Consider the following 50657-nt stretch of genomic DNA (forward strand, 5'->3'; position numbering starts at 1 on the left):
ACTTTCTTTCCCTCAACCCCGCCTCTTATCTTGTCCGCCATTACCGGACCCACACAACCCCCTCCCAGCAATTTCCGTTCCTTCCCCACTCTCTTTCCCTCAACAGGTTCCAAAACACACTCACGCATCAAGCAAAACACAGCCAGCTTCCAGCAGCAGCCCACACTCCAGAATGAAAGAACTCAACGCACCAAACCTTTTTCTCACACTCCCAGACAGCGCCAATAGTGGTCTGGAGTCCGCTGCAACAGCGCCGGAAAACCCGGAAGTGTCGGCAGACTTAGTCGATTAAGTTTATCGTTTGCAAATTCTCCTTTCAGTTGACTCTCGACGGAGAGAAGCTGTCGGCAAGAAAGCACACTGTCTCAAAGTTTACCAAGAGATTCAGGTGAGTGAAACACGCAAAATTCTATAAGTCCAACCGCACCTATACGGGTTACCAGCAATCTAAACAACATAGGCAGGAAGAGGGATGAGGTCCTGAAGTGTGAGTTTCGGGAACTAGGCAGAAGGCTGAAGAACAGGACTTCAAGGGTGGTGTTCTCAGGATTGCTGCCAGTGTTACGTGATAGTGATGGTAAGAATTGGGGCAGATGGCAGTTGAATGCGTGGCTGAGGAGTTGGTGCAAGAGGCGGGGTTTTAAATTTTTGGATCATTAGGATCTCTTCTGGGGAAGGTGGGACCTGTACAGATTGGATGGGTTGCACCTGAACTCGAGGGGGAGCAACACCCTTGCAGGTAGGTTTGTGAGTATGGTTCGGAAGGGTTTAAACTAATTTGCAAGGGTGATGGGACGCAGAGTGATAGAGCAGTGAAAGAAGTGCATGGAGTAAAGCCAGATCTAACATATAGATGGGCTTTGAGGAAAGAGAAGCAGAATAAAGGGTGTAAAGGTAGTAAGGTAGAAGGGCTAAAGTGCGTGTACTTCAATGCAGAAGCATCAGGAACAAAGGTGATGAACTGAGAGCTTGGATACATACATGGAATTATGATGTAGTGGCCATTACAGAGACTTGGCTGGCACCAGGGCAGGAATGGATTCTCAATATTCCTGGATTTCAGTGCTTTAAAAGGGATAGAGAGAGGGGGGTAAAAGGGGAGGAGGGGTGGCATTACTGGTGTTACGTACCCCGTAACTGGGTTGCCAAACCAGCAGAAATGGATCACTCAGTTGGAGTCTGGAGTACTAGAACTAAGAAAGTTTTATTAAAGAAACAAGCAACACAGTAATCGAAAGGATAATAAATGCAACAGTTCAGTGATGATAAACACACATGTGCACAGCATTAAGATAACAGCATCAATCAAGCTCTATCGTTGTCTAGGGGTAAATGACCAAATTTCAAAATGACTCAAAGTTCAGTCCAGTTAGTAGTTCAGTTCGCAGTAATCGTTGCCATGGCGATGGACAACGTGCGGGAAGAGAGACAGAGAGAACAGGAACAACTCATCATTCAGCACAGCTTCACTCACAGGCCGGCGAGATGCTCACGAGCAACTTTTGGGCGGGTCCTTGGTGATGTCACCTGAGGTCACCGACTGTGACCCCTCCTCCAGATGCGGTCGATCCTCTGCAGTGAACCCGGCACCCAGGCAAGGGCGGACACACACCGGGTTCCCGCTGATCGTACCTTTCCACCCTGGTCGTTGTCTGATACTTCTCACCCACTCGTGAGAGGCGCACCGCTTCCAGGGTCTCGTTACCTTGGGTGGCGTGTGTCCCTGTCTTAGCGAACCTGTCCCTTTTTATCCCCCTGCTGGGGTATCGCCTGTCCATCACTTCAAACAGTTCAGGGTTCAAAGGGGGGGAGCCGCTCCAGACAGCTCTCTCTCCCACATCCCTTCATTACACATCTCCAGACGCTGCTCCATTGTTCCTTATCTCTCCTTCCCCTGAGGGCAGGTGGCAGACCAACTGCTGATGCCACTGATGCTAGCCCAGGCCAGCAAACATCTTAATTTTATGTGTATTCTCGTAACACTGGTCAGGGATACTATTACAGCTACAGAAAGGGTGGGTAATGTAGCAGGATCCTCTTTTGAGTCAGTATAGGTGGGAGTCAGGAACAGGAAGGGAGCAGTTACTCTATTGGGAGTATTCTATAGGACCCCTGGTAGTAGCAGAGATACCGAGGAGCAGATTTTGGAAAGTTGCAAAAATAACAGGGATGTTATCATGGGTGACTTTAACTTCCCTAATATTGATTGGCACCTGATTAGTTCCAAGGGTTTATATGGGGCAGAGTTTGTTAAGTGTGTCCAGAATGGATTCTTGTCACAATATGTTGACAGGATGACTAGGGGGAATGCCATACTAGATCCAGTATTAGCTAAAGAACAAGGTCAGGTCACAGATCTCTCAGTGGGTGAGCATCTGGGGGACAGTGACCACCACTCCCAGGCGTTTAGCATTATCATAGAAAAAGATAGAATCAGAGAGGACAGGAAAATTTTTAATTGGGGAAGGGCAAATTATGAGGCTATAAGGCTAGAACTTGCGGGTGTGAACTGGGATGATGTTTTTGCAGGGAAATGTACTATGGACATGTGGTCGATGTTTAGGGATCTCTTGCAGGATGTTAGGGATAAATATGTCCCAGTGAGGAAGATAAAGAATGGTAGGGTGAAGGAAGCATGGGTGACAAGTGAGGTGGAAAATCTAGTCAGGTGGAAGAAGGCAGCATACATAAGGTTTAGGAAGCAAGGATCAGATGGGTCTATTGAGGAATATAGGGTAGCAAGAAAGGAGCTTAAGAAGGGGCTGAGAAGAGCAAGAAGGGGGCATGAGAAGGCCTTGGAGAGTAGGGTAAAGGAAAACACCAAGACATTCTTCAATTATGTGAAGAACAAAAGCATGACAGGAGTGAAGGTAGGACTGATTAGAGATAAAGGTAGGAAGATGTGCCTGGAGGCTGTGGAAGTGAGTGAAGTCCTCAATGAATAGTTTTTTTCGGTATTTACCAAAGAGAGGGAACCTGATGACGGTGAGTACAATATGAGTGAGGTTGATGTTCTGGAGCATGTAGATATTAAGGGAGAGGTGGTGTTGAAGTTGTTAAAATACTTTAGGATGGATTAGACCCCGGGGCCTGACGGAATATTCCCCAGGCTGCTCCACAAGGCGAGGGAAGAAATTGCTGAGCCTCTGGCTATGATCCTTATGTCCTCGTTGTCCACGGGAATGGTACCGGAGGATAGGAGGGAGGCGAATGTTGTCCCCTTGTTCAAAAAAGGTAGTAGGGATAGTCCAGGTAATTATAGACCAGTGACCCTTACGTCTGTGGTGGGAAAGCTGTTGGAAAAGATTCTTAGAGATAGAGATAGGGCATATAGAGGATCATGGTCTGATCAGGGACAGTCACCATGGCCTTGGGAAGGGCAGATCGTGTCTAACAAGCCTGATAGAGTTCTTTGAGGAGGTGACCAGGCATATAGATGAGGGTAGTGCAGTGGATGTGATCTACATGGATTTTAGTAAGGCATTTGGCAAGGTTGCACATGGTAGGCTTATTCAGAAAGTCAGAAGGCATGGGATCCAGGGAAATTTGGCCAGGTGGATTCAGAATCGGCTTGCGTGCAGAAGGCAGAGGGTCTTGGTGGAGGGAGTAGATTCAGATTGGAGGGTTGTGACTGGTGGTGTCCCACAAGGATCTGTTCTGGGACTTCTACTCTTTGTGATTTTGATTAGCGACCTGGATGTTGGGGTAGAAAGGTGGGTTGGCAAGTTTGCAGACGACACAAAGGTTGGTGGTGTTGTAGATAGTGCAGAGGATTGTCGAAGATTGCAGAGAGACATTGATAGGATGCAGAAGTGGTCTGAGAAATGACAGATAGAGTTCAACACGGAGAAGTGTGAGGTGGTACACCTTGGAAGGACAAATTCCAAGGCAAAGTCCAAAGTAAATGGCAGAATACTTGGTAGTGTGGAGGTGCAGAAGGATCTGGGGGTACATGTCCACAGATCACTGAAAGTTGCCTCACAGGTAGATAGGGTAGTTAAGAACGCTTATGGAGTGTTAGCTTTCATAAGTCGAGGGACAGAGTTTAAGAGTCACGATGTAATGATGCAGCTCTATAAAACTCTGGTTAAGCCACACTTGGAGTACTGTGTCTAGTTCTGGTCACCTCACTATAGGAAGGATGTGGAAGCATTGGAAAGGGTACAGAGGAGATTTACCAGGATGCTGCCAGGTTTACAGAGTATGGATTATGATCAGAATTTAAGGCAGATAGGGCTTTACTCTTTGGAGGGAAGGAGGATGAGAGGAGACATGAAAGAGGTGTATAAGATATTAAGAGGAATATATACAGTAGATACCCAGCACTTCTTCCCCAGGGCACCACTTCTCAATATAAGAGGATATGGCTTTAAGATAAGTGGTGGGAAGTTCAAGGGGGATATTAGAGGAAGGTTTTTCACTCAGAGTGGTTGGTGCGTGGAATGCACTGCCTGAGTCGCTGGTACAGGCAAATACACTAGTGAAGGTTAAGAGATGATTAAACCGTTATATGGAGGAATTTAAGGTGGGAGTTATATGGGAGGCAGGGTTTGAGGGTCGGCAAAACATTGTGGGCCGAAGGGCCTGTAATGTGCAGTACTATTCTATATTCAATTTTCTATGTTCTAAAGGCTAACCGCATCTGGAGGACCACAGTTATAAAGAAAAGTCGGGTAATCCTCTCACGGGGGGTCGTATACAATCTTGGCTTGTTTGCTAACTCTGCTAACAGCCGCGTCACTCAGCGGTGAGAAAGTCCCCTTTCATAAACAAGCAACACACATAAAAACAACATGGAGGGATAGTTGGAGAAGATTTTGTGGAACCCTGGGCCCTGAGACACCTATAAAGCAGCTATGGACGATCATTCGAAGAATGTCAGGGATATATAGGAAACCATCCATCCCAGCTTTGCTGGAAGGAGATATTGTCATAGGGCAGTGGCTGGGAACGGACCCAAGTGCAAGACACAGACACTGAAGTACTAGGGACGGGACTCGGATTCAGGCTGATGGCAAGGACATAGACAAGAAAACCAGGAACCTGGAGCAGGACTGGACAAGAGATCTAGGACCCCAGGGTTGGCCCCCAAGCAGAGACTGGACAAGGACCCAGTACCTGGGTCTTGCCTCTGGTTCGGACCCCCGAACCAGGCAAGGATGAGGTTTGGCTGGCAGGCAGGAAAAGGCTGGAGTCTTTAGGCTTGAGGCTAGAGGCGAGGCTTGGCAGGACGCAGGAGGCTGGGTTCTTCAGGCTTGAGGCTAGAGGCTAGAAACTTGGCTTGGCTTGGCTAGAGGCTAGAGGCTAGAGACTTGAGACTTGGCTTGGCTTGGCAAGAGGCCAGAGGCCAGAGACTTGGCTTGTCTTGGCAAGAGGTTAGAGGCTAGAGACTTGGCTTGGCTTGGCAAGAGGCTAGAGGCTAGGCAGCAGGCTGGTGTCTTCAGGCTTGGGGCTAGGCAGGAGGCTGGAGTCTTCATGCTTGAGGCTAGGCAGGAGGCTGGAGTCTTCAGGCTTGAGGCTAGGCAGGAGGCTGGAGTCTTCAGGCTTGAGGCTAGGCAGGCACCTTCCGGGTCAGGGCGCGGATCACCTGGGCAGGGTGTGGTGCACCACCCGACGGAGGCATTGGACAGGACAGACAGAACCAACCGCAGGTAATGGCGAGACGGCCTGGCTTACCTGACGGAGGCAAGGGACAGGAAGGGAGCTAGGTACAGGGTGGCTCCAGGACAAGACTGCAAGTGAGACGAGGCGAGAGTTACCAGCAAGACAAGGCAAGGCTTCAGGCAAGGTTAGATGAGTACTTCAGGAGAGGCGAGAGTTACCAGCAAGACAAGGCAAGGCTTCTGGCAAAGCAAGGCGAGACGAGAACTACAGGTGAGGCGAGAGTTACCGGCAAGACAAGGCAGGGCTTCAGGCGAGGAAACAGAAGGCACAGGAAGGGATACAAGGAGTAAAAGACAAGAACAATCCAGCAACCACGCCCTGGTCTCTGAAGGTATTTATGCAGCCAGCCCCAACAAGCATCTGTTGCCTCAATTAGCTCAACAAGAACAGAAACAGGTAGATCGGAAAACCTGGAGCAAGGGTCGATGGACCGGACTGTGAACCGGAATACGGACATAACGGACCGGACCATGATAGTAACCCCACCCCTCTACAGGAGCCTCCTGGCGACCAAACAGGGTATGCAGACTATGGACGACCTGGGCGGGTTGGAGGGTATTTAACAGAAAGGAACTCCGGGTGGCAAGAGGGAAACGACAGTGTCTGTGTTGCTGGGTCCATGGTTGGCTGGATCATTCTGTCATAGGGCGGTGGCTGGGAACGGACCGAAGTGCAAGACATAGACACTGAAGTACAAGGGACAGGACTAGGATTCAGGTTGATGGCAAGGACATGGACAGGAAAACCAGGAACCTGGAGCAGTACTGGACAAGAGAGCTAGGAGCCCAGGCTTGGACTCCGAGCAGAGACTGGACAAGGACCCAGTACCTGGGCCTTGCTTCTGGCTCGGACCCCAGAACCAGACAAGGACGAGGCTTGGCAGGCGGGCAGGACGAGGCTGGAGTCTTCAGGCTTGAGGCTAGGAGACTGGAGTCTTCAGGCTTGAGTCTAGGCAGGAGGCTGGAGTCTTCAGGCTTGAGGTTAGGCAGGAGGCTGGAGTCTTCAGGCGTGAGGCTAGGCAGGTGGCTGGAGTCTTCAGGCTTGAGGCTAGGCTGGAGCCTGGAGTCTCCATGCTTCAGGCTAGGCAGGAGGGTGGATTCTTCAGGCTTAAGGCTAGGCAGAAGGATGTAGTCTTCATGCGACGCGACGCTGGAGGCTGGAGTCTTGAGGTGAGACAAGGCTGGAGGCTGGAGGATGGAGGCAGGACACTTGAGATGAGGTGAGGCTGGAGACTTGAGGTGAGGTGAGGCAGGAGTCTTCAGGCTTGAGGCTAGGCAGGTGGCTGGAGTCTTCAGGCTTGAGGCTAGGCTGGAGCCTGGAGTCTCCATGCTTCAGGCTAGGCAGGAGGGTGGATTCTTCAGGCTTAAGGCTAGGCAGAAGGATGTAGTCTTCATGCGACGCGACGCTGGAGGCTGGAGTCTTGAGGTGAGACAAGGCTGGAGGCTGGAGGATGGAGGCAGGACACTTGAGATGAGGTGAGGCTGGAGGCTGGAGACTTGAGGTGAGGTGAGGCAGGAGTCTTCAGGCTTGAGGCTAGGCAGGAGGCTGGAGTCATCAGCCTTGAGGCCAGGCAGGGGGCGGTCGTCTTCAGGCTTGAGGCTAGGCAGGCGGCTGGAGTATTCAGGCTTGTGGCTCGCCAGGAGGCTGGAGTCTTTAGGCTTGAGGCTAGGCTGGAGTCTTCAGGTTTGAGGCAAGGCTGGAGGCTGGAGTCTTCAGGCTTGAGGCGAGCCTGGAAGCTGGAGTCTTCAGGCTTGAGACGAGGCTGGAGGCTGGAGTCTTCAGGCTTCAGGCTCTGCAGGAGGTTGTTGTCTTCAAGCTGGAGGCTAGGCAGGAGGCTGGAGTCTTCAGGCTCGAGGCTAGGCAGGAGGATGGACTCTTCAGCCTTGAGGCTAGGCAGGAGGATAGAGTCTTCAGGCTTGAGGCTAGGCAGGTGGCTGGAGTCTTTAGGCTTGTGGCTAGGCAGGAGGCTGGTGTTTCAGGCTTGAGGCTAGGCAGGAGGCTGGAGTCTTCCAGCTTGAGGCTAGGCAGGAGGCTGGAGTCTTCAGGCTTGAGTCTAGGCAGGAGGATAGAGTCTTCATGCTTGAGGCTAGGCAGGAGGCTGGAGTCTTCAGGCTTGAGACTAGGCAGGAGGCTGGAGTCTTCAGGATTGAGGCTAGGAGACTGGAGTCTTCAGGCTTGATGCTAGGCAGGAGGATGGAGTCTTCAGGCTTGAGGCTAGGCGGGAGGATAGAGTCTTCAGGCTTGAGGCTAGGCAGGTGGCTGGAGTCTTCAGGCTTGTGGCTAGGCAGGGAGCTTGTGTTTCAGGCTTGAGGCTAGGCAGGAGGCTGGAGTCTTCCAGCTTGAGGCTAGGCAGGAGGCTGGAGTCTTCCAGCTTGAGGCTAGACAGGAGGCTGGAGTCTTCAGGCTTGAGTCTAGGCAGGAGGATAGAGTCTTCAGGCTTGAGGCTAGGCAGGTGGCTGGAGTCTTCAGGCTTGTGGTTAGGCAGGAGGCTGGTGTTTCAGGCTTGAGACTAGGCAGGAGGCTGTGGTCTTGAGGTGACGCAATGCTGGAGGCTGGAGTCTTGAGGTGAGGCAAGGCTGGAGGCTGGAGGATGGAGGCAGGAGACTTGAGGTGAGGCGAGGCTGGAGGCAGGAGACTTGAGGCGAGGTGAGGCTCGAGTCTTCAGGCTGCAGGCCAGGCAGGAGGCTGGAGCCTTCAGCCTTGAGGCCAGGCAGGAGGCTGGAGCCTTCAGCCTTGAGGCCAGGCAGGAGGCTGGAGCCTTCAGCCTTGAGGCCAGGCAGGAGGCTGGAGCCTTCAGCCTTGAGGCCAAGCAGGAGGCTGGAGTCCTCAGCCTTGAGGCCAGGCAGGAGGCTGGCGTCTTCAGGGTTCAGTCTTGAGGCCAGAGAATTGGTTTGGCTTGGCTAGAGGCTACAGACTTTGCTTGGCTTGGCAAGAGGCTAGAGGCTAGAGGCAGGAGTCTTCAGGATTGATGCTAGGCAGGGTCTTCAGGCTTGAGGCTAGGCAGGAGGCTGGAGTCTTCAGGCTTGAGGCTAGGAGACTGGAGTCTTCAGGCTTGATGCTAGGCAGGAGGCTGGAGTCTTCAGGCTTAAGGCTAGGCAGGAGGATGGAGTCTTCCGGCTTGAGGCTAGGCAGGAGGCTGGAGTCTTTAGGCTTCAGCCTTGAGGCCAGAGGCTAGAGAATTGGCTTGGCTCGGCTAGAGGCTATAGACTTTGCTTGGCTTGGCAAGAGGCTCGAGGCTAGAGGCAGAAGTCTTCAGGATTGATGCTAGGCAGGGTCTTCAGGCTTGAGAATAGGCAGGAGGATAGAGTCTTCAGGCTTGAGACTAGGCAGGAGGCTGGAGTCTTCAGGCTTGAGGCTAGGAGACTGGAGTCTTCAGGCTTGATGCTAGGCAGGAGGCTGGAGTCTTCAGGCTTGTGGCTAGGCAGGGAGCTTGTGTTTCAGGCTTGAGGCTAGGCAGGAGGCTGGAGTCTTCCAGCTTGAGGCTAGGCAGGAGGCTGGAGTCTTCCAGCTTGATTCTAGACAGGAGGCTGGAGTCTTCAGGCTTGAGTCTAGGCAGGAGGATAGAGTCTTCAGGCTTGAGGCTAGGCAGGTGGCTGGAGTCTTCAGGCTTGTGGCTAGGCAGGAGGCTAGTGGTTCAGGCTTGAGGCTAGGCAGGAGGCTGTGGTCTTGAGGTGACGCAATGCTGGAGGCTGGAGTCTTGAGGTGAGGCAAGGCTGGAGGCTGGAGGATGGAGGCAGGAGACTTGAAGTGAGGCGAGGCTGGAGGCAGGAGACTTGAGGCGAGGTGAGGCTCGAGTCTTCAGGCTGCAGGCCAGGCAGGAGGCTGGAGCCTTCAGCCTTGAGGCCAGGCAGGAGGCTGGATCCTTCAGCCTTGAGGCCAGGCAGGAGGCTGGAGCCTTCAGCCTTGAGGCCAGGCAGGAAGCTGGAGCCTTCAGCCTTGAGGCCAGGCAGGAGGCTGGAGCCTTCAGCCTTGAGGCCAGGCAGGAGGCTGGCATCTTCAGGGTTCAGTCTTGAGGCCAGAGAATTGGTTTGGCTTGGCTAGAGGCTATAGACTTTGCTTGGCTTGGCAAGAGGCTCGAGGCTAGAGGCAGGAGTCTTCAGGATTGATGCTAGGCAGGGTCTTCAGGCTTGAGACTAGGCAGGAGGCTGGAGTCTTCAGACTTGAGGCTAGGAGACTGGAGTCTTCAGGCTTGAGTCTAGGCAGGAGGATAGAGTCTTCAGGCTTGAGGCTAGGCAGGTGGCTGGAGTCTTCAGGCTTGTGGCTAGGCAGGAGGCTGGTGTTTCAGGCTTGAGGCTTGAGGCTAGGCAGGAGGCTGGAGTCTTCATGCTTGAGTCTAGGCAGGAGGATAGAGTCTTCATGCTTGAGGCTAGGCAGGAGGCTGGAGTCTTCAGGCTTGAGGCTAGACAGGAGGCTGGAGTCTTCAGGCTTGAGGCTAGGCAGGAGGCTGGAGTCTTCAGGCTTGAGGCTAGGCAGGAGGCTGGAGTCTTCAGGCTTGAGGCTAGGCAGGACGCTGTAGTCTTGAGGCGACACGACACTGGAGGCTGGAGTCTTGAGGCGAGGCGAGGCTGGAGGCTGGAGACTTGAGGTGAGGTGAGGCTGGAGTCTTCAGGCTTGAGGCTAGGCAGACTCCTCCAAGGCAGAGCACGGTACTCCTCGGCAGGGCGCGGTTCACCACCCAATGGAGGCAAGGGACAGGAAGGGACAGAACCACCCGCAGGTAACGGCGAGACAGCCTGGCTTACCCGACGGAGGCAATTGACAGGAAAGGAGCTAGGTGCAGGCTGGCTCCAGGACAAGACTGCATGCGAGACAAGGTGAGAGTTACCAGCAAGACAAGGCAAGGCTTCAGGCAAGGCAAGATGAGAAAACGGAGAGAGAAAAAAAAAGTAATAATAAAAAATAAATAAATATTGGATGGGGTACCTCTTCGTACCCCATCCGTTATTTATTTATTATTATTATTAATTTTTTTCTCTCTCTCTCCTTTTTCTCCCTCTGTCCCTCTCACTATACTCCTTGCCCATTTGCTGGGCTTTCCCCCTCCCCCTTTTCTTCTCCCTGGGCCTCCCGTCCCATGATCCTCTCATATCCGTTTTGCCAATCAGCTTTCCAGCTCTTGGCTCCATCCCTCCCCCTCCACTCTTCTCCTATCATTTCAGATCTCCCCCTCCCCCTCCCACTTCCAAATCTCTTCCTATCTCTTCTTTCAGTTAGTACTCACGGAGTGTCTCGGCCCGAAACGTTGACTGTACCTCTTCCTATAGATGCTGCCTGGGCTGCTGCATTTACCAGCATTTTTTTTTTAATGTGTGTTGCTTAAAATTCCAGCATCTGCAGATTTCCTCGTGTTTGCGTTTCATAAACAATATATGTCTTGGATCGGTAATGATTTGGTGTTCAACCAAACAGGAAAGTTGGGACGTTCCGGGGCGGAATATTAATTGTAGCGAATGCTGTTTATATTCTGCTCCACGCAAAGTTATCTTTCACCAAAATATTAACAGAACGTAAAGTGGCATAAAATTATAAACGAAATATATTCACAAAATTTTCAACTTTAACAAACAGTTACAGAAATTAAAATAAAATTAAAGGTGCTCATTACAGTTAAACCAGTCCAATGTGCACATAATCGTTGAGCTCATTTCTGGAGAAGTCGGGGTTATCGCTTTACTCACACTCTGAGCTCACATTCTCTGTGAAGGAAACCGGCCACAGTTCAGACTTCCCTCGAAGACCATCTTGAACGAATTGTCTCTCTCATGAGTATTGGCACTTCCACCAGGGAGCCACTCATCTGCACAAAACACTTATTACAACAGGGTCTCTCCTGCAAACGGCGTTCTGCGGCCTCTTCCCTTGTGCCCCACTCAAAAGACCTCAAACCAGACAACTGTCCTTTTAAATCGTATCCCGTTTAGCTCTACCGAATCTTCCACTGGGTGGGAAGTTACCACATGTATCGAGCCAATCCCGATTGGCTGACACAACATACCCAATTTGGACAACATAGCTCTTTACTTTTAGACGAATTAAAGCACTATTACTAACAGGACACATTGCTTTTGCATGGAAATGCTTAAATAAACATACCTCACAGCATAGCAGTAGAAATCTTAACCAGGGCATTACAGTTGAATAAGGTTGGACTGTATTTTTTAGAATGTAGAAGACTGAGAGGAGATTTGATAATGGTTTACAAAATTATGAGTGGTATCGATAGGGTAAATATTATTCCACTGAGGTTGGGTGGGACTACAAGGTGAGGTTTAAGGGAAACATGAGGGGAAAGTTCTTCACTCAGAGGGTTGTGAGAGTGTAGAATGGGCTGCTAACACAAGTGGTGCATGTGAGCTCAATTTCAACGTTTAAGAGAAGTTTGGATAGGTACATGGACAGCAGGGATATGGTCCTGGTGCAGGTCGATGGGAGTAAGCAATTTATATGGTTTTTGCATGGACTGGAAGGGTCTGTTTCTGTGCAGTACCTCCTGATGACTCTATAACTGGAAATGGTTCAAACAGCAATTCCATATATATTTAGCAGTGAGTAGAGCCAGAGGGGTGGAGAAAAATTGGAAAGTGTCTATCATTCTACACTTAATTGGTGAAGACATTTTGGACATCCGCAACAGCTTTCAAATTGATGACATAGGCTTTACATTGGACACTCTGATGACAGCATTTGACGAGCATTTTGTTCAAATTATAAAAATCATGTTTGAGAGATGCAAGTTCTTCTGTGACCAGAAACAAGATGATAGATTTGACAAATACTTAGCTGAGCTTCACACACCGAGTAAGTCCTGTGAGCCTGGACATTTCAGAGGCTTACCAGTCAGAGACAAAATACTTCATGGAATCCTAAATAATGGGTTCAGAGAAAGCTTGCTCTGTGAAAAAGATTTGATGCTAGAAAAGGCTGTGAATATGTGTAGGGCAGTGGAGACCACACAAGCACAAGCTAAGGAGCTGCACAGAGCAGAAGCAACAATGCATGCTGTGAAAACAGAGGGGCAGACCATAACGTGTTTCCTTTAAGATCTGCCGGACAATGCTGAGGATGTTCTACGAGTCTGTGGTGGCCAGTGCTATCATGTTTGCTGTTGTGTGCCGGGGCAGCAGGCTGAGGGTAGCAGACACCAACAGAATCAACAAACTCATTCGTAAGGCCAGTGATGTTGTGGGGATGGAACTGGAGTCTCTCACGGTGGTGTCTGAAAAGAGGATGCTGTCTAAGTTGCATGCCATCTTGGTCAATGTCTCCCATCCACTACATAATGTACTGGGTGGGCACAGGAGTACATTCAGCCAGAGACTCATTCCATCAAGATGCAGCACAGAGCGTCATAGGAAGTCATTCCTGCCTGTGGCCATCAAACATTACAACTCCTCCCTTGGAGGGTCAGATACCCTGAGCCAATAGGCTGGTCCTGGACTTATTTCATAATTTACTGGCATAATTTACATATTACTATTTAACTATTTATGGTTCTATTACTATTTATTATTTATGGTGCAACTGTAACGAAAACCAATTTCCCCCGGGATCAATAAAGTATGACTATGACTATGACTAAAGCAACAGCATAGAAAAGAGTTAAGCTGAAACAGCAAATGCCGCAGATGTGGAGGAAGGCACATCCCAAAGACATGTCCTGCTTATAGAAAGTCCTGCAATAATTGTGGGAAGAAGAATCATTTTGCAATGTGCTGCAAAGCTAGGGCTACCAAGAGGAAGGTGTACACTGTTGATGAGGAAATTGAGAAACTATTTGTAGATTCTCTGCAGACTGATGGTGCTGGTAAGACAGAATGGATAGTTCCAATAACTGTGAATGAGACAGTAATTCCATTCAAGCTTGATACTTGAACCCAAGTGAATCTGTTGTCTATGTGTGATTACAAGACACAAAACGTTCTAAGGTTCATTTTATTGTCAGAGTATCCATGTACAATGGAATTCTGATATTTATCTTCTCCAGGTAGCCTTGAAATTCAAAAAGACCATGTGTGTTGAAAGAAAAGACATTAATTCCACTGACATGAAAAAGAATAGAAGCAAAACTTGAAAACCCCAAAATTTCCCACCCCCTGGTCCACAGAAAAGAAAAACCAGGGACAATGGCAACAAAACCCCAACCCCTCCCCTGCCGGAAAAACTGGACAATACCATCAGATCCCAAAACCCTTCCCTGGAAAAAAAAATCAGCAAGAATAGCAGCAAATCCCCAACCCCACCCTTCTGAAAAAAATATCAGAGACAGTCACAATCACTGGACTCTTCATTCACATTAAAGAACAATGACAATAGCATCAAAACCCCTACCTCTCATGCAAAAAATTAACAGATCACCCATCCCCAATTAGCCACAAGGAAGAAAACGCTGAAAAACTAAAGGAGACCAATATGAAGTACAGTGCAATAATCACAATCTCAGAATATTGAGAACATCTTTCTGTCAGCATACGAGGAGAGTGGACGAATGAACTCAGTCCTTCTGTGAAGAGTGATCACCGAACCCAATCCAAATGCCAGTGATCCCCGGTGATCCCTGGAGTTCTTCAATGGGAGCAATCAATGACCCTTTTCGTATTCACCTCAATGCTTCAATCTTCCTCGCTGCTTTGGGATGGATTTGTCTGTAACCCCACGACCTATCTCAGGTCTTTTTTTTTGCCGAGTCAGCTTGTGCTCTTAGTCCTTTATCAAGGCCCTGTCTCTAATCTCCATGAGACAGCTCTCTGGACACAGCAAAGCGCCAGTTCATTGGATTGATTTCCAAGCCGTATGTCACAGGCTGCAAAAGTTTCTGTAAGACAAACTAACAAAAAGAGCAAGCAGAAGGTATAGGAAAAGTGAAATAATTGAAGACATTTGCTATCTAAAAGATGTCGCCCATTGAATCATTGTTAGCTGGCACCGTCTTGACTGGAATACTCTCAAAGTAAAGGGCAAGATCTACCCAGTGAAGTTAAAAGTGGCAGGTTATACTGGAGAGAAGAATCGGGTCGTCTAGTGACCTTCAAGAACAAGGGGCAGCACCGAAAGGCACAGCTGCTAATTGCTGAAAAACAAGTACAGCCAATATTTGGACTGACTGCACATGAAAGGCTCAATCTGCTGGAAAGAATTTTTGCAGCAGCTTCACAGACTAAAGGTGACCAGACAGCTGAGACAAACAGATGGGATCTTGGCAGAAGGATGTGAGGGAAATGAACATGTAGATCAGAGTTCTCAAAAGGCCACTGGTATTAATACAGCAAGTGAAAGCAAGGCATCTGCAGAGACAAACACATTCAGAAGATTCTGACTAAGTTTACAACCGTCTGCAGCTTCTTTCGGTCATGTACAGTAGCCACCACACCGCCCCCCCCTCCACCCCCATACCAGACAGTGACACAGCCTGTCAGAATGCTCTCCACAGTACATCTACAGAGGTTTGGAGTGTATTTGTTGACATACCAAAACTCTTCAAACTCCTAATAAAGTATAGCTGCTGTCTTGCCTTCTTTTATAACTGCATCGATATGTAGCAGGTAGATCCTTAGAGATCTTTACACCCAGGAACTTGAAACTGCTCACTCTCTCCACTTCTGATCTCTCTGAGGATTGGTATGTGTTCCTTCAACTTCCCTTCAGGAAGTACACAATCAGCTCTTTTGTCTTATTGACGTTTAGTGCCAGGTTGTTGCTGCGACACCACTCCATTAGTTGGCATATCATGCTCTGGTATGCCCTCTCATCACCACCTGAAATTCTACCTACAATGGTTGTATCATCAGCAAATTTATAGATGGTATTTGAGCTATGCTTAGCCAGACACTCATGGATACATAGAGAGTAGAGCAGTGGGCTAAGCACACACCCCTGAGGTGCACCAGTGTTGATCGTCACAGAGGAGGATATGTTATCACCAATCCGTACAGATTGTGGTCTTCTGGTTAGGAAGTCGAGGATCCAGTTGCAGAGGGAGGTACAAAGGCCCACATTCTGAAACTTCTCAATCAGGATTGTGGGAATGATGGTATTAAATGCTGAGCTATAGTCGATGAACAGCATCCTGACATATCCTGTGTTACCGGGTGGTCTAAAGCCATGTGAAGAGCCATTGAAATTGCATCTGCCGTTGACCTATTGTGGAGATAGGCAAATTGCAATGGGTCAGCAGACCAAAATGGGTCATTAAGCCACCTCAGAGACTGAATGCGTGTTGTTAAGTGAATATTTGCTCATTACAATTGAAATTAATGTAACTATCGTTGTTAGAAAGCATTATTGTTTCTTGCAGGCTTAGAGGACGTAATATTGTGTTTGTTGGTTTAAAGGGGGAAGATATGTTGTTATGTGTGCACATAATAAAGAACCTCAGTTCCTGCTCTGGAATGCAGGCAGTTCACCCAGAATTGGAAGTGATATTAGTGAAATGGGGGCACAGGCCAAAGTGGGGAGTTGGAAGCTATAAGCATCTCCTGTTAATAAATGTGTTAGTCTTTAAACCCATGCAAAGTTTGTCTTTGTCAAAATAGAAGGATAACATGCAGTAGTTGAACGGATCCATTTCCCCCGCCCCCTCCCTTACTCCCCTTTCGTTTACCGGATGGGCATGGAGCTGATTGCAGAACGTCTGTCATCTGACATGTCCTTCCTTCCCTAGGAAATTGTGTAGCCTTGGTAAGGATGGTTCATTTGTGAAGACTGATTTTAAATCCCTCATCTCACAGCATGTCCAAGACATTGGGTATCACTCCTAAATATCCTGCTTCACCTTCTGAAGTGTTTAGTAGATCATCTACATATTGTAACATGGTTGACTGGTAGGGTGTTAGATTGAGCTTTTCCAGAGTCTGTGTCATGATCTTATGAAAGATCTTATGAAAGCAAATCGGTCTTGGGACTAAAGGGTGCCCTGAAAAATCCATATCCAGGACTGAGAACATTTTATGTTCTGGAAACCGGCCATTCAGGATTGTGACAGGGTGGAATCTCGGAAAGGTCTTATTAGTGGTGATATAGACTATTGTTAACGAATATGATCCATCTGGCTTCTTTACTGGCCGTATCGGTGAGTTAGTGGTTGACACAGTTTTTCTCAGTATATCCTGGTGTTTTAGTACCTTCCCTATACTCTGAACAGTTGTTAGGGATTCAGCTTTTGTAGGATACTGTTCATGGGGTTTATGCAGGTCCCCCTCTATTTTAACTGGTTTATCTTCACTTGACCACAATCTTGCCGATGTCTAGCCCACACTGCTGGAAACTGCTGACAAAATAACCCAGAGGTACCATCCTGGCTCCAGTCCCTGATGATCGGGGTGGATGCAGCTCTGCAGGCTAGGTTGTGTATTCTATTGCTTGTATGTGTTCATTGCCCCTGGCTTGTTCATATTATTTCTCCATTTCCAGAATCTATAATGGCCCCTGCCTCCCTTAGGCTGTCAATGCCAAGGATAGTACCTTCATTATTTGGATGGACTCAGAAATACTCCCAGAGGAGCTTTTAACAGCTTTCGGCCTATTCTCACTGGAATTTAGAAGAATGTGGGGGATCTCATTGAAACCTACCAAATGTTGAAAGGACTAGATAGGGTGGACGTGGAGAGAATGTTTCCTATGGTGAGGTATCCAGAACTGGAGGGCACAGTCTCAAAATTGAAGGGCAACCTTTCAGAACAGAGTTAAAAAGGAATTTTTTTAGCCAGAGTAGTGAATCTGTGGAATGCTCTGCCACAGACTGTGATGGAGGTCAAGTCTGTGGGTATAGTTAAGGTGGAAGTTGATAGTTTCCTGATCGCTCAAGGCATCAAAGGATAAGGCAGGAGTATAGGGCTGAGTGGGATCCAGGATAAGCCCTGATAGAATGGCAGAGCAGACTCGATGGGTTGAATGTCCTAATTCTGCTCCTACATCTTATGGTCTTGTACACTGGAAGCTGCACTCTGCTAATTTCGAGTATCTGTGACTCACTACTTTCTGCCTTCACTTCTGTCCGCCAGAGAAAGCAGCATCTCCCAGTGGCCACAGATTTTAATTCCACGTCCCATTCCCATTCTGATATATCTATGCACGGCCTCCTCTACTGTAAAGATGAAGCCACACTCAGGTTGGAGGAACAACACCGTATATTCCTTCCGGGTAGCCTCCAACCTGATGGCATGAACATTGACTTCTCTAACTTCCATTAATGCCTCACCTCCCACTAGTAGCCCATTCATTATTTATTTATATATATGTGTGTATTCTTTTTCTCGCTCTCCTTTTTTTCCCTCTGTCCCTCTCACTATACCCCTTGCCCATCCTCTGGGCTTCCCCCCTCCCTCTTTCTTTCTCCCTGGGCCTCCCGTCCCATGATCCTCTCATATCCCTTTTGCCAAGCAACTGTCCAGCTCTTGGCTCCATCCCTCCCCTCCTGTATTCTCCTATCATTTTGGATCTCTCCTCCCCCACCCACTTTCAAATCTCTCACTAGCTCTTCTTTCAGTTAGTCCTGACGAAGGGTCTTGGCCCGAAATGTCAACTGTAACTCTTCCTAGAGATGCTGCCTGGCCTGCTACGTTCACCAGCAACTTTTATGTGTGTTTCTTTCTGCCTTCATTGTCTTCATTCCTACGCCTGTAATGTAAATAGCCTGTCCAGTCATTGGTAAGGGTAGGTCAGTTATTGTCACCGATGTCCCTGTGTCCATGAACATATTGCACTGCGGGCACCCTAACAATACCATTGTGTACATCTGTAGGTCAATAGCTCTGGCAATGGAGGCTGCTATCAACTGTTTGTCTGACCTCACCTGCTCTATAATCTGGCCACCAAATCAGAAAGAAAGGACGGTACAATTGCTTTCTTTTCAGAACACTGCCTAAAACCATCGTTCCCGACCGGACGTTTCCTGACCTAATGGTGCCATTCTAACCGACATATCTGGATATAATCTCTCCCTCAAATATCTCCACACTAATTCCCACATTACACAAAATATAAATGGCAGGTTTAAATTAAACAATACATAATCTAACTTTGCACCTAACTGTTGCAGCAAGGCTCCAGACTTATTCTTAAAGCACAAACACTCATAAATGAGTTGGCTGCTATACGGTTCCCCAAATGGTATACACGCACCACACCGCTCTGGCATCTCGAACGGTCAGTAAGCACCCTTCACAATTGATGGTACTGTCTCATCAAATTATTGTATTCTCTGCAAATATTGCCACAAAGCCATCTATTCCCTCATGCAAGCCATTGACATATAATGCCCTGGTTAAAATTGTATTTTCACTGCTCGGCTGTTGGGCACTTCACTTTAGCAGTTTTCTGCAAACACAGTGTGTTCTGTTAGTTAAGCTTCATAGACCAGTGTTTTAACTGTAGCTGAAATAAGGAGTGTCTGCTCAGCCTAGGAATATTGTGCCAGCCATTTGGTGGGGGGTGGGGGGGGGGAGGAGGTGGGAGATGACTTGGAACGTTCGAGAGAGCTGAGTAGGATTATATTTCTGAAGGACAGCATACTGGTTTGGGTTTTTTTTTTGTTCGAAGGTGTGGAGAAGAGCACAAAGGATGATTGTTTAAGGAAGAAGTGCCCATATTTCTGAGGTAGCCAGGTTGTTCATGTCCGCATGCGCCGGTCGTGCATGCAGCCTGTTATAGTTACTCCGTCAAGATTCTTACTTTTTAAACTTCTTAACTTAGGTTATTTGTTGTATTTTTTTCTCATGGTAACACATTGAAGCTGCACCCTCTCTAACATGCTGGTGGAGAGAGTTTTATTTGTTTTTTTAGCGCTGAAAATAGTTACTTTCGGACACGGCTCATTAGCGGGACAGCAGGATGGCCGCATTGTTTATTCCAGGGACCAGCTGATTGCGCTTATGCCCGCCGGTTTAGTGAACAGAGCAGCGGACACCCCAGCTGAAATCTGGAGGAAAACACACAGAGGATGCAGAGGGGGATCAAAAAGGCGTGGGAAGAGGACCGGGTCAAGACAACAGAGGCTTATGGAGAAGAGAAGTTATAAGCCGTGTCGCCCCTCTCTCATCATGGGCAATGTGAGATGGCTGGGTAATAAAATGGACGAATTGACGGCGCTTGTCAGGAGTCAGAGAACATTTCGGGAGAGCAGTGTCATGTGTTTTACTGAAACATGGCTGCACGAGGACATACCCGATCAAAGCGTTTCCATAGACGGCTTCCAGACCGTTCGAGCTGACCGGAATTGCACGGAGAGCGGTAAGCGTAAAGGAGGGGGACTTGCAGTTCTGGTAAACAACAGATGGTGCAATCCTGTTCATATTACGATCAAGGAATGTGTCTGTAGCCCGGATATTGAACTTTTTGCTGTTGGACTCCGGCCATATTATTTGCCAAGGGAAATCGCGCGCGCAATTGTGGTTGTTGTGTACACCCCTCCCTCTGCCAATCCGACGTCGGCGTGTAACATCATTTACACCATCATAGCCAGATTACAAACCCAGCACCCGAGTGCCCTCATTACCATCTCGGGTGACTTCAACCAGGTTACCATGGCCAGAACACTGCCCAACTTCACGCAGTATGTGAGCTGTACAACCAGAGGGGAGAGGACTCTGGATTTGCTGTACGCTAATGTTAAGGATGCATACAGCTCCACTCCCCTCCCCCCACTGGGAAGGTCAGATCACAGTCTGGTGCATCTAAACCACTGCCACATGCCTCTCGTGAAGAGTAAACCTGCAACCTGGGGGACAGTGAGGAAATGGTCGGAGGAGGCTTATGAGGCGCTCCAGGGTTGTTTTGAGGTGACAGACTGGCAGGCACTCTGTGAGCCACATGGAGAGGATATTGATGGGCTCACAGAGTGCAGCACTGATTATATCAACTTCTGTGTGGATTGCAATATTCCGACAAGAACTGTCCTTTGTTATTCAAATAACAAGCCATGGGTAACAAAGGACATTAAGGACATCCTGAACGCTAAAAAGAGGGCGTTTAGAGATGGAAATAGGGAGGAGCTGAGGGCAATACAGAGGGACCTGAAAGCCAGGATCAGGGAGGCTAAAGACAGGTACAGGAGGAAGCTTGAGTGGAAACTCCAGCAGAACAACATGAGAGAGGTCTGGAGTGGCATGAGGACCATCACTGGGTTCCGGCAAACTAGCAACAGAGGAGCTGAAGGCAGTGTGGACAGGGCCAACGAACTTAACCTGTTCTTTAACAGATTTGACATTGTGGCCCCTGCCCATCCCCCACACGAGTCATCTGTTGTCAACCCCCAACCAACACATATTCCACTCTCCCCTCCTATCCCTCCTCACAGTCCCCCACCCTGCTCCCATGACTATACCTCTTCCCCACACGAAACCACCACGGTGGGCTTCACAGCTGAACAGGTGAGGAGACAGCTGAAACATCTCAACCCAAGCAAGGCTGCAGAACCAGATGGTGTCAGTACCAGGGTGCTCAAAGCCTGTGCCCCTCAGCTATGTGGAGTACTTCGCCATGTATTCAACCTGAGCCTGAGGCCCCGGAGGGCTCCTGTGCTGTGGAAGATGTCCTGCCTCGTCCCTGTGCCAAAGACGCCATGCCCCAGTGGCCCCAATGGCTACAGACCGGTGGCATTGATCTCCCACATCATGAAGACCCTGGAGAGACTTGTTATGGAGCTGCTTCGGCCTATGGTCAGGCCACACTTAGATCGCCTCCAGTTCACCTACCATCCCCAACTAGGAGTGGATGATGCCATCGTCTACCTGCTGAACCGTGTCTACGCCCACCTGGACAAGCCAGCGAGCACTGAGAGGGTCATGTTTTTTGACTTCTCCAGTGCGTTCAACACCATCCGCCCTGCTCTGCTGGGGGAGAAGCTGACAGCGATGCAGGTGGATGCTTCCCTGGTGTCATGGATTCTTGATTACCTGACTGGCAGACCACAGTACGTGTGCTTGCAACACTATGTGTCCGACAGAGTGATTAGCAGCACTGGGGCTCCACAGGTGACTGTCTTGTCTCCCTTTCTCTTCACCATTTACAGCTCAGACTTCAACTACTGCACAGAGTCTTGTCATCCTCAGAAGTTTTCTGATAACTCTGCCATAGTTGGATGCATCAGCAAAGGAGATGAGGCTGAGTACAGGGCTACGGTAGGAAACTTCGTCACATGGTGTGAGCAGAATTATCTGCAGCTTATTGTGAAAATGACTAAGGAGCTGGTGGTAGACCTGAGGAAAGCTAAGGCACCAGTGACCCCTATTTCCATCCAGGGTATCAGTGCGGACATGGTGGAAGATTGCAAATACCTGGGGATACGAATTGACAATATACTGGACTGGCCAAGGAACACTGAGGCTGTTTACAAGAAGGGTCAGCCCCATCTATATTTCCTGAGGAGACTGAGGTCCTTTAACATTTGCCGGACGATGCAGAGGATGTTCTACGAGTCTGTGGTGGCCAGTGCGATCATGTTTGCTGTTGTGTGCTGGGGCAGCAGGCTGAGGGTAGCAGACACCAACAGAATCAACAAACTCATTCGTAAGGCCAGTGATGTGGTGGGGATGGAACTGGACCCTCTGACGGTGGTGTCTGAAAAGAGGATCTGTCCAAGTTGCATGCCATCTTGGACAATGTCTCCCATCCACTACATAACGTACTGGTTGGGCACAGGAGTACATTCAGCCAGAGACTCATTCCATCGAGATGCAACACAGAGCGTCATAGGAAGTCATTCCTGCCTGTAGCCACCAAACTTTACAACTCCTCCCTTGGAGGGTCAGACACCCTGAGCCAACAGGCTGGTCCTGGACTTATTTCCTGGCATAATTTACATATCACTATTTAACTATTTATGGTTTTATTACTATTTAATTATTTATGGTGCAACTGTAACAAAAACCAGTTTCCCTCAGGATCAATAAAGTATGACTATGACTATGACTATTTGTTCATGACATTCTTTGAGGGACATTTGACCTATGGCTAGTGATGGGAATTCAGCACTATGAATAAAGCAATACACCCAGCTACTGCAGAAACAAGCTTCAACGTTTATGTACACATTTAGACTGGTTTAACAGTAATGGGCCTTTTTCTTTTCTTATTCAAAGTTGAAATATTAGTGAATATACTCCCACTGTAATTTCATTCCAGTGTACCATCTGCTATTTCCTGGCGAATGATAACCTTGCATGGGTCAGTATTTGCACAGCTTTCATCACAATTCTCGTTGCCTCACCGGAACATTCCAACTCTCCTGCTTGGTTGAACCCAAATCATATCGACTCTAAAAGTTCCTTATTGAAGGTGGCCTTCTCGTCGTTACCCATGCTATGATGAGTCACGTGGTCATTAGCCAGAGTTAGCTCACAAGTGAGTTTGTTACCAGCTCAGTGAGATAGTTACAGGCATATAACGTAAAAAGAAGAGGTTCTAAAACTTCGTTGTGGAACACCAGGCATCGTCATAGTCATAGTCATACTTTACTGATCCCGAGGGAAATTGGTTGCAGTTGCACCATAAATAATTAAATAGTAATATGTAAATTATGCCAGGAAATAAGTCCAGGACCAGCCTATTGGCTCAGGGTGTCTGACCATTCAACCAGAAAAGGCTCCCTTTATTCCCACTCTTTATCTCCTGCCAATCAGCTACTAATTTAACCATGCTAGACTTTTTCCTGTAATGCCATGCGCTCATACCCTGCTATGGAGACTCACATGTGGCACTTTGCCAAGGGCTTTCTGAAAATCCAAATACACAACATCCACCAACTGTCGTTATCTGTCCTACTTGCTACTACTTCAAAGAATTCCAACAGTTTTGTCAGGCAAGATTTTCCCTTGAGGAAACCATGCTGACCAAGGCCTATTTTATTATGTGCCTTCAAATATCCCAAAAGCACATCCTTAACAATCAACTCAATTCCTTCACAACCAATGATGCCAGACATACTGGCCTATACTTCCCTTCCTTCTGCCTCACTCTCTTCGTGAAGAGTGGAGTGACATTTGCATTTTTCCATTCCACCGAAACCATGCCAGAATCAATTGTTTCTTGAAAGATCATTACTAATGCTTGCAGAATCTCTTCAGCCACCTCTTTCAGAATTCTGGGGTGCATCTCTGGTCTAGGTAACTTATCTACGTTCAGTTTCCAAAGTACCTATCTCTAGTAATGCTAATATCACAAATTCCTGTCTGCTGGCATTCACGAACTTCTAGCATACTACTAGTGGCTTCTACAGCAAAGACTGATGTGAGATACTTATTCAGTTCGTTCACCATTTCCTTGTCCCCCATTACTACCTCTCCAGCATCGTTTTTCAGCAGTCTGATATCCACTCTTGCCTCTCTTTTGCACTTTATGTACTGTATCTGAAGAAACTTTTGATATCCTCTTTAATATTATTGGCTAGCTTACTTCATATTCCATCTTTTCCTTCTTTATGGCTTTTCTATTTGCCTTTTGTTCGTTTTTAAAAGCTTCCCAATCCACTAGCTTTTGACTAATTGTTGCTATATTCTATGCCCTCTCTTTGGCTTTTATGTTGTCTTTGACTTCTCTTGTTGGCCACAGTTGTGTCATCTTGCCTTTAGAATATTTCTTCCTCCTTGTGATGTACAGTATATAGAACATAGAACATTGAAATCTACAGCACATTACAGGCCCACAATGTTGTTTCAACCATGTTACCTACTCCAGGAACTGCCTAGAATTACCCTACCGCAAAGCCCTCTATTTTTCTAAGTTCCATATGCCGATCTAAGAGTCTCTTAAACGACCCTATTGTATCCACCTCCACCACTGTTGCTGGCAGTGCATTCCATGAACTCACCACTTTCTGTGTGAAAAACTTACCTCTAACCTCCCCCTTGTACCTACTTCCAAGCACATTAAAGCTATGCCCACTTGCGATAGCCATTTCAGCCCTGGGAAAAAAGACTCTGGCTATCCACATAGTCAATGCCTCTCAAAATCTTGTACACTTCTATCAAGTCATTTCTCATCCTCTGTCTCTCCAAGGAGCAGTGGCCAAGTTCACTCAACCTATTCTCATAAGGTATGCTATCCAATCCAGACAGAATCCTCGCAAATCTCCTCTGTATTCTTTCTTTAGTATCCACATCCTTCCTGCAGTAAGGTAACCAGAACTAAACACGATACTCCAAGTAACAACACTGTCAACCTGCGTGACAGCTTTGAGTGTCCTATGGACATGGACCACAAGATCTCTCTGATCCTCCAGACTGCCAAGAGTCTTACCATTAATACTATATTCGGCCTTTAAGTTTGGCCGACTAAAATGAACCACTTCACACTTATCTGGGTTGAACTCCATCTGCCATTTCTCAGCGCAGTTCTGCATCCTATGGATGCCCCGCATGCTCTTAATCTTCTGGATCAGCCTTCCATAAGGAACTTTGTCAAACGTCTTAATAAAATCCATGAAGGCAACATCCACTGCCCTACCCTCATCAATCTCTCTCATCACCTTGTCAAAAGATCAATCCAGTTAGTGAGACACAACCTGCCCACACAAAGCTGTGCTGGCTCTCTCTAATTAGGCCATGAGTTTCCAAATGCTCATATATCCTATTCCTAAGAATTTTCTCCAGCAATTTCTCTACATCTGACTTGAGACTCACCGGTCCACAGTTCCCAGGATTTTCCTTTGTTCCCTTCTGAAATAGAGGTACAGCATTAATTACTCGTCAGTCCTCCGGGATCTCACCTCTGGCTAAAGAGGACATGTAGATATTAGTCAAGGCCCCAGAAATCTCACCTCTTGCCTCCTTCAATAACCTGTGGTAAATTCCTTTAGATTCTGGGGACGTATCTACTTTAATACTCATTAGTAGACCCAACACTTCCTCATCCTTGACCTCTAAACGCCCTAACCCATTTGTACACTCAGCACTGATCTCCTGGTCCTCCATATCCTTTTCTATTGTAAATACTGAAGCAAAGTACTCATTAAGTACCAACTCACATTCTCCACATCCAAACAAATGCTCCCCCCTATATCTTGAGTGCTCCCACCCACTCCCTTCTTATCTTCTTGCTCTTGATGTATGTATAGAATGCCTAATCCTACTTGCCAAGGACTTTTCCTGGCCCATCCTGGCTTTTCTAATTCCCTTCTGTGGTTCTTTTCTGGCTTCTTTTTAATCCTCATTTGACCCTGACTTTGGAAGCTTTACATACCTTTTTCTTCATGACTAAATTCATCACCTCTTTGGGCATCCAAGGTTCTCTTATCTTTCCATCCCCATCTTTCCTTCTAACAGGAACATATCTTTCCTCCTCTCTGTGCAATTGGTCTTTAAACACCTTCCATATGTCTGATGTGGATTTGCCAGAGAAAAGGTGTTTCTAATTATCTCTTCTTAGTTCCTGCCTAATGCCCTTGTAATTTGCTTTACTCCATTTTAAAACTCTATCACAAGTACCATTCATATCCTTATTTATAGCTATTCTGAAAGTTAAGGAGTTGTGGTTGCTCTTCCCTAATGACTCATCCACTGACAGGTCAGTCACCAGGTCCAGTACAGTCCCTCTTCTCATTGGACCATCCACATATTGACTTAAGAAACCATCCTGAATACACTTAACAAATTCTGCCCCATCTAAACCCCTTACGTTAAGAAGATCCCTGTTTACGTTAGGGAAGTTGAAATTTCCTATGATGACAATCCTATTATTTTTACATGTTTCATTAATGTGATTACTTATCTGTTCCTCAATGTCCTGGTGGCAATTAGAGTGTCTATCGTACAATCCCATCAGTGTGATCGCACCCCTCCTTTTCCAGAGTTCTACCCAAATGCACTCAGTGTCTGATCCCTCCTTTATGTCTGCTCTGAGTGCAGCTGAGATATTGTCCCTGATTAGTAGTACAACTCCACCCCCTTCCCTCCTGCTGTCTCTCTTCTAAAACTTGGTACATTAATCACCCATTCCTGCCCCTCTGTAATGGCTACAAAATTGTAGTGCCAAGTACTGATCCATGATCTAAGTTCATCACCCTTACCCATAATCCTGCTAGCATTAAAATATATATAAACCACTTAAAAAACTATCTGACCATCATACCTATTATGTTGTTTTTGCCTTTGAATAACTTCCCTGACATCTACCTTCTGGTCTGATCCTTCCCTTCCTGACCTGGTGCTCCTGTTCCAGTAGCATTAGCAAGCCACCTGGCCAGGACGTTAGTTCCCCTGCAGATCAGATGCAACCCATCATCTTGTATAGGTCAATTCTTCCCTTTATAATGTTCCAATAATCCAATAATGTAAAAATCCTTCCCCCTATACCATCTCCTCAGCCACTCATTTATCCGTGCTATCACCCCATTCCTACCTGCACTAGACATGACGCTACTAGTAATCTGGAGATTACTACCTTGGAGATCCTTCTCTTCAGCCTCTTTCCTAACTCTATATACATACTAAGCATGACAACTTTCCATTTTCTATCACTGATGCCAATATGCACCATGAGCTCTGGCTCTTCACCCTCCCCCTTGAGAATATTGAGAATATCCTGCAGCCGGTCAGATACATCCTGGACCCGAGCAACCGGGAGGCAACACATAATCCTGTTGTCTCTTTTGCAGCCACAGAATCTCTTTTCTGACTCCTAACTAATGAATCCCCTATCACTACTTCACTGTATGACTTTACTGTCAACTGTTTACTCTTTTGCATAAATGCTGCCTGGCCTGCTGAGTTCCTCCAGCATTTTGTGTGTGTTGCTTTGATTACCAGCATCTGCAGATATTTTTTCTTGCCTGTAAAGATAAAGCCTTCCCACTCTATCTCTGGCACACTCCAATATTAGCCACTCTGCTTGACCCTGTTTTCATTTTTCTGCAGCTGAATTTAGGCCTCTGATGTCGACATTTACCATGACTCTGATACGAAAAAAGACCAGCCTTACCCAAATCTGCTCCTTCTATACTGTCCCTCTCCCAATTCCTGTAGGGCTCCGACAGCGACACTCACCATGCCTGAGCCACTGAAAGGGTATAGTCGAGAAACAGTAGGTTTATAAAAGATGTTGGTTGTCAGTTTCTCTCCAGAGAGATGGAGACAGAGAGAGCAAGAGAGTGAAGAGAGAAGTCAGAGATGGACCAAGTGAAATTAAATGCAGGGGGGAAGATAGAAGCAATATTGACAAAATTGCTGAGCTCAGCATGGGTGTACAAAGCAACACCAACAGCCATCAATGTAGTTGAGAAAGAGTTGGGGAGTTAAACTGGGAAAGGTTTTGAACATAAACTTCTGCATAGCTGACAAAGAGACAGGCATAGCTTGAGCCCATGCAAGTACCCATAGCTATCCCTTGGGTTTAGAGAAAGTGGGCATTCAAAGTTCAAAATAAATCTATTATCAGTGTACATAGATGTCACCACATACAATCCTGAGATTATTTTCCTGTGGGCATACTAACAAATCTATAGAACAGTAACTGTAAACATCAGGAACTGCAAACTGGAACAGCTGAAGGGAAAAATTTTCAGGTGAGGACCAGTTCTGTCAGACCAAGGAGAGTGGTGGTGGAGGAAAGTTGGTTGGTTCTTGTGTCAAGAAAGAAGCAGGGGGCTTTAAGGCCTTAGTTATTGGGGATGGACGATTATTGAGAGAGTCTCCAGTTTGAACATGCCTGGAACAGGCAGCCACTCTGGCCGAACTTGGGTCCTGCAGACTGGAGTATGAGAGTTTCCGCAGAGTGGTGAGGAGTTCCTGAAGCACGTTGTCAGGTCTGCCTACAGTTGCTCCCTGGTAGGCCAGTGTGGTTTGCAGACATTCGTACTCTGCAGTGTTCATGATGGCTCAATCATGTTGTAACAAGAGACCTATGGATGGTGGTTAATCGAAGTGCAGAGCAAGGTACAGAATTAATTCAGACCCAAAATAAACAAAATGATACGTATAAAATCCAAAGGCAAAATCACAAACAGTAGTACTGGAAATAGAACTCCTATGATTAAGCACTCAGTGCTCGGCAGGAGAGCTTTAAGTACAGACGTTCCATGAAGGAATGTGCCAGTAATAATTGGCAGGATGAGTCTCTAAGGGACAGTGCCAGCTAACCATACTCCGGGGAATTGGAGCGCTGGAACTTGGATGCCTGCCACTGTTCAGTCAGGACCATAACAATATCACAACTGATCCCTTGGAGTGAGTAACAGCAGGGTTCTTTGTGGTGTTATGTTATACAACAGTAGAGTCCCAGGAGTGAGCTACAAGCTGAGTTTTGGAGATTTCTATATAGAAAATAGACAGTTCACTGGGAGTGCTTTCGAGGCAGGGATTTGGGGAGATTATATGTTGAAATACAGGTACTTAGGAGTGAGTTATAGGCCATAATCTATTCTAGGTGTTCAGAGGGAGTATATATAAAATAACAAATCCTGGCAGTGATGTAAAATAACAGATCCTGGCAGTGATGTAGAAGCTGGGTTAAAATCCATGATATCAGGGATTGGTATATACTGTACGTAACAGATCCCAGTGAGTAAATTAAAGTTTGGCATATATTCTAGGGGCTCAGGTTTGAGATGCAGGTGTTTTGCTGATGTGCTCTGTGTTTGTCTGTTCCGTTTACTCTGATTAAAGCAGTGTGAGATTCCCTTGCTCTGATTTTGCAGATATTTTGGGAAAGGACTGTCGGATGTCGGGAACCAGGGTCCATGATGCCTCCAAACAGAAGATGGAGAAACCCTTGCAACTGGTTTATAACAAGGATGGGAAGCTACAGCTTAATCCAGAGGCTCTGAAGGTCCTCCAGTCCATCGAGGATCCAATGGTTGTTGTGGCTGTGGTTGGTGCTGCTCGTACAGGGAAGTCCTACCTCATGAACTGTCTTGCGGGAGACAAGACGGGTAAGGGCAGTGGCTGTAAACTTCCACGTCTAACCTTTTACCTCTGTTTACTATCTGTCTTGCAGAAATTATCCTGTGACCTGGGACACAGAGAGTACATTTGCATTGTCAAGCTGTCAGAAGTGGGAGATGTACTGAAGACATCTGTTGGTGTCACGTTGGTGTTCCCATCACTGTTTTGGACAATGGATCTAGAGAGACCTAGGGAATTTAAACTGCATGCTTGCTTCATATGTTGGATGCAGAGAGTACACTGGTCTCGTTAATGGCGACCAGAGTCACTTGCTGAAAAACCAACTCTGTGCTGACCATCAATTGTTATTTTTCACAAATTCTACAACAATCTCATCTTATTCTTCCCTTGTTCCCAACAATTTATCCCAAACCCTCACTCACAAACTAGGGATAGGGTACTAAGAACCTGCACGTCTTTGGACTATGGAACACAACAGATCCACTTCTGTTCTTGCAAAGTTTACCTCTCTGTCTCTCTCAATTTCTCTCCCGATTCAGGATTCTCAATGGATTCAACCACGCAGGCTCACACCAAAGGAATATGGATGTGGATTCGATCCCTCCCTCAGAGACCTAATGAGGTCCTCCTGTTGTTGGACACCGAGGGTCTGGGAGATCCTGAGAAGGTCAGGCCTTCCCTCACAACTATCCTCCTCCTCAGAACAGTGGTTTCATTACCAAAGGGGTAACCCACAGACCAGAGTTGAAATCCTACCACAGGCAGTTTAAATGGTTAAATGCTGTTTACAATGTAGATTTATAGTAAAGTGTAATTAAGTTGTTTATTTATTAACTAACATTGTCATCACAGGTTCATGCTGAGCTTCAGGCAGGAATTCTGCTGTCTTTTTTATTGGAACTAAATTGATTAAAGACCATTACCCACTTCAAATTTCCTGTCCCACACACACCAATTCCCATCCCTATCCTCCCACATGAAAAAGATGTTAAGGTACCATGACAGTGTGCTCTCCTCCAGCACTGTATTGGTGAATACTGGTGGAGATTCCGTCTGTAAGGCTTCCCTTGGCCATACACCTGTCACTGGTGGAATTAACTGTGGTGGAATTAACTGTAGATGCTGTGGAGGGAAGCGTCACCCACCAACGTCTGTGAACACTGAGCAAGAAATGTCCAGAAATTGGATCATTATCTGTCAGACTGATCTCTGAGCAAGAGCTCTCACTAACTAGTTGTCTATGCTACCTGCAGGGAGACAGCCAGAATGATAATTCCATCTATTTACTGGCTATCCTTCTGAGCAGCATCCTCATTTACAATGGTCAAAGAAACATAGACCAGCAATCCCTGCAAGACCTACAGTATCCTTCACTGGTGTCTCGCAGTACTTCTCTTTCAGCGTGATATCTCTACAGTGACAAGTGACTCTCTGTTCCTCCCTCTTGGGAATACCTGCTGTGACTAATAAATCTCAGTCCTACTCTCTTAGAAAGAGATTGTACACTGACAGGTTTTTCTCAGCCCCCGTCTCTCTCATTGGGGTAGCTGCACAGATTCAGAATTCTCTCTCCCTTTCTTTTGGCATGTATCTGTTCACTGATTGTCTCTCAATCATACAGTCACTGAGCTATACAGTAGGGAAAGTATCCCTTGAGCCATGCTTGTCCATTCCAACTGAAATGTATTCTCAAGGTGATCCCGTTTTCCAGCAGGTTCCCCATATCCCTCTGAATTCTCATCATCTTCGTACCTGTCCACATACTTCATATATGTGTCTTATTTACATGCCTCACCCTATTCCTCTGCTAGCTGCTTCAATATAATCACCACCCTCTATTTATAAATAATTACATCTCAGGTTCTTATTAATCTTTTCACACTAACAGTAATACTATATCCTGTAGTTTTCATTCCCCCAGCCTTGCAAACAAAGACCACTGACCCTATCAATGCCCATCATGATTTTGTTATTACACCTGTAAGATCATCTCTCAGTCTTCTATCTTCCAAAGAATAAAGGCCAAGGTGTCTAACCTCTCAGTTCCATGACTCCTGGCAACATCCTTCTAAATGTTTCTTTGGTCTCTTTCTGGTTTACTCACATATTTTCTATAACTACGTGATCAGAACTGTACACAGTATTCAAAGTGTGACCACACCAATGCTTTGTACAATCCGAGTGCAAACATCCACATCAAACAGTGCACTAACTGTTGAAGGCCAGCCTGTCAAAAACTTTATTCACACCTCCGTTCTCTCTACTTGTAACTCCCATTTAAAGGAACTATGCACCTCTATTCTCAGGACCTTCTGCTGTGCAAAGGTACCTGGAGCCCTTACATTTAATGTAAAAGTCCTACAGTGACCAGTCCTTCCACAATATAACTCTATGTACTTATCTGAATTCCATTTGACATTCCTCAGCCCAGCTGCCCAGCTGACCAAGATCCCACTGCACTTGCTGGTACTCATCTTCACTGTCCACTGTGACAGTGAATGAATGCTTGAGAACTGTGCCCGTCTTCAGCAGTTCCACAAATACATTTCCAACTTGGTCTTTTAGGGGCCTTCTTCACCCCATGTTACTCTTCTTTCATTAATATATTTGTTAAGTCACTTAGAATTCTCCTTAATTTTCTTAGATAAAGCCACCTCATGCTCCCTTCTGCCCTCCAAATTTCTATTTTGAGTTTACTTTGGCATTCTCTATATATATTCAATGATTCACTTGATCCCAGATGCCTGTATGGGAATCAAGACATCTCCTCTTTTCGTGACCAGAGTTACAATAATCCTTGAGATCCAGGATTCTCAACTACCAGCAGCTTTGCCTTTTACTCATCAAGACCCTGTCTCTCAGGGAGATATCTCCACAATGGCTGGAGTCTCGTCGTCGCACTTTCGCTGAGAGGGAGATCTGTACATTGTCCGGTGTTTCGCCCCTCTTTCTGAGAGGGAGGTCTGTGTACTGAATGGTCCCTCTCCCCCATTCCCCCTGACATTCCTCACTATTTTCCTGCCAACCCTTCATTCCTTTATCCTTGATGTTGCCCCCAGTTTTGTGACTGAACTGTCCAAGCGGATCCTGATGAAGTCCCAGCCTGATGGCTGCAATAGTTGGGACTTCGTCCGTTTCTTCCCTGAATTTCTCTGGGTGATTCGTGACTTGACACTGGATTTGAGCGTCGAAGGCAAAGATGCGACTCCGATTGAGTACCTGGAGCACATTCTGAAACTGAAGGACAGTGAGTATGTGACAGTGCCAGTCTCTGAGGGGATAGGGTGAACTTGGAAAGTGGCCAGAAAATAGAGGGAGCAGGGTTGAATTCAATGTGTGAGGGGTGGTGGAGACGGGGGCAACCTCTTACCTGATGATCTGTGCATACATTCTCCAGCCCCCTCACATCTCTCATCCCCACTTTCTCTGCATTCCCCTGCCCTGACAGCCAGCAGACACCTCCTTCCAGTCAGAGTTTCATCTGATTGGCTGGGTGACAGTCTCACACACACACAGCCCTCTCAATTAATATGACCTTCTACTACCCTTTCAATGTCACATCCTTCCCCTCCATGGCAAGTCACCCATGACCCAACTACAATACACTTGATGCCCCTCCCACACATCCTGTCACTCACTGTCACATCTCGCAAACTGCCTCCCCCCTGTTTCCTTCCCGTCCTTCCCCTATTCCTCCTCACAGCCCTGTGGGTAACAGTCACCATGTTGGGAATGGGAGAACAGACTCAGTGAGGGTGATTCTTGCCTGATTCCTGGTTCTTTTTTACAGGTGAAATCAGTGAACAGGACAAGAAATATAATGAACTCCGCAGGTGTATCCATGATAATTTTCCCTCACGTTGTTGCTTTGCATTTCCCATTCCAACACACTGGAAGAAACTCAAGCAGCTCCAGGAATTGGAGGAAAAGGATCTGGATAAGGATTTTATCAAGGAGCGGCAGAACCTCATCGATTACATTCACACCCACAAGAAAGTCAAGAGGGTTCTTGGAGGTCAGCTGGTCACAGGCAGGAGTGAGTAACTGGGCAAAACCTCATCACCTCTCTTCAGTATAACACACTAACCTGGCATGAGAAAATCTGAAGATGCTGGAAATCTAAAGCAACATACACAAAATGCTGGAGGAGCTCAGCACGCCAAGTAGCATCTATGGGAAAGAGTAAACAGTCGATGTTCCATGCCAAGCCCCTTCATCGGGACTTGAAAAGGGATAGGAGATATCAGAACAAGAAGATGGAGGAGGGGGAAGGAGGAAGAAGTACAAAGTGGCAGGTGATAGGTGAAACTGGGAGAGGGGGCGGTGCTAAAGTAAGGAGTTGGGAGGTCGTTTGGTGGAAGAGATAATGGTCTGGAGAATCGTGAATCTGATAGGAAAGGACTGAAGAACATGAAAGAAAGGGAAGGAGTTGGAGCACCAGATGGAGGTGATGGGCAGGTGAGAAGAGAAGGTATGAGAAGGAAGCAAGAATGGGGACTAGTGAAGGAAATGGGGAGGGGGGAGGAATTACCAGTGGTCGAGAAATCGATGTTCATTCAATCATGTTGAGCACCTTCACTCTGTCCGCCACAAAAAGTGGGATTTCCTTATGGCCACCTATTTCAATTCTACTTCCCATTCCATTCCAGCATGTCAGTCCATGACCTCTTTTTTCCATGATGAAGCCAGGGTATATTCTGTCTGGGTAGTCTCCAACCTGATGGCATGAACATCAATTTTTCAAACTTGTTACCTGCCCATCATATCCCTCTGTTTCTCCTTCCCTTCCTTTTCTTCCATGATCTTCTACCGTCTCCTATCAGATTCCCCACTCCAACCCATTGTCTCTTTCACAAATCAACTTCTCATCTCTTCACTCCACCCTCTCCTCCTCTCCTGGTTTCACCTACAACCTGCCACCTTGCACTCCTTCCTCCCCTCCCCTTCCTTTGCAGTCCTGGTGAAGGATCTTGGCCTAAAACACTCACCTGGAATGGGAATATACTATTGGAGTACATGGCAATGTAGACAGTGGGATTGAATGGGCAGAGATGGGATGCCATTGGAAATGTGTACAAGGGAAGTGAATGGGATGGAGCTGAGATCCCATTGCAAGTGTGGACAATGGAAGTGAATGGGAGGGGTTTGGGATCCCATTGGGAGTGAGTGGAGTGCTGTGAGATACCAGCATGTGTGTAGAGGGTAGGAGTGAATGGAAAGAGATGGAGTTCACTGCAAGTGAATGGGGAGGTGTGGGGTTCCACTGTGAATATGAACTGTAGGATTGAATGGCAAGGGGCTGGGGTCCCATTGGGAATATAGACTGTGGGATTCAATGAGAAGGGAGGGTTTTATTGGGAGTGTTGACTCTGTTTTTGAATGTGAAAGGGGTGGGGTCCCATTGGGAGTGTAGACTGTGGGATTGAATGGAAAAGGGCTGGGGTCCCATTGCGAGTATGAACAAGGGGAGGGAATTGGAGGAGGTGGGATCCCATTGGAAGTGAATGAGAATGGGCTTAGTACGTTGGGATGTGGAGAGTGAGAATTAAGGGTGTGATCAGATCTTCAGGCACTGACCTCCAGCAACATCCCACACAGGATTTGTTGAATTGACCAAGACATACGTTGGCATGATGGTGGATGGGGTCCAACCGTGTGTGGAGAGCTGTGTCGCCAAGTTAATGGAGATGGAAAATCAAGCAGCAGTAGATGAAGCCCTGAAATTCTTTGATACTGAAATTAAAAAATTCTCAGAATCTGGCTGTGTTACTGTGAACAAACTCATAGAGAATTACAATATGAACAGCATAGAGGCATTCAATATCTTCCACAAAAGATCTATGAATAACAACAGCGGCAAATACATCCAGCAGCTGGAGGTGAGCTTCTCATGTTCAGTGATTACCAACTGTCTCATGTCCAAACACCGGTCCCTGGATGCAACACTTAACACAGACTGAGAAACAGAGTGCCTATGTATCATCTTGAAAGTGAGGGACTGAGAGCACTAGATAGTGCATGTCACTCCCTGAATGAGAGAGTCGGAGAGACACCAGTTTGTACACAGATCACTCCTGGTTAGTGTACAAATCTCCCCCTGACAAAGAGTGACTCAGAGATATAGTTTGTGTACAGATCTCTCACTGAGAGACAGAGACTCAGAGATATAGATGGTATGCAGATATACCACTGAGAGAGAGGGTCTGCAAGATACTGATCGGTGCACAATACTTTGTTTTCCAGTTTACTATGCATCTTTCCTTCACTTCCAGGAGAAGATGAGCTCTACTTACAAGTCTCTCATGGTCAAGATCAAGGAAAAGTTAGAAGAGGAATGTGAGACACATCTAAAAGAAGTAATGTCATCAATTAAAGAAAACCTGACATCTGGACATTACCAGAGACCTGGTGGTTTCCAGGAGCTGAAGGAGAATCTTGATAAGGCGATCAAGGAGTATGAAGAAAGGACTAAGAATGAGATGGAGGTGTGTTCAATATTTTACAGCAAGGCATTTACTTTTCATTTCTCATAGCTTTTCCTTCCTCTGCCTTACATGGATTCAGAAAGCCCCACCACCACCCCCACCTCCTTCCATTCACCCAACAAAAGTGTATTTGATTTCCACTCTCCGTAACATCTGGAATAGCATTAACTGGGTACATTGAGTCTATGATCAAGGAACGAGGGTTGTGGATTGTGGGAGGCTTTACAGTGGCTGGGGTATGTGCCTGTGGGGCTGTGGGAGGGGATTCTGTGGGTAGGGAGAGCTTGTGATGGGAAGATGTTCATGGGATGTGAAAGGGGATTCAGTGGTTGGAGAGTCAGTAATGGGGCAAAGTATCCATGGGCTGTGGGAATTAGCTTTTAATGTTAGTTTTTAAGAGCCTTCCAATCTCTCCCTTAAAAATCCTTACTCTCTGCTTCCACTCTGCTTCAATGGAGAGAGTTCCAAAAACTAATCATGCATTGGGAGAAAAATGCTTGTTTAATATCTCCGTTGATCAATATATATTAATTTAATATTATTTAATATCTGTTTTTCTAACTCAGCTTTGCAACTCACGACCTTCCCCCATACACTAACTATTCAGTCCATGACTCCTAGTTCTGTGTTTTCCCAAATAAGTGTCTACTCCAAGCCTGTCCTACCTTCTCTAGTAAAGTAATCTGTCCTTCCAGATATCAGTCCAGGAACCCATCTCTGAACTGCTTCCAGTGTGTTAGTGTTAAAAGAGACCTATACTGACCATATTCCAGATTGTAATCTCATCAAAACCTGATATCACTGAAGTTTTTCCCCTTCTACTTTTGTGATACCCTATCTCTCCCACTTACTTGCACACAAACTTTTTGCGACACTTGCACTAGGACACGCAGATCCCTCTACATCTCAGAACTTCACAACCTCTCCCATTTGGATAATATGTTTTTATTTACCTTTCTGACCTAATGGATATTTTGCACTGTCCCACATTGTGCTCGATTTGCCTGATCCTTATCCATTCACACAACCAATTCTCTACTCTTTGTGTCATTTTTACAATTTATCCTTGTGTCATTTTAAAAAAAGACATTCTGCCTTCGTTCAAAGCCACAATATAAATTGTGCATAGTCTCCAGTTGTGGTTTTACCAATTTCCTGTAGATTGGTAAGAGGAGTTCCTTAATTGTGAATCAATCTGTAGCACTAGATATTTGATAGTGAGAGCCTGCCACTGGTCCCTTGTGGACTGGTGTAATGGAAGAGCGTTGGACGTGAATGATTGTATCTTCTGTTCTCTGTAGGGGTGGGCGGTCCTTACTCACTTCCTGGAAGAGGAAAAAGCACGTCTAGACCATGTACAGGAAATGGACAGCAAGCTGACAGCAGAACAAATGCGTGTCTCTGGTGAGAAAATAAACAAAATGCTCAGAATATTCAGGTCAGGGTGTATTTGTAGATTTAAAATTAACTCTTCTAGATGAAAACTAAAAATTCAAGACACTCTTGCTGGGTACCTCACCTCAGTGTTCATCAGAAGGACTGAAGTCATAGTGAGATCACAGAGGGGTGTGCTGATATTCTTGGACATGTTCCTGTTAAGAAGTTGGTGTTGGGTCTCCCAAAGAACATAAATAGAAGGCCAGAGTGGGGTGCCCAAGTGGAGGAGGTAGGAAGAGCAGGAGTAGGGGTCATCAGTTGGTTATCCTTATTGAAGAGATACAGGTACAGGGACAACAGAAGAGCTTGGCATATTGTGTAATTGGAACGCGAGCATAAATACCAATTCAATAATCCTTTATTGTGCACTGCTCATGTATTTTTAAAATGTGTAGACGATATGTCTTTGCCCTATACCGTACTGCTGCCACATAACAACCAATTCACATCATATGTTGGTGATAATAAACCTGATTCTGAATTCTGAACTCATTGAGGTGTCAGCACATGGAGGATAAGGGAAGGTCCTGGCTGAGGACAGAACTCTCCACTTCAGAGAGAGGAAGATCAGACAGGGTATTGAAGACATGGCAGGAGGTGGAGTTGGGGGTCAGGGGTGGGTGGAGGGTCGGAGAGATTATAGGAAGTGGTGGGATAAAAAGGGAAGGTTTCAGAGGGGTGAAGGGGCTGAGATACTGAGAGGCATGGGATACCAGGAGGGAGAGGGGAAAGATGGAAGAAGACGAGGAGGCAGTAGGGCGCAGTGGTGGCATGAAATAATAACATTACAGCGGCAGAGGCAATAAACAAATGTATCCGATGCATGATAGAATAGATCAGCAGGTGTGGTGGGAACTTTCACATTGTATGGACAAATCAAATTGGTCCAGACAGTCTTGAGGAGGAGTTTATAGCTTTCCAAAACAATGTGTTACTGAACCTACAAGGGAATGTATCTTTTTGTCATCCTGGGTAATGAAAGATGGTAATGATCTTCTATTTGGAGATTATATTGGAAAGGGTGATCAGGGTGTAAGTGAATATCTCATAGAAATGGAGGGTGCAATAATTTGATCTAAACCCCATTGTATTATGCTGAAACAAGGGAAAATACAGTGGGATGAGAAAGGAGTTGGATAGTGTCAATTAGAACACAGGCTATATGGTGGGATGATGGCTGCAGGAGTGGGACCCCAGCATTTATACCGATTGTGGCCGTGGGTGATGGGAATGGAAAACAACCGTGGGGCACTGGCCCCTCTCGTGGGCAGAGTAATGGTGCTCCAGTGGTGTGGGACCCCCAGTATTATTGCTGAGACAATGAACTGGGTAATAAGGAGGGTGAAGACCATAAAGATGGTGTTTTATGTTCAGACTCCAGGGGAGGCCAAGAGCTGCCCAATTCTTAATGAGGAATATTTTCCTTCGACTTGTTTACCAGGGTTCAGAGACTGTGCAAAGGGTTGTGATGAGGTGACTTGCTCATCTCTACCTCAAGACTTGGATCTGGATGGACTTCCAGAGCCAGGAACAATCAGGTCATCCTTCAGTCTGATACCTGATGTGGAGAGGGTCCCTCCCCTGTGTCTACCAACAGGCCCAGATTCCCCTGAGATGTCTGAGGATTTCTCCACCACTGATATTGGGGTTAGGAAATGGAGCAAGCTGGTAGGCCTGGCAGACTTGCTGCAGAGAGAGGAATGCACGTGTCAGCTATAAGTGGCTTCTGCCTAGAGGGTCAGGTACGAGTGGTAGTTTCGGGTGTTGATGTCCATTGACAGTGAGAAGGTGGACTGCCGTGTAGCCTGTAGGATGATTCCTCTCATCCTAGTCCCTGGGAAAAGACACCACTGACTACTGACTTCGAGGTTGGAAATGGCACAATTCATGGGGAGTGCTGTATCATTCTCCAATATACCTGGTGCTATGCTCGGACCACCACCTGCTGTGGGCAGAGCTCATTCTATCACACGTGGACAAGGTCCATGTACCAGGACTTCAAGAACTAGCACTTTGATCGGCTGGAGGACAGCCCATTTTCAAGATTTGTTCTTACTGTTATGAGAGATGTTGAGGGGGAGCAGGTGAGTTTCCCATCCCATAGGGTCATGGGCAAAGGTCACGTTTATCTCTTCTATCAGGAGTATTTCTGGGAGCCGAAAAAGGAGTGGAGGAGATTGAGGAGGACATACATGAGTGTTTAAATATGTTTGTTTTTGATTGCATGCATATTTGTGATAAATAATCTGAGAAATACCTAAAAATGATTTTTTGGAAACAAACCGGTTGAACAGTGATGTCCTTCTTTAAACAATGGGACTTCCCTCTCTCCATTACTGATGATGACATCACCCATATCTCTTCTATTTATGGAATATATGTACTTACCCCATTTTCCCACAACCTTAACAGTGCTAGAGTTCCTTTGTCCTTACCCACCACCCCGTGAGACTCTGCATACAACACATCATCCTCTCCAAGATCTGCCATCTCCAAAAAGATTCTACCAATAAATGTATCTTTACTGCCCCTCCCTCTGCTTTCCGCAGAGATTGCTCCCTCCATGATTCACTTATCCATTTTCTCCACCCGCCCCCGCCAAATATCTCCCTCGCAGCACTTAACCCTGCAAACAGGCTAAATGCTATACCTGCCCAAACACTGCCTCCATCATCTCCATTCCGAGCCCTAACCAGTCCTACCAGGTGAAACAACACTGCACCTGCAAATCTGCTGGAGTCTTGTTTCTAATGCTCCCGATGTGGCCTCTACATTGGTGAGACCCATTGTAAGTTGGGTGACTGCTTTGTCGAGCTCCCCTGCACCATCCTCCACAAACGAGAATGCCCAGTGGCCAAACATTTTAATTACAAATCCCATTCCTGTTCTGACATATCGGTGGCTGGCCTCCTCTTGTGCCAAGAAGATGCCATGCTCAGAGTAGTAGAACACCACCTCATATTCCACTTGGACAGCCTCCCACCTGATGGCATGAGTATTGATGTTTCCTTCTGGTAAACCAATTTCCCACCACTCCTTCCTCTCTTCCCCACTCTGACCTTTTACGACTTCTTAACTGCGTATTACTACCCAGAGTTCCCTCGTCCTCCCCTTTCTCAGATAGTTCACTCTCCTCTTCTATCAGATTGCTTCCTCTCCAGACCTTGACGTTTCCCACCCACCTGGATTCACCTGTCACCTTCCAGCTAGTGTCTTTCCCCTTACCTTACCTTTTTATTCCGGCATCTTCCTCCTTCCCTCTCAGTCCTGAAACCGAGATGCAGCTGAAACATAGAAACATAGAAAATAGGTGCAGGAGTAGGCCATTTGGCCCTTCGAGCCTGCACCACCATTCAGTATGATCATGGCTGATCATCCAACTCAGAACCCTGTACCAGCCTTCCCTCCATACCCCCTGATCCCTTTAGCCACAAGGGCCACATCTAACTCCCACTTAAATATAGCCAATGAACTGGCCTCAACTGTTTCCTGTGGCAGAGAATTCCACAGATTCACCACTCTCTGTGTGAAGAAGTTTTTCCTAATCTCGGTCCTAAAAGGCTTCCCCTTTATCCTCAAACTGTGACCCCTCGTTCTGGACTTCCCCAACATCGGGAACAATCTTCCTGCATCTAGCCTGTCCAATCCCTTTAGAATTTTATACGTTTCAATAACATCCCCACTCAATCTTCTAAATTCCAATGAGTATAAGCCTAGTTTATCCAGTCTTTCATCATATGAAAGTCCTGCCATCCCAGAAATCAATCTGGTGAACCTCCTTTGTACTCCCTCTATGGCAAGGATGTCTTTCCTCAGATTAGGGGACCAAAACTGCACACAAAACTCCGGGTGTAGTCTCACCAAGGCCTTGTACAACTGCAGTATTACCTCCCTGCTCCTGTACTCGAATCCTCTTGCTATGAATGCCAGCATACCATTCGCCTTTTTCACCGCCTGCTGTACCTGCATGCCCACTTTCAATGACTGGTGTATAATGACACCCAGGTCTCGTTGCACCTCCCCTTTTCCTAATCGGCCACCATTCAGATAATAATCTGTTTTCCTGTTCTTGCCACCAAAGTGGATAACCTCACATTTATCCACATTAAATTGCATCTGCCATGAATTTGCCCACTCATCTAACCTATCCAAGTCACCCTGCATCCTCTTAGCATCCTCCTCACAGCTAACACTGCCGCCCAGCTTCCTGTCATCCGCAAACTTGGAGATGCTGCATTTAATTCCCTCAGCTAAGTCATATATTGTAAACAACTGGGGTCCCAGTTCTGAGCATTGCGATACCCCACTAGTCACTGCCTGCCATTCTGAAAAGGTCCCGTTTATTCCCACTCTTTGCTTCCTGTCTGCCAACCAATTCTCTATCCACATCGATACCTTACCCCCAATACCATGTGCTTTAAGTTTGCACACTAATCTCCTGTGTGGGACCTCGTCAAAAGCCTTTTGAAAATCCAAATATACCTCTTCAAGAATAGTTACTCAGAATAAACCTCTGACTCGGAAAATGAATTCATTGATGGAGGAGTTGGGAATTATAGATGTCTGGAGGGAATTACACCCTACTGGTAAAGATTATACATATTACTCTTTCCCTCACTCAGCCTATTCAAGGATAGACTATTTCTTTATCTTTAATACAGATAGACTCAGGATAAAAAACTGTAATATTGCAACAACTGATCTGTCGGATCATAGCCCAATCCTGGAAAGGAAAATGAGGAAAACACTATGGAGGCTAAACTCACATATACTCAATAACCCGAAAGTAATGGAGAGATTAAGGGGAGAAATCAAAGAATATCTAGACCTTAATGACACGGGAGAAACATCACCAGTGATTTTATGGGATACATTGAAAGCTGTACTGAGAGGGAAAATTATTTCCACTACTACTCACATGAAAAAAATCTATGCACAAAAAAAGCAGACCTTCAAGGAAAATTAAAACAACTTCAAGTCGTAGATAGCAACAAAAGTAATTCAAATCGAAAACAGAAAATTAGGAAATTGCAAAGTGAAATTGATGATATTTATACGTTGGAAACTCAAAGAAAGACTAATTCTTTGACTTGGAGAGAACATTGTTGGAAAAACATTATAAGATACTTCAAGACCCCATATCAGGAAAAATATAAAGATACAAATGTGATGTGTTGGAGAAGGTGCGGCTCCAAGGAGGCAAATCATTTTCATATTTTCTGGGATTGCCCTAAATTAAGTCTATTTTGGGAAGGTATTCATAGAACATTAGTTAAGGTACTTAGGTCCCAGATACCTCTGAACTTTGAGACGCTCTATTTGGGGCATGTATTGTTCCTTGAACAGAAGGAAGATATAAAGTTGCTGCAGGCCCTCTTAGCGGCAAGTAAGAAATCAATCACTAGAAAATGGCTAAATCCAATACCACCTACATTAGAAGATTGGTACGAAATTATCTTGGAAATATTTAAAATGGAAAAGTTGACTTACTCCCTGTGAACTCAAAAAGAAACATTTTATCAAATCTGGAATAAATGGATTGAATATATAACCCCAATGCGAGCAGACTTTAGATGACTCTCCTAATGATTTATATTGCTCTTCTCATCAACACAGTAATATTGCTAACGTAAGCACCCCTAGTCTAAATGTTTGTTTTTTTTTGGAAAATAGAGAATTAACACAAGTAAAGGGAAAGATTTGGGAAAGGGATAAAAAAAATGAAAAAATTAAGTAAATAAGTACATAGGGATTGGATAATTATGTCTGCGGGCAGGAACAAGCACGAACAAATTAGGATATAAACACCTACAATGGTTGGTATATAGGCTTGTGTGCAACATTTTGGACCAGTGGAAATGGTCCAGAAGGGTTGTATGGAAACTATTATTACCATTTTTCTTAACAACTAATTTCATTACTTAGCCTAATAGATTAGATTTACCACAGTACATAATTATCTATTTAAATGTTTATTTTCCTTTTATATCATCTCAATGTGTACTTAAGAATGTATAAATAATTGTAGTTTTATACATATAAAAAAATGGAAAAGGTTATATGTGTGAAAAAAGTACATGATAATTGTGAATTCCTTATCCAAATAAAAATAAAATTTAAAAAAAAAAGAAAATCCAAATATACCACATCCACTGGTTCTCCCCTATCCACTCTACTAGTTACATCCTCAAAAATTTCCATGAGTTTCGACAGACATGATTTTCCTTTCACAAATCCATGCTGACTTTGTCCGATGATTTCACTGCTTTCCAAATGTGCTGTTATCACATCTTTGATAACTGACTCTAGCATTTTCCCCACCACGGATGTTAGGCTAACCGGTCTATAATTCCCCGGTTTCTCTCTCCCTCCTTTTTTAAGAAGTGGGGTTACATTAGCCACCCTCCAATCCTCAGGAACTAGTCCAGAATCTAAAGAGTTTTGAAAAATTATCACTAATGCATCCACTATTTCTTGGACTACTTCCTTAAGCACTCTGGGATGCAGACCATCTGGCCCTGGGGATTTATCTGCCTTTAATCCCTTCAATTTACCTAACACCACTTCCCTACTAACATTTATTTCCCTCAGTTCCTCCATCTCACTGGACCCTCTGTCCCCTACTATTTCCGGAAGATTATTTATGTCCTCCTTAGTGAAGACAGACCCAAAGTAGTTATTCAATTGGTCTGCCATGTCCTTGCTCCCCATAATCAGTTCACTTGTTTCTGTCTGTAGGGGACCCACGTTTGTCTTAACCAATCTTTTTCTTTTCACATACCTATAAAAGCTTTTACAGTCAGATTTATGTTCTCTGCTATTTTCTCTCATAATCTTTTTTCCCCTTCCTAATTAAGCCCTTTGTCCTCCTCTGCTGGATTCTGAATTTCTCCCAGTCCTCAGGTGAGCCACTTTTTCTGGCTAATTTGTATGCTTCTTCTTTGGAATTAAAACTATCCCTAATTTCCCTTGTCAGCCACGGGTGCACTACCTTCCTTGATTTATTCTTTTGCCAAACTGGGATGAACAATTGTTGTAGATCATCCATGCGATCTTTAAATGCTTGCCATTACATATCCACCGTCAACCCTTTAAGTGTCATTTGCCAGTCTATCTTAGCTAATTCGCGACTCATACTTTCAAAGTTACCCTTCTTTAAGTTCAGAACCTTTGTTTCTGAATTAACTATGTCACTCTCCATGTTAATGAAGAATTCCACCAGTTATGGTCACTCTTACCCAAGGGGCCTCTCACCACAATATTGCTAATTAACCCTTCCTCATTGCTCAATACCCAGTCTAGAATAGCCTGCTCTCTAGTTGGTTCCTCGACATATTGGTTCAAAAAACCATCCCGCATACATTCCAAGAAATCCTCTTCCTCAGCACCCTTACCAATTTGGTTCACCCAATCTATATGTAGATTGAAGTCACCTATTATAACTGCTGTTCCTTTATTGCACACATTTCTAATTTCCTGTTTAATACTATCCCCAACCTCAACACTAGTGTTAATTGGCCTGTACACAACTCCCACCAGCGTTTTCTGCCCCTTAGTGTTATGCAGCTCTACTCATATCGATTCCACATCCTCCTGGCTAATGTCCTTCCTCTCTATTGTGTTAATCTCCTCTCTAACCAGCAATGCTAACCCACCTCCTTATCTTTCATGTCTATCCCTCCTGAATATTGAATATCCCTGAATATTGTGCTCCCATCATGGGTCACCCTGGAGCCATGTCTCTGTGATCCCAACAATATCATATTCATTAATAACGATCGGCACTTTTAATTCATCCACCTTGTTACGAATGCTCCTTGCATTGACACACAAAGCCTTCAGGCTCTCTTTTACAACACTCTTAGCCCTTATACAATTATGTTGAAAGGTGGCCCTTTCTGATTTTTGCCCTGGATTTGCCGGCCTGCCACTTTTACTTTTCACCTTACTACTTTTTGCTTCTACCCTCATTTTACACCCCTCTGTCTCCCTGCACTGGTTCCCATCCCCCTGTTGTGAACTAACCTCCTCTCTGCTAGTCTGTTTAATTTGATTCCCACCCCACAACCATTCTAGTTTAAGGTCACCTCAGTAGCCCTCGCAAATCTCCCGGACAGGATATTGGTCCCCCTAGGATTCAAGTGTAACCCGTCCTTTTTGTACAGATCACACCTGCGCCAAAAGAGGTCCCAATGATCAAAAAACTTGAATCTCTGCCCCCTGCTCCAATCCCTCAGCCACGCATTTATCCTCCATCTCATTGCATTCCTACTCTCACTGTCGCGTAGCACAGGCAGTAATCCTGAGATTACTTCCTTTGCGGTCCTTTTTCTCAACTCCCTTCCTAACTCCCTGTATTCTCCTTTCAGGACATCTTCCCTTTTCCGACCTTTGTCATTGACTGTCAATTCATTTAAATTGATGCTGCCTGACCTGCTGAGTTCCTCCAGCATTTTATGTGTGTTTCTTAGACTGAACAGTGAGTGAAGCTCCCTCTCAATGTCCTGTCACTGGCACCTAGGGAAGTGATCCCTTCAACACTCTCTGCACAGACTAACCAATTCGTCCTTTGCCCTTTTGTCAGCTTTGGAACAGGAGCTCTCGAGGGTGAAACAGGAGATGAAGATGATGGAGCAGAAGAGGAAAGTATTTGAGGAATGCAGGAATAAGGAAATCATGGAGCAGATCAGGAAAAGATTTGAGGAGGGTAAAACGTGCAGTGTGGAAGAGCTGAAGGAAGCCAAGGAGCATATGAGGAGTGAGATGGAGAAATACGAAGTTGAAGGCAGGATGGAGGATGCGCAAAGGGCTCTGCAGAGGTACGAGTACCTGAAGAGGAAATATGAAGAGACAACAAACTGGAGTTTTATGACATTCATAAGGGAGAATGCTGAGAATTTTGCCACACTGGTATCTGTACTGGGTACTATAGCACAAGTTATTATATCCATAGTAAGAAAGTAGTCAAAAAAGATGTGTACATTTAAAGTGGGGTAGGCATTTTCTCCCAGTTTATCCATAGATTCTAGCTGGTGAATCTCAGAACCACAAGGATGTGAATGAGATTATCATTTCCACATGACCCAGTGTAATATGTCCCACACATTAAATCCCCTTACACAGCCCACAGACACTCCCTCCCATCACCTGTATTTCCCCACCCACTGAATCCACTGAATCCTTTCCTGCAGCCTACAGTGCTCTCCCAAACCCATTGAGTTCCCTCCCACAGTCCATGGACATTTCCCCCAAAACTACCCCCAACCACCCACTGAATCCTCTATTTTGTAGTCAATGCAATGCATGAGAAACACAACACTCAATAATTATGCCTGCTAACTTTTCTTGATTAATCATGGTTCGTTCAAACACATCAAAGCTTTAGCATGTAGTTTCAAACAATTCTGGTTACTTTCTGGTCTCACAACCTCTACTTGAGTTCATACATTACCTGCTCCAGGTGAATATGTCCAGATTTCAATGCAGTGAGTTCTCCTCCGAGACAGGGTTGTGGACATTTCTTCAGCATTTGTTGGACTCCAGAGTTACCACCAAATATCTCATACACATTTTATGCATTCCCGCATAAAGGTTCCAGACTCTGCCTAGTCATTGGTAGCTAATTATAAAAGCTACATGTCCAGTTCTTATCCATGTTTTTTCAATCCTCTCATATACCCTTCCACGCTGTACCACAATTACCTGAACTACCAGCTCTTTAATTATAAGGGGGTATGTTTATCCTTGGACAATTCATCAAACTCTCCCCTGTACAGAATGTCAGCTTCCACATCCTACTTATCTGCTGGTTCAGTGATCTGGGTTAGCGGTCATCTCTATTCAATACTGACCCTGTGTTGATAATGTGTCCTTCCTCCACTCTGCTCTGTGTTCTGTGGATCTCTCTGTCACCAGCAGAGTTCCCTCCCAGAGGCTGATGGGAACTTGTCATCTCTCTCTGGCTGTTACATTCCCACCATCAATCCACAATCAGTGTGATTACTGGGTCACACTAATTATCCAGGCAATAAATCTGACCGCCAGCAATGAACAATTGGAAGCTGAAATGCAAGAACAGATGAACATTCAGCAGAGATATGCGAGAGTGCAGGTGCTGGAATCTGGAACAAAAACAGGGAGATGGAGGAATCTTCAGTGGGTCGAGCAGCATCTGTTGGTGGGGGTGGGGGAGAAGGGATTGGTGATGCTGGGTCAAGATCATGTATTAGAACTGATAGAGGTGTCCTCAGCAGAGGGACCTGACCCAAAATGTCGACAATTCCTTTCCTACCACAAATACTGCTTGATCCACAGAGTTCCTCCAGCAGGTTATTGCTTTATACAAGTTGAGTGAAAAATTTTGGCTAATAGATTTGTTAAGTAACATAGATGCTACATTTAACCACAATATAACTTTATGAACAAATCAGTAATCTTTCCAATTTGCCAAATCAATGTAACGGTAATAATAAGAATCAGGATATATCTGTGTGGATAAACTTAGATATTGGATCCACATCCCACCACATGGAAGTGTGGATTTAAATACTAGCTGTTTGTATATGCTGTGAACTTTAATAAAGGACTGGTGTGAAGCAGAAAATTGTTCTCTATTGCATTTAGGACACTCTGGGCATAGAAGAATGTGATGGCCGTATCTTTGTTGGCAAGATTAGAGATTATTGGTTCAAATGTTCATTTATTATCAAAGTATGTATGCAGTATGTAACTCTGAGATCCTTATTCTCAAGATAACCATGAAACAAACCAAAATGCATGACCATACACTTCCCAACACTATATTCCATCTGCCAATACTTTCCCATTTCTCTCATCTAAGTCTTTCTGTTAACTCCGTGCTTCCTCATTTCAACCGGCCCTTCACCAATTCTTGTATTATCTGCCAACTCGCCACAAAACCAGCAATTCTGTCAATTCTGTCATTGGCATATAACTGGAAAAGAAGCAGTCCCAACATCGACCCCTGTAGAACACCACCAGTCAATGGATCATTACAAATATCTCCATAATCTCTTCAGTTACGTCTTTCAGAACACTGGGATGTCACCCATCCGGTCCAGTTGACTGATGTACCTTCAGACCTTTCAGCCTCTCAAGCAAATTCTACTTAGAAATACCAACTACATTCATGTCTGCCCCCAAACACTCTCTAATTTCTGACGCAATGAAGACTGACACAAAGTAATTCATGTTTGTCATATCTTTGACCCCATTACTGCATCTTCAGTGTTGTTTTCCAGCAGTCTGATATCCACACTCAGCTTTCTTCAACTCTTCATATACCTGAAAAAAATGATATCCTCTTTTATATCATTGGCTAGTTTACCTTCATATTTTATCTTTACACTCCTTATGGCTTTTTCAGTCCCCTTCTATTGGTCTTTAAAAGCTTCCCAATCCTCTAGAAGCACATTAATTCTTGTCATATTATATGCCATCTCATTTATCTTATTCTGTCTTTGACTTCCCTTGTCAGCCTTGCATGTGTCATCCTCCCTTTAGGACACTTCTTCATCTTTGGTCTGCATCTATCTGCACTTTTCCCCTTGTAATAATGATCAGAGAGGCACAGAGAGAATCTGATTACCAACAAGTACCTGTGTGCGCACACACACACACACTTGCTTTCCCTGACTCTCCTGAATAGCCAAACAGTAGAAAGAATCTACGCTGACCAGGTGTTCCTTGTAGTCCTGATCCACTCTTCGTGTGTTACACGTAGGGTCTCTCACCCTTGTTCTGTGATGGTTAATCTTCGAAGTTATTGCTATTTTGCCTTTGAAAGCCTCTGCTTTTATATTAAATCCTTATCAAATGTTGCATTTCAGTGTCATTGGCTATGGATCATCTGACTGACCTACAACATTTTCTTATTGGTTCTGGTCCAAGCCAGCATCCATTTAAAAAGATTGAAAAAGCATTTATGATCAAAGAATGTATAAATTATACACCTTGAGATTTGATTGCTTACAGGTAGCAGCCACAGAGCCAAAAAAAACTGAAGAACATTTTTTTTAAAAAAGACCATAACCACTGAGAAAGAGAAAATAAAACACACACATCATGCAAATAATCAGAACAAATGGTGGCATTCGGAGCTAGACTGAATCCTTAGATTCACTCCCCAGAGCAGCAGGAGTAGGCTCAAGCCTCGAACTTAGTTCATCATATCTGCAGGGCAAAACTGCTGCAAAACTCTAAGACGAGCAGTTCACAGCCTCGGTGCTGCAGAGAGAGGAATGAACACCACAGGAGACCTAGGAAAATCATCCCAACCCTCGTCTCTGGTCCTGACCCTCGGACTTCCCAGTCTAAATGGACCATCATTTAAATCTCCAAGCACTGGGTAGTACCTCGCTCTAGGACCCAGATCCCAGTGCAGTGACAAACTTGAGCTGCACAGGCCAAAGCTACTCTCAATCTAACCAAATTGGCTCGGCACTTGGATCGATCCAAACTCACACCCGGATTAGGTGAACGGGCATCGAAACTCTTCCACATGGACTCCTCTCAAAATTGTTCTCTCCAACTCCATCAGTGATACCAAACTTCAGCTGCAACTTTGCCTTGAACAAGTTACACCTTAGCTTTGAAATGCACCTGCACGGTCCTTCCTTTCAATCAGCACCACATTTTCTCCATTTTTTACTCCCTAATTAAATCCAGTTCATTACATAGCACCCAATCCAGAATGGCTGATCCTCTAATGGGAAATGGGATCGACCATGAGCTGCTCTAGAAATCCATCTTGTAGACATTCTACAATTTCCCTAGCTTGTGATCCAGGACCAGCCTGATATTCCCAGTCTACCTGCATATTGAAAACCATACCCCCAAGACCATCACTACATTGTCCTTTTGTCATCCCTGTTCTATCTCCCATTGTTATTTTTTGCATATATCCTGGCTACTGTTCTGAGGCCTGTATACAACTCTCATCAGGTTCTTTCTACACTTACACTTTCTTAACTCAAGCCACAAGGATTCTGCACCTTTAAAAAATGAAATTAAATCTTCAGAAAGAGGTGACATAGGATCAGAAGACAGAGCCACACTACCCATCTTCCTTACTGCCTGTCATTCTGATCCAATATGTATTCTCTGCAGTGGTAAGTGAATATCATGCAAAGGCCACGGATTGGTCACTTCATCGCTCATAATATGTGACATGACCGCATCTGTAAGACGAGGCATCACAGGCAAGCTTCTCTGGAATGTGTGG

The 50657-nt window shown here is 45.6% G+C and overlaps 1 protein-coding gene across 1 annotated transcript; it reads left to right on the plus strand.

Moving 5' to 3' along the window:
- Positions 1-250: 250 nt before the first annotated feature.
- Positions 251-48050, plus strand: LOC134353924 (guanylate-binding protein 1-like). The gene is made up of 10 exons (XM_063062466.1): positions 251-388; positions 29285-29518; positions 30032-30159; positions 30746-30855; positions 32552-32739; positions 33283-33528; positions 35091-35371; positions 35765-35977; positions 37279-37381; positions 45999-48050. Exons 2-10 carry the CDS (start codon positions 29308-29310, stop codon positions 46376-46378), a joined length of 1860 nt encoding a protein of 619 aa, XP_062918536.1. The 5' UTR covers positions 251-388; positions 29285-29307; the 3' UTR covers positions 46379-48050.
- The last annotated feature ends 2607 nt before the right edge of the window (positions 48051-50657 follow it).

The sequence above is a fragment of the Mobula hypostoma genome, chromosome 11 (genome assembly GCF_963921235.1).
Source record: "Mobula hypostoma chromosome 11, sMobHyp1.1, whole genome shotgun sequence".
NCBI classification, from domain to species: domain Eukaryota; kingdom Metazoa; phylum Chordata; class Chondrichthyes; order Myliobatiformes; family Myliobatidae; genus Mobula; species Mobula hypostoma.

Bases quoted from the DNA above. Each gene is read 5' to 3' on its own strand.
- LOC134353924 (XM_063062466.1), top strand. From the start codon at position 29,308: ATGTCGGGAACCAGGGTCCATGATGCCTCCAAACAGAAGATGGAGAAA. The intron at 32,740-33,282 runs GTGAGTATGTGA...TCTTTTTTACAG, and splicing joins CATTCTGAAACTGAAGGACA to GTGAAATCAGTGAACAGGAC. The intron at 33,529-35,090 runs GTGAGTAACTGG...CATCCCACACAG, and splicing joins TCAGCTGGTCACAGGCAGGA to GATTTGTTGAATTGACCAAG.